At 50.4% G+C, this 71,142-nt stretch overlaps 2 protein-coding genes and 1 long non-coding RNA gene across 11 annotated transcripts; all 3 read left to right on the top strand.

Annotated features, from left to right (window-relative positions):
- Window positions 1-19,428: 19,428 nt before the first annotated feature.
- LOC109733608 (uncharacterized) lies at window positions 19,429-21,932 on the top strand. Of its 2 annotated transcripts, none has more exons than XR_012181713.1 (4): window positions 19,429-20,285; window positions 20,660-20,916; window positions 21,011-21,105; window positions 21,695-21,932. It is a non-coding gene; the product is annotated as an uncharacterized lncRNA (long non-coding RNA). The 2 variants fall into 2 exon arrangements; XR_012181712.1 differs by having other exon boundaries at window positions 21,285-21,932.
- Window positions 21,933-43,185: 21,253 nt separating this feature from the next.
- On the top strand, window positions 43,186-68,516 carry LOC109733606 (uncharacterized). 8 transcript variants are annotated; one of them, XR_012181711.1, is made up of 14 exons: window positions 43,186-43,479; window positions 43,583-43,694; window positions 43,782-43,934; window positions 44,784-44,883; window positions 44,995-45,125; window positions 60,293-60,436; window positions 60,526-60,807; window positions 60,893-60,940; window positions 61,018-61,058; window positions 63,631-63,715; window positions 66,410-66,488; window positions 66,588-66,780; window positions 66,896-67,024; window positions 67,508-68,516. XR_012181711.1 is itself a non-coding variant. In XM_020292829.4 (13 exons), the coding sequence occupies exons 4-13, from the start codon at window positions 44,792-44,794 to the stop codon at window positions 67,971-67,973; spliced, it is 1,605 nt and encodes a 534-aa protein (XP_020148418.3). In that variant the 5' UTR covers window positions 43,186-43,479; window positions 43,583-43,694; window positions 43,782-43,934; window positions 44,784-44,791; the 3' UTR covers window positions 67,974-68,516. The 8 variants fall into 8 exon arrangements, 4 of the variants coding, with proteins under 4 accessions (XP_020148418.3, XP_020148417.3, XP_045083620.2 ...); XR_006662408.2 differs by having other exon boundaries at window positions 66,851-66,915; XR_012181710.1 differs by having other exon boundaries at window positions 61,012-61,058.
- On the top strand, window positions 47,862-50,729 carry LOC109733607 (uncharacterized). The gene is made up of 4 exons (XM_020292831.2): window positions 47,862-49,268; window positions 49,344-50,106; window positions 50,240-50,324; window positions 50,474-50,729. Exons 1-3 carry the CDS (start codon window positions 49,258-49,260, stop codon window positions 50,282-50,284), a joined length of 819 nt encoding a protein of 272 aa, XP_020148420.1. The 5' UTR covers window positions 47,862-49,257; the 3' UTR covers window positions 50,285-50,324; window positions 50,474-50,729.
- Window positions 68,517-71,142: the final 2,626 nt, after the last annotated feature.

Genomic DNA, 71,142 nt, shown 5'->3' with positions numbered 1-71,142 from the left:
CCTGGACCCGTCGAAGTGAATAGTCCAGTATGTGTTATCTGGCCTCTCCTCAGGCATCTGTAGTTCTGTCCAGTCGTTGATGAAGTCTACCAATGCTTGAGATTTGATAGCAGTGAGTGGCACATACTTTAAATCATGAGGCCCAAGTTCAATGGCCCACTTAGCAACTCTTCCAGTGGCTTCTCTGTTTTGGATGATATCTCCTAAAGGAGCAGAACTAACCACAATGATGGGGTGGCCCTGGAAATAATGCTTAAGCTTCCGGCTTGCCATGAACACCCCATAAACAAGCTTCTGCCAATCTGGATACCGTTGCTTGGACTCAATGAGTACTTCGCTGACATAGTAAACCGGCCGCTGAACCGGATGTTCCTTACCCGCCTCCTTGCGCTCCACCACGACGGCCACACTGACGGCTCGTGTGTTAGCGGCTACATACAACAATAAGGGCTCCTTATCGACAGGAGCAGCAAGGACTGGCGGCTCAGCTAACTGTCTTTTCAAATCCTCAAAAGCAGCATTAGCAGCATCACTCCAGACAAAGTCATCTGTTTTCTTCATCATCTGATACAGTGGTATGGCCTTTTCGCTCAACCGGCTTATAAATCGACTCAAAGCAGCGATGCGACCTGCCAGACGCTGGACGTCATTTATGCATGCCGGCTTAGCCAGAGAGGTGGTTGCCTTGATCTTCTCCGGGTTAGCTTCAATGCCTCTGTGAGAAACCAGAAAACCCAAGAGCTTGCCTGCAGGAACACCAAAAACACACCTGGCTGGGTTAAGCATCATCTTGTAGACCCGGAGATTATCAAAGGTCTCTCTCAGATCATCTATCAAGGTCTCCTTCTCTCTGGATTTGACCACAATATCATCCACATAGGCATGAACGTTGCGCCCAATCTGATCATGAAGACAATTCTGCACGCAACGCTGGTAAGTCGCATGTGCACTCTTGAGCCCAAAAGGCATAGACACATAACAGAAAGCTCCAAAGGGAGTAATGAACGCCGTCTTCTCTTGGTCCTTAACAGCCATTTTGATCTGATGGTAACCAGAGTACGCATCCAAAAAACTCAAACGCTCACAACCCGCCGTAGCATCAATAATTTGATCAATACGAGGGAGAGCAAAACACTACTAGAAAAAGGGCTATAGATGGGATTGACACTAATGGCGCACCAGACAAGCGGTGCGCCATTAGTATATACTAATGGCGCACCACCTTCTGATACGCCATTAGAGTTGAAACTACTAATGGCGCACCTGGCGCAGGGTGCGCCATTAGTATCAAAAAAAAATTTAACTAGTGCACCTGTCCAAACATACTAATGGCGCATCCAGACACAGTGCGCCATTACTAGTTGTAACTAGTAATGGCGCACCTGGCCCAGGGTGCGCCATTAGTATCAAAAAAAAATTAACTAGTGCGCCTGTCCAAACATACTAATGGCGCATCCAGACACAGTGCGCCATTACTAGTTGTAACTAGTAATGGCGCACCTGCCGGAAAGTGCGCCACTAATGTTGTTTTTTCTATTATATTTTTTATTCCCTTTTTTGCAAAACTACTAATGGCGCACTTTTCCACTGTGTGCCATTACTAGTTTAAACTAGTAATGGCGCACTGTGGAACAGTGCGCCATTAGTATGTTTTTTTTTGCAAAACTACTAATGGCGCACCACCAGAAGGTGCGCCATTAGTAACCTGGATTACTAATGGCGCATTTAGAGTTGGTGCGCCATTAGTAAGTGGGCAGCAACAAGATATTTTGGACAGCCTCTCCTACCCACACTCACTTTCTCCCCACTTCATTCTCTCCACCTCCTCCTTGTCTCGGGTGCCTCCTCTTTTTCACCTCATTTCCACCATAGATTCATTCAATTTAAGTGGTTAAATTACCTTGTTTTGATAGGTAAGTAAGGGGAAGCTATATTTATGTTGTTCTCCCTACAACAATGTGCACATGCACTTTTTATGGCCTAGCTAGATCTATGTATGTTCGTGGTGTTGCATATGTGTTTGTGTTTGGAGGTGTACCGGTATTTGAAATGCGATAGTTGCCAATATTTTGCCGGAATGTTGATTCATTTCTGTTTCGGCGAGAATTTTGGCATTAAGCATTCTTTTTTGTCCTATTTTTAGGGAAAGTCATGCCAAATTTTTTCTTGGTTCTAAAATATCGTTTTGCTCTACCCCGCAGGCGACCATGGTCCGCATGATGACCGAAGGAATCGTGAATAGGTTTTTGATGTCCGCGAAGGCCGAGATGCTTCAAAAGAACGAGACGGAGATAAGATGTCCGTGTCGAAGATGCAAGCTGAAGAGCCTTATTGCGGACCCGGAATCCGGGCAGGTGCGGGACCACCTGCTCTTGCGTGGTTTCATGGATGGCTATCGGTGGCAAGGTGATGAAGATGACTACGAAGTCGTCCATGGGGGCCGGGCAAGAAATGAGGAAGGGCAGCAAGACAACCACCACGGCTCGGGCGGGCGAGAAGACGAAGAATCCCCAGGAGATGATCACGACGGTGATGATGTACACAGTCATCATGTAGAAGATGCAGGACATGATGATGAGGAAGATGTCGGAGCAGACGACGGGCATGATCATGAAGATGATGATGCCGGCGGAGCAGACGACGCTGGACCATCGATGGGCTGGGTGCAGGACCCTCATATTCAAGAGCTGCTTCTCAAGCAGACGGATAACGCAAGAGCTGCCGCCCGAGAGAAAGCCAAGATGGATCAACTTGAGTTAGACGCGGTTACTCCATTGTATGAAGGATGCAGGCCCGAGGATACCCGCCTGAAAGTAACGCTCATGGCTCTGGAGATGAAGGTAAAACACAAAATGACCGACGCATGCTTCGACGAGAACATGTCATTCTGGCACGAACGTCTTCCCAAGGGGAACAAGTGCCCGACCAGTTTGGAGGAGGCGAAGAAAATCGTGTGTCCTCTGGATTTACCGCACGTGAAATACCATGTGTGCATGAACAATTGCATCATTTATCAGGACGAGCACGCGGAGTCTACCATATGTCCGGTGTGCGGCGTCACTCGATACAAGAAGAGGAAGAAAGCTCCTCGAAAAGTGGTGTGGTACTTTCCGATCACTCCTCGTCTGCAGCGGTATTTCGCGGACCCTAAGGTAGCAAAGCTCCTGCGTTGGCACACGGATAGGGAGGAGAAGAAGCGAGAAGATGACGCAAATGATCCGGAGATAGATAAAAAAGACAAGATGCTGAGTCACCCTAAGGATGCGAGCCAGTGGCAAGCGTTGAACTTCGAAGACCTAGAATTTGGGAACGATCCAAGGAACATCGTGCTGGGCGCGAGCACCGATGGAGTCAATCCGTTTGGCAGCCAGAGAAGCACACATAGCACCTGGCCTGTGTTTGTGTGGATGTACAACCTTCCCCCCTGGTTGTGCATGAAGAGGAAGTACATTCACATGAGTATGCTAATTGAAGGACCGAAACAACCAGGGAACGACATCAATCTGTATCTGGGGCTGCTGAAAGAGGAGCTTGACATGCTGTGGAAAACGCCAGCCAATACGTGGGACGCCGCAGAGAAAGAATATTTCCCTATGAGAGCCGCGCTGCTCACGACGGTGCACGACTATCTCGGTTACGGATATGTCGCGGGGCAGGTGGTCCACGGATTTTCTGGATGCGTCAGGTGCATGGATGACACAACGTATCGCCAGCTAGATAGAGATCCCGGGTCTTCGAAAACCGTGTTCATGGGACATCGAAGGTGGCTTCGCGATGATGACCCGTGGAGAAAACGCAAGGATCTATTCGATGGTGAAACCGAACCCCGAGGACGCCCGCGTACGAGGAGCGGCCAGGAAATAGACGAGCTGTTGAAAAATTGGAAAGACTGCCCACTGCGGGGAAAGAAGCAAAAGGCGCCAGAGCCGGGAAAGAAGCGAAAGGCACCAGAGCCGCTGCTGAAGGTATGGAAAACGAGGTCTGTTGTCTGGGACTTGCCGTACTGGAAGATCCACCGTGTGCCTCACAGCCTTGATGTCATGCATATCACGAAGAACGTGTGCGAGAGTCTGCTTGGTACCCTGCTCAACATGCCAGAGAGGACCAAAGATGGGCCGAAAGCAAGGGCAGACTTGAAATCAATGGGCATCAGGCAGGAGCTTCACGCTATATATGATGATGATGATGATGATGATGATGAGGCGAAGCAGGACACGGAAAGTCGTCGCAAAGGCAAAAAGGCCAAGAAGACCGGAAATGACTACCCTCCCGCGTGCTTCACTCTAAGTCAGGAGGAGATCGAGCAGCTTTTCACCTGCCTCGTAGGAGTAAAACTTCCTTACGGTTACGCGGGGAAGATAAGCAGATACCTAGACCTAGCGAAGCTGAAGTTCAGCGGGATGAAGTCTCACGACTGTCACGTGCTGATGACGCAGATACTTCCAGTTGCAATCCGTGGGATCATGGACGCGCATGTCCGTGAAACGCTATTTGGCCTATGCAACTTTTTCGACGTCATCTCTCGGAAGTCTGTTGGCGTGAGGCAACTCAGAAGGCTACAGGAAGAGATCGTGGTGATACTATGCGAGCTTGAGATGTACTTCCCGCCCGCATTCTTTGACGTTATGGTGCATCTGCTGGTCCATATCGTGGACGATATCATCCAACTCGGGCCGACGTTCCTGCACAGCATGATGCCGTTCGAAAGGATGAATGGTGTCATCAAAGGATACGTTCGCAACATGTCACGTCCAGAGGGAAGCATAGCCAGGGGCTTTCTGACCGAAGAGTGCATCTCCTACTGCACGAATTATCTAGGCATCGAGAACCCCGTTGGTCTGCCCGTCAACAGGCACCTCGCCAGGCTCGCTGGATGGGGTCACCGTGAGGGTCGCCGCGAAATGCATGTCGACTTCGAGGGTCGACTCGCCGACTTTGAAAGAGCAAACCTAGTCGCGCTACAACACATAGACGTGGTCGATCCTTGGGTGGTAGAGCACAAAACCTTTATTAAGAAGACGTACAATGACCGAGGCCAACAGAGGACGGACGGAGATATACTCAAAGAGCACAACTCATGTTTCACGCGTTGGTTCAAGCAGAAGCTTCTGTCGTACCCTTTACATGAGGATTCTTCCGCGGAAGAACAACTCATATTCGCCTTGTCACAGGGCGCCGAGCACAACCTGATGACCTATGAGGCGTACGATATCAACGGCTACACATTCTACACCGAGGCCAAGGACATGAAGAGCGATGGTTATCAGAACTCCGGGGTAACGATGGAATCCTACACCGGTAACGACAAGGACAGATACTACGGAAGGATCGAGGAGATCTAGGAGCTGAGCTACGCTGGAGAGAAGGTCCCGATGTTCCGTGTCAGATGGGCCAAGAGCGTCCTAAAAGAAGACCGGTATTTCACCACCATGGTTATACCTGAAGCCAAATCCAAGACCGCAGGCGCAAACGTCACCGCGAAAAATGAGCCATGGGTACTGGCTTCCCAAGTGGACCAATGCTTCTTCATTACCGACCCGTCAAAGCCCAGTCGTGTTGTCGTGAGGAGAGGCAAAAGGAAGATCATCGGAATGGATGGAGTAGCCAATGAGCAAGACTTCGACAAGTACGGCGACCCGAGAATCGAACATGACGACGATGATGAAGTAGCAGCATACACCACAAGAAGAAGCAGGACCACCCTACCTAAAGGACGTCCGTTCCACAGAAGAACTCCATTTGCGAAAAAGAAGGGCAAGAAGATTGTGAACAGATAGCTAGCTAAGATCTATTGTATTTAAATCGTAGCCTTCATTTCTCGATTGTATTTCATGGGCACTTTTTGAACTATCATGAATATTTTTAAATTTCATGGACACTCGATCTCGATCCCCCTCCATCTCGATCGCTATCCCACCTCGCCAGATCCGGTCCCCCTCGCCGCCGAGCACCCCCCGGTACACCGGCCCCCCGCACCCCGCGCACCCTCCCCCGCTCCACCGGCATTACTGTTTGATGATATTTTTTAAAAAAATATTACTGTCTTATAAAAATATATTACTGTTATGATTTAAACAAGTTTGAACATATTTAAACACAAATAAATATCAAACAGCATTTTAAATGCATAAAAAAATTGTGGAGCCTGGGAATCGAACCCAGGACCTCCTGGTGTGAGAACTGGCTGCTGACCAGTCGAGCTAGTAGAGGGAACTTGGTGTGGATCAGGTCAGGTGGAAGATAACCTGTTGGCTCGAGCAGAAATCAAAAAAAATACTAATGGCGCACCAGGGTGAGGTGCGCCATTAGTATGGATGTACTTATGGCGCACCAGGGTGAGGTGCGCCATTAGTATGGATGTACCTGTTGGAAGATAACCTATCCCCTCTCTCTCCCTCGCCCTCGATCCCCTTCCCCTCTCCTCTCCCGACGCCGCTGCCCCGCCGCCTCGACGCCGCCCCGTCGTCCTCGTCTCCGCCCCGACGCCGCTGCCCCTTCCCCTCTCCTCTCCCGACGCCGCTGCCCCGACCTCCTCCTCGCCCCTCGACGTCGCCCTCGATCCCCTTCCCCTCTCCTCTCCCGACGCCGCCGCCCCGTCGTCCTCGTCCTCGCCCTCCTCCTCGTCCACGCCACCGCCGCGCCGCTCCGACCTCCTCCTTGTCCCCTCCGGCCTCCTCCGCCTCCTCAGGTACTGCCCCCACCTCTCCCTCCCCCTCCGGCCTCCTCCTTCCCCTTTGTAAATTTTAGGGTGTAGGGTTTGCAAATTTTAGGGTTAGGGCAGTAAATTTTAGGGCAAATCTAGCACAGTTGGCAAAGTTAGAAATCTTTTAGGAAATTAGGGTAGTAGCAAAAACAGTAGCAATTTAAAAAAACAGTACCAAAAAAATTAGGTATAAAAACAGTAGCAAATAAAAAATATTAGCAAATATAGCTAGGGTAATTTTTTTTAGGTATAAAAAACAGTAGCAATTTTAAAAGAATAGTAGCAATTTTAAAAACAGTAGCAAAAAAATTAGGTATAAAAAGAGTAGCAAATAAAAAAAGAGTAGCAAATATAGCTAGGGAAATTTTGTTTAGGTATAAAAACAGTAGCAAATTAAAAAAAGCAGTAGCAAATTAAAAAAACAGTAGCAAAAAATTAGGTATAAAAACAGTAGCAAATATAGCTAGGGCAATTTTGTTTAGGTATAAAAAACAGTAGCTACAATTTGTAAAAAGCATGAGCAACTGAAAAATCATCCTGAAATATAGCTAGGACAAACTTCAGTCTTTTTTTTGTTTGTAACAGAAACTACAGTAGTAAATATTTCCTGAAGTAAATATTTTCAGTCATTACAAATATGATGATGCACCCTCAGGTTTGTCAGGTTCAGCTAAGAAAAACAAACACATGTAAAAGCGACAAGGATGGCTCTCAGCCAAACCAAAGCAAGCTATCCATGTAAGAGATCAGCTCACTCCAACAACTTTACTTAGTCTATTACAAAAACCAAACAATCTCTTTCTGAAAGCGACTATCGTTTAAAAGAAGCTCATCACACAATCAACTTCCAGCGTAGCTTGAAACTTTTTCAATCTTCAATTCTTTGCATACATTGGCACACACCCGACGTTCGTGAAACATCTCGGATGCCACCAGCAGTAACCTGCGCGTCCCTGCTACTGCTACCTGCAGATTGCACAAGTCAATTCTCTGTTTTATTTGCTTTAACATAACGGAATAACTAATGGTGGCTGCCTAATGATGACAGACTAAGTTTCTGATTTATTTTGTTATAGAAGTGTAGATTCATTGGTAGCAATTGTTTTCAGTGTCTCATGTTGCTTGTAGTGTTTTGTCCAAAATGTTGAATGATACTGCTTGGAGATGCATATATTGTTTCACCTCTTCACATGCCAATGTATTTTCCATGTTGTGATGGAGGCCTTTTTTGCCTTGTCCACCCGAGAGGCCCTTGAGTTTGCCGGAATGTCGATTAACTTCCGTTCCGGCAAATTCGGGTACTCCATATGTCCTATTTTCAGCAAAGGTCATGCTGAAATTTTCCGTGAATTTTAGCATGACTTTGCTAAAAATAGGACATATGGGGTACTTGTGACTAATGCATGGGCCGGGGTATCTTAGTAGTTAATTAAGTAGGATCAAGTGCCCCGGCGTACTTGTGACTAATGCATGGCTTTTAGGGTGCCTCGGCGTCGAAAAACCCTCAATGATAAAAGCTTAGCTTTTAGGATGCCTCGGTGTCGACAAACCCTAAATGATGAGACCATGATCTTGTTCCTTGACAATAACCAACTTTTTGACCAAACTTTGTTCCTATTTAGAGAGAAACATGGCCAACAACGATGAGGCCGGGGGTTCGGGCGTCAAGCCATTCTGGAAGCTGTCCCAGGAGATGGAGGAACAACCTCACTTGTATGAGGACGCCGCCTTCCCCACCGATCCTGAGACCACTGATGGTACCGCCGAGGATGACCCCACTGATGCCACCACTGATGGTGCCGCCGAGGATGCCACCACTGATGATGGCGGCGCACGCACAGATGGCAGCCAACCGAAGAGGCAACGGAAGGACCGGCGCCCGACCGTGCTCCACACCCTCAAGGAGGAAGTTACTGAAGTGGACTCCGACGGGAATCCAACGGCGCCCGAACGAATAGTCAAGGGGTACTCGCTTCAGCTCGGGTGCATTCTCCGGAGCACCGTCTCGATCAACACCGAGAACCTGAGGCATCCTGACCGAGGGAATTTGCGCAACCTCCTCTTCACGAAGCTGCACGAACGATACAAGTTCCCCGCTGAATTTGAAAACACAAGCCTCAAAGGGAATAAAGTGAACAATGCTGCCCTCACGAAGATGAGCAAGGCCCTGTCTACTTGGAAAAGCAATGTGAAGAGAATGATCGAGAAAGGTGAGAGTTATGAGAAGATCAAGGAGAAAAATCCTTCGATCACCGAAGATGACTACAACGACTTCAAGATCAATTGCTCGAGCACCGCAAACTCCGAATCAAGTAAGTGGGGGAAAGAAATGCGGGAGCTGAACTTAGGGGAACACACACTCGGTCCCGGCGGTTACAGAGTGGCGGAGCCTATATGGGACAAGGAGGAGGCGGACCGTGCCGAGCAAGGCCTACCGCCCCTCTTCGATAAATACGGTGACAAGCAGACCAGGAACTTTGTCAGGGCCCGGTACAAGAAGGACCCGAAAACAAAGGAGCTTACCACGGATCCGAAGACCAGGGCGCTTGAGCTTGTTCTGGTAAGGAATACACCCCCGCGTAATTAGCTCCATATGGTTGCATTCTAATTAATGAAGCCAAATTTCTAAATGGTTCACATTCCTTCCGCAGGCGGCTGAAAGCAGTAGCGCGGGGTCGACTAAGAGCAACCCTTGGGACACCACTATAAATAGGGCGTTGAATGTAATGAAGAACAAGGATAGGCTCAGTAAGCCGACGTCAGCTGGTCGTGTGGCCGGCAAAGGCTTGTCGACAAAATGGTCGTCATACTATAACACTGGTGGGCGAAAGGAGAAAAAGACTAGCTCGGAAAGCCAGGCGCGCGAGGTTCAAGAACTCAGGGCACAGGTGGCGCGGATTCCGGAGATTGTCCAAGAGCAAGTGCAACAACAACTCGGAGCGACGATCACCGCCATTGTGCCTACCTTGATCCAGGGGATTAGTGCGTGGATTGCGGGTGGCCAACAGGGGCCGCCCCCGATTCCTAGCTTCACGGCCAGCAACTCGCAGAACGCGATGGCGGGGCCATTGGTGTCTCCGGCGGAGGCGGCATTGGTGTCTCCGACGCCGGCACGGGAGCTTAATGCACCCGGGTGTACGCCGGCCGGCACCTCTGCAGCAAGCGGCCCCTCCGTCAACTGCACGCCCGCCGTTGGTGGTGCCTCGACATTAGCCGAGCTCGACGCCATCATCACGGTAACTAATTAAGCCTCTCTCGGCCGAGGACTTCATCTCCTTGCCTTTGACTGGGCATCCCTAACGCCCTACATGTTTTCGCAGGGCGCCGCCGACGTTCTGTGCACTCTCCTGCACTTCGTGAACAACGAGTTGGTCGATGTCGCCAAGGGCAAAATCGTTCAACCGGGCAACCCCTTGTTCCACGGTACCCAGATGCCACCCAACTTGTTTAGGGTTCAACTGGTTCGGGTGCTGCCAGGCTGCGACGAGTTGTTACCTCCGATTCGACCCATCGGGGCCGACGATGATGACGTGATGACCCTCAGCGCCTGCCTGAGCTGGCCCCTGCTTTGGCCGAAGAGCCAGATTCGTTTGGGGGCGGGGGACACCACCCCAAAGACAACACCGCCAGTCGTGCCGGCGCCAAGTCGGCCCCATGGCAAGACCGCCGCAACGGTGCCGGACATCCCTATGCCACTGGATCCAAACATGCATATGGCACATGATCAGAACGACGACGACGACGATACATTTGCCAACGTCGATCAGTACTTTGCCGATCATGGGGACGGTGGCGACTTCATGGGGCCTCCTTCTCAAGAACCCAACCCAACAAAAGACGTGTGCGATCTAGCTGGTACCGCGGAGAAGCCAAGTTGCAACAGGCGTCGTCTGCAGTTCAGCTCTCAGGAGACGCCTCCAGCTGCCGACTTCACCGAGCCTCAGATAGGCGAGGTGCGAAATATGATCAGCCCCAACACACTCAAGAAGGCGGTCTGTGAGCAGAACTCGGTCCCATTACAGGAGAAGAAGAAGGCACGCAAAAGAAAGACTAACAAGGGTGCGGGCCAGCCGGCACCGAGTACGATCCGTGCTCAGGACGGGCCACCTTCAACTGCGGATATCTCGAGGAGGGTGCATGTGGCGGGTAGGCCGATGCTACCGAGAAATATGCTCGATGCTGCAACTGGTGCTATGCGGAGTCTGCATGACAGTGTTCTTTCTTTGGAGAAGCGGCGTCTCGGAGAGAAGGATGTGGCATACCCGGTTTTCGCGGCCAAGGTGCCAGAGGGCAAGGGCTTTGCGGATAACTCCATCGGGGGTACGATCGTCCTGCGGTTTGATGACATCCACGCTATGTTGAACCTTCATCCGCTGCACTACACCTTCGTTCGGCTATTTTCGCTGAGTATGGAGATGCGGATCATTAGCGACAAGACCCCGGACATCGTGATAGTCGACCCCTTCTACATGCGTGCCAAGATCTTGGGCAGCGCTGGGGACCGGCAAGTCGCGAGTTCTTACCTCGAAGGCGTCATTCTGGCAAACCAAGATAAGGATAACTTCCTCGTGCCTTACTTTCCCGAGTAAGTCCTCCCCTCAACCGCCCCGTAACATATGAATTCTTAGATTTCGATCGTTTTTCTTTTAACATTCCGTGTTTTCTGCAGTGACACACATTGCACGCTCATCCTCCTAAGCCCCAAATATTCCATGGCCACGTATTTCGACCCGGACCGTCAGTCGAACGTAGACTACACAAATGTCAAGAAGGTTCTTGATGATGTTCTCCCCGGCTACGTCAAATCTGGAGGCACCTTCACCAGGCCTATTCGTAAGTACGGCAAGCACGTGTTCTCCCACAATACGACGTTCTGCTGCGTCAAGCAGCCGCCTGGCGGTCAGAAGGGTGCCTACTACGCCATCCATCACATGCGGGCGATCGTACGGGACCATCATCAACTTCTGCTACCGAGTAGACTCAAAGATTGGGCCGCGAGCGTGTCGGCAATCCAGGACGCGGACATCAGACAAGAATTCTTTCGCATCCAGTCGGAGTTTGCGGAAATCATCCATCAAGATGTCCTTCGTACCTCGGGGCAGTTCTACCTCAGAAATCAACCGTCCAACAGTGACATCGACACAATCCTACAAATGCAGGCTGACAACGCCCGTTGTTTCATGACTCCCACGATAGACGGCGGCTTCATCCACGCTCCGGTCCCTTGAGTCGAGTCGAAAGCAGTGATGCTGTGTCTAGTTCTGAAACATCGATTGGCTCATGTTGTAATTAAACTTTAATGAACTTGTAGTATGTCTCTTTGGTTTCGAGAGTCCTTCAACTTAGATGTAATCGATGCTATTAATGTCTTGCTTTTCTCTTTCGATCGTTCTGTTGCATACTTATATATTGCTTATGTATTGTCTGTGAATTGGTACTAACGTTTCGTTTGGCTACTGCATAGCGATGTCGTGGTATGTCGTGTACAAGGGTAAGGTTCCCGGAGTCTACGACGACTGGGAGGAGTGTCAGAGACAGGTTCACCGATTCAGCGGTAACAGTTACAAAGGGTACGCCACTAGGGCCGAGGCCGAATCTAGATACGCCCGCTATCTAGCGGGAGAGGGGAGGGAGCGTTGGAGGAACTGGATGAAGACGAGTTTCATCATGATGATGCTCATCGTGATGACCGCAGCTCTCTTCTATGTGATGGTAGTTTAGATGATCGATATCGACTTGTAATGTGAAGACAAACTCGCGGTCTCGAGACTTGTAATATAATGTTCTATCTTTGTTCGGTCTTTTCAATTCGGAGACTAATATGATGAATTGTATTCGGAGACTAAAATGATGAATTGTATTCAGAGACTAATCTTTTATTGTATTCGATGAATCTGTTGTTGATGTGTGCTGTCTATATTTTGTCCAATTATACATTTTGTAACCTGTGCAAAAAACAGAAAATAAAAAAACAAAAAAAACTAATATTCATACTAATGGCGCATCACATCATAGTGCGCCATTAGTATGCCAAAGGATACTAATGGCGCATCACTAAACAGTGCGCCATTAGTATGCCGAAGTTACTAATGGCGCATCCTGTTGTTGTGCGCCATTAGTATGCCAAAGCACCTGGGTATACATGGCCCCCTGGGAGGCATACTAATGGCGCACTGTTGTATATACTAATGGCGCATCTGGGGTGCGCCATTAGTATACCAGATACTAATGGCGCACCAGTGGTGCGCCATTAGTAAAATATACTAATGGCGTGCTACTAATGGCGCACCACTAATGCGCCATTAATGGCCAAATTAGGTGCGCCATTAGTAGGCCTTTTCCTAGTAGTGAAAGGATCAGCCGGACAAGCCTTGTTTAAATCCGTATAATCCACACACATATACCAGGTGCCGTTCTTTTTGAGTACGAGCACTAGGTTAGCTAACCATTCTGGATGAAAGACTTCCACAATGAACCCAGCCGCCAAGAGCCGAGCTACTTCCTCACCAACGGCCTTCCGCCTGTCCTCATTAAACCGACGGAGGAATTGCCTGACTGGCTTAAATTTTGGATCAATATTAAGAGTGTGCTCAGCGAGCTCTCTCGGTACACCCGGCATGTCAGAAGGTTTCCATGCAAAGATGTCCCGGTTCTCACGGATGAACTGGATGAGCGCGCCTTCCTATTTAGGATCCAGATTGGCGCTGATGTTGAACTGCTTAGATGAGTCACCTGGAACAAAGTCAACAAGCTTAGTCTCATCGGCCGACTTAAATTTCATTACCGGCTCATGCTCCGTGTTTGGCTTTTTCAGAGACGTCATATCTGCTGGGTCAACATTATCCTTATAAAACTTCAACTCCTCTGTCGCACAAACAGATTCAGCGTAAGCAGTGTCACCTTCCTCGCACTCCAAAGCTACTTTTCGGCTGCCATGAACCGTAATGGTCCCATTGTAACCCGGCATCTTGAGCTGCAAATATACATAACACGGCCGTGCCATGAACTTGGCGTAAGCCGGCCGCCCAAATAGAGCATGGTACGGGCTTCTGATCTTGACCACCTCAAAAGTCAGTTTTTCCGCCCTGGAGTTGTACTCATCTCCAAAGGCTACTTCCAGCTCGATCTTACCAACTGGATACGCCGACTTACCAGGCACCACGCCGTGGAAAACAGTATTGGACTGGCTGAGGTTTTTATCGGTTAATCCCATACGACGGAAGGTCTCATAATAGAGGATGTTGATGCTGCTGCCCCCGTCCATGAGCACCTTAGTGAATTTATACCCACCAACCTGAGGAGCCACCACCAAAGCCAGGTGACCCGGATTATCAACCCGGGGAGGGTGATCCTCCCTACTCCATACAATAGGTTGCTCAGACCATCGCAAGTAACGTGGAACCGCCGGCTCAACAGCGTTCACAGCCCTTTTATGAAGCTTCTGGTCTCGCTTGCACAAACTGGTAGTAAACACATGATATTGTCCACTGTTGAGCTGCTTTGGATTAGTCTGATATCCCCCTGCTGCTGCTGCTGATTACCCTGGCCAGATTGCTGGTTGAACCCCCCTTGATTACTTTCTGAAAATTGGAATTTGAACCGCCGCCCGGGCCATGAAAGCCGCCGCCGCCTGAGCTGCCGCCCTGCCCATTGTTGCCATTGAAAGTGTTGGAATTTTTGAAAGCTTTCATGGTTGCACAGTCTTTCCATAGATGAGTGGCTGGCTTCTCCCTAGAACCATGCCTTGGACAGGGCTCATTCAACAATTGCTCAAGCGTCGGGCCTGATCCGGCAGATCGGGGAGGTGGTCTCCCCTTACGTCGGTGGTTGTTACCTTGCGCATTGGTGTTGGCCACAAATTCCATACTGCCATCAGCCTTACGTTTATTACTTCCCTGGTTCGCCGGGTTATGCTAAGGGCCCTTGACGTTGCCATTCTTCTTTCCCTTCCCTGTCTTTTCCTCATCAGACGCGGGATCCTTGGTACTATCAGAGTCGGCATACTTGACCAGAGCCACCATCAGCATACCCATATCGTTGCAATCGCGCTTGAGCCGCCCAAGCTTCATCTTCAGAGGCGCGAAACGACAATTTTGCTCCAACATCAAAACCGCAGAGCCGGCATCCATCTTATCAGACGAATGTATTATCTCTTTGACCCGGCGTACCCAATGGGTTGTAGACTCGCCTTCTTGCTGTTTGCAGTTAGTCAAATCCACAATCGACATTGATTGCCTACATGTATCTTTGAAGTTTTGGATGAACCGGGCTTTTAGCTCTGCCCATGACCCGATGGAATTGGGCGGCAGTCCCTTCAACCAAGTGCGGGCAGTCCCATCCAACATCATGGTGAAGTATTTGGCCATTGCCGCTTTGCTGGCCTCCAGCAACTCCATAGCCATCTCGTAGCTCTCAATCCATGCTCCGGCCTGTAAATTAGCCGTGTAATTACGTACCTTCCTAGGTCCTTTGAAATCTTTGGGCAGACGTTCGTTACGAAGAGCCGGCACCAGGCAAGGGACACCTCCGGCTCTTGTAGCCATGCCCGCCTCAATAGAAGCCGTCGGGTAAACCGGAAAAGGCTGGTAAGCCGTCATCTGAGCCGCCTGCTCAGCTTCCTGACGCGCTCTGTCTTGATCTACCGCATTAAAGGCTCCATTATGCGCCGGGCCAGGCCCCCTAGGAAAGTCATGGCGTGGGACATTGCTTGAGCCGGTCGCCGACGCCATGTGTCTGCTATAACTCGGACTCCAGTTTTGACGAATTGCCTGTCGAGGGGTCGAATGAATCATGTCCCGGCTATATGAATATGCTTCCTGCTGCGCCAAAGCCGTCTGAAGAAGTTCTCTGACCCTGCGGGTTTCGACCGCCGTTGGGGAGTCACCCTCAACCGGAAGAGCCGCCAGTCGCGCTGCTGCAGCGATCATGTTTTCCAACGGGTTAGAATAATGACCCGGTGGTGTTGGCACATATGGAGGCGGTGCAGTATTCACACGGGGAGGCCCCATCACTGGTGGCTCCAGCGTTCCCACCCCGGGTGCCGTGATCTGATTTATCTCTGGCGGGTTGCTAGGCCCTGCACCGGGTGTGTTGAAGAGGTTGCGAGGATCATAAACCGGAGGGAACCGAGATTGAGCCTTCTGATACCTCCTTCTCATGACCTCATTGGATGCGTTTTGATCCATCGTGAGCCGGAAAGACTGCGCCTGAATAAACTGAGCCTGGGCATCCAGAGCCGCCCGCTCTGCAGCCATCCTAACTCCTTCCGCTGCCAGGTCTTCCTTGGCCTGTGCTATGTCCAATTTTCGTTGTGCCACTTCTGCATCATGTTGAGCTTGATCCGCCGGGACGACCGTGGCAGTTAACAGGGCCGTCATCTTATCTGTGAGATCCATTAGCACCTGAGCCGGTGAGTGCACAGGGCCTCCTGCCCCAGCAGCGGGGTTTTGAACAGGTTGTGTGCCGGCCATGAAGATTCCAACCCGGCTTGGCGGCTCAAAGGGGTCCGGAATACTGTCGCCATCGGAACAACCCCTGAGCCTGCCATCTTGAAGTTGATATAACGAGTTGGTCTCATCTGTGGATGACTCGCCGTCAGAGCGGGCGGCCGTCTCATCGCCAGATCCAGATCCTTCAGAGAGTCCTCCATGGACGCATACCATGAAAGCACGCTTCAAGGCAGGCAGTGTCCGGGCGGGTCTCGCACGCTGAGCCGTCTCGACGAGGTCGGTGCAGAGGTCCGGCTCAGGGCCCGGCTCGCCAATCTTGCCAATGAAAACGTGGATTCCGCCGAAGGGGACCCGGTACCCGTACTCGATTGAGCCGGCGTCGGGGCCCCAGCCTGCGTCGTCGATGTAGAGCTTGCCGCGACGACTCTTGGTCATCCGGCCCACAGCGTATCCCTTGAGCCCTTCGAAGCTGCCCTTCAAGAACTCAAATCCACCGTGCGCTGGCCCCACGGTGGGCGCCAACTGTCGTGGAATTGTCACGGCAGATGTCCTCGTGCAAGGACTTGGTCGTGGAGCCATCGCCACTAGGAAGCTTAAAGGGGTTAAACGGGACAAAGGACACGAGGATTATACTGGTTCGGCCCCTTACGATGAAGGTAAAAAGCCTACTCCAGTTGAGGTGGAATTACTTAGGGTTTCGATGACCAGGGAGCTAAACCGCTATGCTTGGCTATCGATCTGATCTTACTTGTCCTGAACCGCCGCTGGGTCTTCCCTTTATATAGAGAGGTTAACGCCCAGCGGCTCTCAGAGTCTCGGCCGGCTTATAACAGTGTCCGGCTCGGACTCTTAACTATTCCTGCCTTACACTACAAGTCATGCCTTAACGGCGGTTTATCACTATGGGCCTTAAGCCGCCTCCAGGCCTTAAGCCCATTACTGATCCGCCGTCCTCAAGCTTGATATTGGGCTTCATGGGATGATCGTCATGACATAACCCGGCCCCTCCTGGGCGGGTGACTCCAGTAGTTATATCCCCAACAGAAGGGTTTGGAGAAGGCAAACACAATGGAGACACGGAGATTTTTGGCGTGGTTCCGATAGGTGGTGCTATCGTACGTCCACGTTGATGGAGACTTCAACCCACGAAGGGTAATGGCTGCGTGAGTCCACGTAGGCTCCACCAGCGAAGGGTCCACGAAGAAGCAACCTTGTCTATCCCACCATGGCCATCACCCACGAAGGACTTGCCTCACTCGGGTAGATCTTCATGAAGTAGGCGATCTCCTTGCCCTTACAAAATTCTTGGTTCAACTCCACATCTTGACGGAGGCTCCCAAGCGACACCTAACCAATCTAGGCGACACCACTCTCCAAAAGGTAATAAGATGGTGTGTTGATAATGAACTCCTTGCTCTTGTGCTTCAAATGATAGTCTCCCCAGCACTCAACTCTCTTTCTCTCTCTCTCTCTCTCTCTTAGTTTTGGCTATGGTGGAAAGATTGATTTGAGTGGAAAGCAACTTGAGGAAGGCTAGAGATCAAGGTTCAAATGATAGGAATGGATTCTCTTGATCTCAACACATGAGTAGGTGGTTCTCTCTCAGAAAATGTATGGTGGAAGTGTAGGCACGTTCTAATGGCTCTCTCGCAAATGGAGAAGGGGGTGGAGGGGTATATATAGCCTCCACACAAAATCCAACCATTACACACATTTGACTCATCTTGGTGGGACTGAATGGTTTAACTCGGTGGCACCGATTAGTTCAAAAATGTGAACGTTAGGAATCTCGGTGGGACCGACTGGAACAACTCGGTGGGACCGATGTGCTAGGGCTTAGGGCAAACCGCATCTCGGTGGCACCGATTGCATCAACTCGGTGAGACCGAAGTGAAGCAATAAGGCAATAGAGAGTTGGTCAAGCCATCTCGGTGAGACTGATTGCTATTTCAGTGAGACCGAAATAATTGCAATAGGCAATAGAGAGTTGGCAAGGCCATCTCGGTGAGATCAAGATCCATATTGGTGTGACCGAACTGTTAGGGTTTCTAGCAGTGGCTATGTCATATGAACTCGGTGGCTCCGGGTAGAAAGAATCGGTGGGACCGAGTTGGAGTTTAGGGTTTGGACATATTCGGATGGAGAAAGTGGCTGGGGTTTTTTGGAGCAGTATCACTAAGCATTTGAGCAAGCAAGCCATTAAGCAACACCTTATCCCCTTTTAATAGTATTGGCTTTCCTATGGACTCAATGTGATCTTGGATCACTAAAATAAAGATGAAGAGTCTTGAGCCTTTGCCAATATTTGTCCTTAGCATTTTGAGGGGTCCACATCTCTAGTCCATGCCATGCCATACATTGAACTTCCTGAAATATTTATCTTGAATGGATATTAGTTCAATGAGCTATATGTTTTTATGAATTGCCAAAACCACCCGGGGATTAGTTGCACTTTCAAAAGCATTCAGAAAAATATAGAACTCTTTTGTTTTGCTACATAATTGAAGGGTATGGATCCATAATGAAAAGTCAACAATTAACCTAAAAAACTATACATAACTATTTTATTTTCACATATTGTCAATTGATTTTCTACTTACGTGTATTAGATAAATTGATACACCTCATGTCAGATACATAGTTTAAGTTGAAAAAATGATTGCTAAATAGTAAATACGATGGCATGGATGAACTGACTATGGTGAAAGGCGTTGAAGTGGTTGCATGGGAGCTCGCAAAACGTACCCGCCAATTCTTTAAGAAAGGAACATTAACCTGGAGAAGTAACAAAGGCATATCTATAATCATGTTTCTGCCATGGATTGCCAAATAATTCTAAAGTTCTGTCCCTTCGTAGTTTCCACCATATATTTGATTTGCTCCGTGTGCTCTATAGATCATCTCTAATGTTTCTTTGTAATGCTTATACATGTCTCTTCTGATTTGGATTGTCAAGTTTAGTTCATTGAACTGAAAAAGTTTGGGCAATCCTATTTTTTCTACACCATTCTAATTTTTTCCTAATGAACTGACATCCAGACACATCTTCAGACTGTGGATTTGAAAATATATGCTTATGTTGTGCTCGAACAGGTATATAAATTGGCTGATGGAGGATAGGTAGAGGTTCATGCCCATGTTGCAATATGTGATGGGCTGATACTGTGAGCCGAAAACCTGGAAGGTGACTCCAAACTAACAACAGGATGTCAATGCTATGGTATAACAGTTGTCCATTAAGACACGTGGCATTTGTGATTATTTGATAAAATGTAGTTCTTGATTGTAAACAAAATGCCGGCGACGATGCCGCCCCGCTACCCCACCTTACCCTCCTCCACACCCATCCCATCGTTGCTGCCCAAACCAGAGGCACCTAGGATCAGAGCTCCCGAGCAGCGCCGAGTCCGGCGATGGCCATCGGTTCAGTGCAGCTCGGAGGTGTGATTTGGTTCAGTCTCCACTGCGCCTGTCGTCTCCGGTGTGGACTGCTGCAACAATGCCTCATGGTGCTTCGTGGCGCTTGCAGTTCTTGACCGTGAGCGCCACCGGCCGTCCCCCACAGAGATCCGGCCGGCACGAGCCCCGGACGCGGCCATCACCACCAGATCCGGCGGCCACGGGCCCGGGCACGCCCATTAGCACTGGATCCGGCGCCGCCACTGAAGCCACGCCGGCCATCTACGCGCGAGCAACTCCGGCGTTGGGGCGCGCCGGGAACCGCCACGCCTTGCTCCTCTAGCACGCTGGAGACGTGAAGGGGAGGATCCCCTAACTCCCCTGCCAACCGTCACGGCATGCGACCTCCTCTCCCTTCGAGCTTGCCGGCCCCTCGTCTCCTACAGCCGTGCAGTCCGGCGACCACAGCCGTGCAGTCCGCGCCCGTGGCCGTGCAGCTCGGACAAGTGCGCAAACGCATTGAAGTTCCTTGCTCATGTGCGTGCTGCTCGATGAACACAACTGCACTGCAGCTCCTGGATGGTGGACTGCGGAAGGTGCGGGGCTCCTCCGACGTGCTTCGGTGGCCAAGTCCTTCCCTCTGTGTTGCTCGTTGCCTGATTCCCGACACCGGCGGGGCCAAAAGAGGAGGAGAGGGCGGCAACCTACCTCTACGTCTATGCCTTAGCTCACGGGTGTGCCTCAAGTTTACTGTAAGCTGTTAATTTCTACGTGTGTGACCATCTCTCCACATAGCTTCGTGGAGAATCAATGGCGTTATGCGCATGCAGTAGGATTTTTTAACTCTTGTTTCTTGAAATATAAGTAGGCTACTTCAATTTTGCTGGATATAGTCACCCTGTTGGATTCAATGAACCCCCACGTTGGAGTAGTTTGCTAGCAGTAAAGTTAAACTGAGGAGTGGAAGCCTAGACTTTGGAAAGATCTTCTTTGGATAGGACCAGTTCCCCTGTGAAAATTTCCCTATGTTCGTCTGATATTTCTCATAAGCAAGATTGCACTATTTTACAATTTAATTCGACAATTGTTTGCCACATTCCCGATTCAGATAGATTCTCTGGAGGGAATACAACGGGAATGTCCCGATTCATATAACTCCAAAGAAAGGATTGGTGATTGCAGAGTTGCGCTCGGCTCCAGCGACATTCAGGACGGCCTTGTCAACCTTGTCCCTTGCCAGAAACAAGATCTCGTCGCCTTCCGGTTTATCAAACCCGCACAGCTCGAGAAAATATATGCCCCCGAGACACCCAACTCTCTCCTGCAAGGCACAGAAAAGATCATCAATGTCGGATTGTGCAGCAGGTTAACACATCATTCTTTACCGGTCATGGGAATAGGGAATTCGCCTGAAATGTAGCATTCGTAAGTCTGATCTTTCTGAATTTCTCCTCTTCAGGATTCTTAAACACGTTTCCGATGTAGGTGAGGAGTGTATGAAAAGCCCTCTTTACTTCAGCGTCCTCCTCTTGTCACAACATTAGCCTCATGTAGGTAAGTATAATCAAATGATTATAATGTCCTGATTTATTTTATATGTAAGTTAAGCAAAATCAGCATCATATAACTAGTACAGTTTATATTAAGGTTTGTGAATACTGGAGTAGCATACAGTACACCAACATCACTGATTGAGCTGTTAACTAATGATACCAAGGTTCAAAACAAAACAGGAAACCGAACCTGGCAAGTCATTCACGATAAGACAGTGAATCCATGCCCTTCCTCCTCTCCTCCACAACGGGACAACAACCGGATGATGTCGTGCAGTTCCTTAGCTCCTGGCCTGCGGTTCAGGAAGCTTCGGTGTTCAGTCTGATTTTTTTTGGCGCGTGGTTCAGGCGACCTAGGTGTTCAGTCAGACTGCAGTTCGCCGGCGAGATCCTAGCCGCCATGCAGTAGGGCCAGCGAGACCCACCCTATATATAGATGATTCAGAACAGTTTCTTCCCACATTTTTCTGGATTTTGCATGTGCGGTTCAGTGAGATCCCAGCAAATATTCTGTGTGTATTTTTCAGATTATGGCTGTTGATTTGGGTGAATTCAGTTTCCAATGAAGTTTGTTAAATCTCTCTGTGTAGTTGCGGCTGGCATCGGCATGAGGTTCACTTCGCCATGGTAGCTTGGATGCCTCGGCGTTGCACGTTTTCATTTGTTGTGGTGCCATGTGGTGTGTGGGGCGTGCAGCTCAAGCAAGCGGGCATGCAGTTTAGTCCGCTGGGATATGATGTATTGTGTGTAAAAAATATTTGTTGAGAAGTTCATTTCAACAAGCATTAATGGTTAATTTTCAAGGGAAAAATGTGTTGATGCAGCCCACTTCGAGGCGTCTTGTGATTCACCTCATTCAATGAGGAGTCTTGTTGTCTCATGCAGTTTGCTATAAAAAGAGATAGATGTGGCTTTGAAGCTCACTTTGTTCTCTCATCCAGTTTGCTATAAAACTCCTATGTGGTTCACTTGTAAACATGAAAAAAATAACTCAATGAAGCTCGCTTCTCATTACACGTAGTTCACTCACTCAGTCCCTCTGGTCCACTCGCCCGGCCTACGCATGTAAAAAATAAATAAGTATAAAAAGGACAACGAAAACACATGGGGTTCACTTCCTGTAGTGCCATGGTTCACTTACTTCGCAATGTGAAGTACAGAAAAATATTACGAAGACGACAAAAAAAAGTAATGTGGTTCACTTTTTGATCATGTTGGGGTTCACTTGCCCTTGTCTCTGCGGTTCACTCTTGTCCACAAAAAAAATGCTACAAAAGACAAAAAAATCATAAAAGTAGTTATAAAAAGACAAAAGAAATCATGATGTTCACTTGCCCGTCTGATGCAGTGCGGTTTTTAGTCTGGTGCAGTGCGTTTTTCTGTCTGATGCAGTTCCCTCGTCGATTTTGGCGTCGCAAAAAATAGTGTCTGCATTTCGGTAAAATCAAAACTTCTCTTAACCCATAAGGAATTATAGAGAGTGCTCTACATGAAAAAGTTGCGCCTCGACGATATCTTTCGCCCAAAACTGGCTGCTGCCACTTGACGTCCGTAGAACGGTTTTCAAAACTAACTTAAAACCGTAAGGAATCTCGGAAAAAATATACATATGAAAGTTGCGCCTCGTCCATAGCTATCCAACGGCGTATCACATGCCTCGTTTCGACAAACAGTTAAAAAACTGGAGCGAAAACAGTACCGAAAAACTCAAAAAAATTTGAAAAACACAATTTCATGATTTAGTAAAGTTGAAACTGCTCTTAAACCGTAACGAATTAGAGAAAATAATATATATGAAAAAGATGCGCCTCGACGATATCTTTCCAACGGTGTATCATTTGCTTCACTCCGATGAGCGGTTTAGAAAAAAAATGGAAAAAACACTCGCTGCAACTCGTCATGTGCCGCGCCGTTTTCAAACAATGACGTGCACTTGCGTTGAGCGTGCAGTTCGGAAGTGTTAGCCGAATAACTATTCTGCTAATATTAGCAGAATAGACTGGCTATATATATCCGCATTATAAGCAAAAAATAATAATCCCCTCCTAAGTCAAATTAACCTCTCTTGTTGTGAGGCAAAAAGTAGTGATGGACCAAGCGGGCCCACAGATGGAAAGCATCGATATCGCTGATAACCGCTTAAGTGGGTGCGAGAGGACAACCACCATGGCTTTGCATGTGGGCCAAACATATATATGTTGAATACCCAAAATGCACAACTTTGATGTCCCACATGCCTCAAAAATGGTAAACCATGCACCCACACAGAGCGAGGTTCATGAAGCGTACTACATATGATGGTCCCCTTCCCCCCTCTTTAGCGCATACTATATGCTCCTGCCGTAATATGTACAACCTAAAAGAATCCTCATCGATGGTGAAATTAATTAACCTCTCCCGATGTAGGTCAAAGTGACGCATGCATGCATCGACGATGGCCTCGTGGGCCCACAGATGGAAGCATCACACGTGAGTGTCCTAGCTAGGATAACCACCCCGTGCATGCATGTGGCCCAAATAGGTGTTGTGTGATGTTTGAATAGCCAATTTCACAATTTTGATGTGGCACGTGCCTCGGAAACCGAAAAGTCCCGACACTAAGTGAGGTGTACTTGTTCACGGACGCGTACGTATAGTATATATGCTAGTCCCCTCCCACCTCTTCGACGCGTACTATATACCACCATAACACAAACAAAAAAGATTCTACCTTGCTGGTCAAATTAACCTCACTGCCGGCTGTTCGTCAAAGTGATGGACGACGACCTCGCGGGCCCACAGAAAGCGTCACACGCGAGTATCGAGTGTCGTGTAGGACAATCATCGACTGCATGTGGCCAAAACATGTATGTATGAAAGGGCCAACCCACACGGTGGCTCACAACTCGTAGTGTACTGTGAGCCACCCGCCACCCCTAGACGCACACACCCACACACACCGTGAATCCACCGCAACTACGATGCATGTTAAATTAATTATCCAGCGGTGAACATATGTTACCAAAGGAGGGACGTTTTAATTTCGAAAAAATCACAGAGATCATTAAGACGTTTTAGTACATTAATTGATTGATTTTCTATGGGTATAATGTGCAAAAATCAAATTTGAGCTACATGCACACGTGACAGTGCACCTAAATGGATTGCAAAAACACATGTGTCTCACTGGGTGCATGTTTACTACCCGTGCAACAAATTTCAAACATTGAGAATCTTGAGTTTTAAATTCTAGTACATCCAAAACTTATTTGAAGTTCATGAAACTTATCGTGTTGTCATATGGACACCAATACAAAGTGGCATTGTATTTTTTGTCAAATTTGAGACCAGTTTTGATGTAATCTTTATCTAATTACAAACGGGAGATTATTAATAATTGGGAACCAATATCCCAAACGGATTATTTATTCGAACCGTGAACGTTAGACCAACAAAGGATACGTGCCATGCTTCGGTTAAGCAATAAAGCGGCAACATTAATCATCCAAATAGAAAAACAATATACGTGCCGCCTCGCGACCCGTGTGCCGTGCGAGCAGGCGTGAGTTGACGGGACGCATGCAAGCAGTCCGCCGCGTAGGCAGACTGGGAGGCGTGCGTGCAGGTGTGTGAATTGACGGAGGCGTGCTCGCTGCACAGTGTCATCGGGAGGCGTGCGAGTAGCTGTGTGAAACTTTGGTAGGCATGCCAGCAGTCCGGTGCGCAGGCTCACCGGGAGACAAACCATCGGTTTGACCGCCGCCCGCGTCTCTCGCACAACTCCCACTACTCCATATTAATGGGGCGCCCGAGCGGCCGCACCCCCCATCCTCGCCACACACACAATCCTCTCTCTCCGCTTGCATCCTCGACGCCGCTCTCAGTCCTCAAAGCCGTCAGTGTATGAGGACGCCGCCGAAGCGCCCCATCGGAGGGAGTGGCGACGCCGGGGCTGCTAAAGCACCGGAGCACGGCGTGGAGATGGAGACAGAGGTTGCCGTCACTGCCGGTGAGTTATCGCTGCACCCTGACATCGTCGACGGCGTCGAGCTTCCACTGCCGGAGGTGGAGTTCCACACCGACTCTGGTGACGACCCCGGCGACGACTCCGACGACCACTCCGGCGACGACTCCGACGACGACGGACAGCCGGTTAGTCATCTATACCCATTTATGTGTCAAATAGATCATAGGATTTCTCTGGTTACTCCTGCCTTACCCTTTTTGGAATAGAAATCCTATGGTTATGTTCTCCCAATTCATGAAATCTGAGTAAGTTTCGTTAGATCCGTGCAGTGTATTGATTGTTTGAATGGTACAAGTGATAAGTGATTAGTTGTTTCATCTATGCAAATGATTTCTGCTAGTAATCCGACTAGGGTTAGTGTTCGTGCTAATAATTCCTAGCCAGGACTTGACAATTGATTTTGAATGACCTACATATGTCTGTGCCATTATTTTCTTCAAGATTGGTCTATACATAGACAACTATGCTTAAAATCGAACCATAATCTCTGGATATGTATAAATAAATAGCCATAAATTCCTAATCTCACTTCATGGCATGTAATCATTGATTTGATGCCAAATTTGTTTTACTATTTGTATAGATGATGTCTGACGACGTGGACAGCGAGGATGAAGATGGCCAGAGGAGGTACAAGAGGCAAATCCTGGGGGAGCTTTATGTGGGAAAGCATAACAGGCTTATTAGGACCTGGAACGGCGGCTATCGATGCCCATTTTGCAACCACAAGCTTCATGACGTGTATCTAAGTGTTCTGGCGCATGCAAGAGGACGGGCCGTTGGCTCCTTCAAGCAGAAGTATTCTCGCAGGATGGCGCACGGTGCGTACGCCTAGTACCTGGAGAAGCTTCAGGATCGTGCCGACATGTGAGACGAGATGTGGGATCGAACTATGTACGCTTGAGTATGCTTAATGACGGTTGAACTATGTACTTATGGTTGAACTATGCCTGTGTACGTGTACGCTTATTATCTATGTCTGAGTATATTTAATCTATGTTTACTTATGTCTAACTGTGGGATATGGATGCAGTCAGTTCGGTTGATGGAATCTACCTCCGTCTTGGTTTATTGGTCCCCTTTGTAATTTGTGTTAAATTTTGACCAAAGGTTTAACTGACAAAATATTAGTGCAGGTAAGCAAAAATTATATCGTTGGATGGGTATTTGAGCATAGTGTTCAATGATATAATTTTTGGTGACATGCATAAACATTTCTTAGTTAAATATTTGGTCAAAATTTGGTAATTATTACAAAGGGGACCAATAAACCAGGACGGGGGCAGTACGTCAATCACACACGGTTCCCAAAATTGGAACTGTGTGCAATGACTTTCATTTTGCCTGTTGCGTCAATCACACACGGTTGGCTCTAGCAAACCGTCGCCTCCAAAAAAATTTTTCAGACAGAAAACCCTCACCATCAATTCAAAAAAGAAAAAATAAAACCCTCACCATTACCATGTCACAAAAAACCTCACCCCGCCCGCCACCCCCTCCGGTCCCCATTCACACCTGCACAAGCTCCTCCGCGTCTATGCATGGCACCGCCTATCGCGCGGTAAACACTTAGCTCGACGCTTGCCGCCGCCGCCAGGCTGCCGGCAAAGCCCACTGCATTTTGCCACTTCCGCTTGCCGCCGCCTATCGCCATCGACTTTGTCGACGCTGCTCGCGGTCGACCCAACTCCGCTCGGTTGGGGAATATGCCGTACTGAGGGTTCTTTCTCATGGACAACAAGGTAACTAATTTAATGAGATATTATCTTATCTCTTATCCCGGTTCATCTGCCTCCTTTAATCACCCGGCCGAAATCGCCGTGAATTCATTTTTATTTGAGCTGATTTGAGGGTTTTCTTCCGTCAATAGAGTGTACAGTGCACGGACACATCAGGACCTTGCGGCCTCTGCCAGACATTCCATCTCACTGTACCAGATGACTTGAGGATGCACGCGGTATGTTCAATCTCACCCTAAATCGGCTGGCATGGCCTACTTTCCTGAACATATTCTAAATATTACTACATTTGGATAAAAGGTGCCACATGCACCATATACGTCAAAGGGGATTTTCCCCTCTTCTTTCTATATTAGGAAAATTAATGATGTATTGTTCTTTCGATTACTCTAATATTTCCATGACATCATGTTTACCCTATTTGTTTAATTATAATTTTCTGTCCTCGATTTCGACTGTTGTACAGTTCTTTCAATTGGCCCATATTTGCATGTTACCATATTTTCTTTAACAACCCTACCATTTTCTGCAGCGCGTCCCTTGCTATGCAACAGAATCTGTAGTGCCTTTACATAAATCAAGACTGCAGGGATGTCATACTGCACACAAACCATGGATTTGCAATCGTTGCTACTGTAAGACTTGATGAACATGGTGACTCCTATTTTGGCACTTGCTTTTGGAAAGAAATTTCAAAGTTTTATGAACTGAAAGCTGGCACTATAATTGCACTGCACATAAAAGGGCCTGGTCATGAGATATATGGTAACTTCCCCGACGATATCATCCGTCCAGACTTTGTTCGAAGTAAGTTTTCTTTTCAACTATCTACATGTTGACTTACCCAGCAATATCAAATGAATCGTGTAGTATTTAAGCAACCAACTGTTATTCCCTTTTCTTACTATATTCCTACCTAATAACTTCTAGTTACCAATACACTTTTCTATTGCCCTGTTTTAACTAAATATTCTCTGTACTCCCATTTCTATCAGAAAGCGCCGCTGACAAGGAGACTCCGGAGGTGGAGAACGGGGCTGCCAACAAGCGGAGGCGGGGTGAGCTAGAACCGCAAGAGACTCCAGCAGGCCTAGACTTCATCAGCAGCCTCCCCGATGATATGTTGACAGTCATCATCTCCCTCCTCCCAATCAAATATGGGGCACGGACAACCGTCCTTTCCCGGCGGTGGCGCCCCTTATGGAACTCCAGCCCTCTCGACCTCATTGACACCCACGAGCTCTGCCATGGCTATCGCAAAAGCTTGGATGAGTTCTCCAAGATCCTCGGCAGTCACCTTGGCCCAACCAGAGGCCTTAGAATGGGCAAGTTCCGTTCCAACGGCAAGGACTGAGCCAAGCTTGACGACTGGTTCCGATCCCCCGCCCTAGATCAGCTCGAGGAACTCACTTTTGATGATGGGCATATGCGGTCGCTGCCAACGTCCGCACTCCGCCTCGCGCCCACGTTGCACGTCGCCAAGTTCAGGAACTGCCAACCCCCCCCCCCTTAATGATGCGCCCGCTCTTATTCTATCATGACTGAAGCACCTCGAGCTCGTAGCCGTCTGCCTCTCAAATGGTGACATGGAGCGCCTGCTCCGTGGTTGTACTGCACTCGAGTACCTTCGTCTTCAGGAAATCAATGGGTTGAGTACCTTCCACATCACCTCCATGACTCTCCGGACTATTTATGTGTGTTGCTGGTGCGGCAGGAAGACATCACACCACGGTATGGTCATTGAGGACACACCTACACTTGAGAGATTACTTGTAGTTGATCAAGAAGGTCCAACAAGAATCAATGTCATTTCTGCGCCGAAATTGACAGTGGTGGGCTACTCGTCTGACAAATACTCTTGTTATTGGATCCACACCCGTTCAGGTACAACAGCCGCCTTCTACCTCTCCTTCTACAAATTAATATTATTTCTAATTTTGAAGATGTTTGTTCGTCTGTCATTCAGAAAATGATTCCGACAAGCTTGACCCCGAAACTGCGCATAGTGAAGGTCTTGGCACTAGAATCTATCGGCCCCAACCTGGAGCAAGTTGTCAGTTTCCTGAGATGCTTTCCGTGCCTGGAGAAGCTATATATCGAGGTAATGTTCGTTTCCTGTTATATGTTAACCATAAGGGAGTTCAATTTGTGACACCTTTTTCCAAGTTTACAATGACAATGTACTACGATTTCTGAAGGATTCTTTTGGAGGATTTCAGTACATACATGTCCCCCCATATTGGTTGCTTGATCCGTATGGTTACAATAAATAAGCATTTCTCCTTTGGATTCATCTGTACTAGTTTTCTTAGGGAACTTTTCATCCACTCCAACCTCTTGTGAGGAAGGCTACATTGTTCTAGAATGTAATCAAATGCCCATGTTAATCATGTCAGATCGAAGATGGCATGTTAGTGCATTTTACAAATCCTGCAAACCAAATAGGCATGTAGTAATGTTCAAAACTGCATGTAGGCACTAACACGTTTTCTTCTTTTGCAGATAAGATTAGGCCCAGTGGTGGATAATGTGATACAATATAACAATCATGTCGAATGCCCAGATCTGCATCTCTCAGAAATTACTTTGAACTCCTACCAAGGGACCTTACCGGAGGTTATATTCGCCAGGTTATTTGTTCTCACAGCAAGGGTGCTAAAGGAAATGAGGTTTGCCCTACATTTATTTCACAAAAATGAATGGTTTGTTGATCAGCGCCGGCGCCTGTGGTAGAATGGAATAGGCTCCAAAAATGCTGAATTTCATTTTGGAACTTCAGATGACATAGTAATCGGAAGTCATCGTGTCAACCCCATACATGACTTCTCAGTGGCTGGCCCCTTTGCAAAAATTGTGAGGTTTCGAAACCAGACTTAGAAGTGGTAATATTAGTTTGAACCTCTTTGATATCCATGTTCAGCGGATCAGCGCGAGCGTTCGCAGCTGATGAGCTGAATTTCATTTCCAATATCAGTTTGAACCTTGTAATCTTCGAATTTGAGCCATATAACTCTGGAATTTGAACCTTGTAATATTTCGAGCTTTCGTGGTACAATCTTTGAAATGGCATCGTATGAGACTTGTATATTGGTAGCACTATTTTCACCTTAATATGCAATGGTCTTAGATTTTATTAACCATTCTCGAATCTGTTTACCTTGTCAATCTCACAGCACACAATCTATATAGCTAAATCGACTGCGATCTTCGACATTATTGGACACAGTTGGTTTCTTCCACTGTGTGCCCTGTAGAGCGCAGAATTAATTATCGCACTCGAGTAACCGTCATCACCCTTCTGTGTAACTTTCACCTCATCACCCACGGGTAAACTTATGACCGAAGTCATTCCACACACTTCGTTTTTACAAAGCTTTTTGCCAATAAACGCCCACGATTTGTCCCTCTTCTAGCCGTACGTGGACAAACTAGCCGGGCGGAAAGCTTGCGCGGTAAACAGCGCGGTAGCACGGGAACAGGCTCACCGATGATACATTTGGCGCCTCTTCGAGCCCACGCGTGCGGTGCGGTGTTGTCAAGCGTGCACTGGAATCCTCCGCTATGAACGCCGTGATAGGGCGTGATGATTACAGGCCAGCCGACCCCCATTTATTACAGCGGCCATTTAACCTTGTGTCTCTTCAACCTTTCGATCGCGCCCCACCATTGCAAGAAGCACACCCACCACGAGAAATTCTTAGAGGGTATCCTGCGCGGCTCCAATGGCGCTCCGAGCAGCTACCGACGACGAGCAGCAGTTCACCATGCGTGCCGTGGTGGACACCCACAAAAGGTTCATGGACCTCTCGGTGGTGTACACCAACGACCCGGTCTGGGTGGAGCACTCCATCCACATCATGGAGCTATTGCTTGCCAAGGAGAAGTACAAGGTGGTAGGGTTCGACCTCGAGTACACCCGCGCTCGTGCCTGGTCTCATCCCAAGGTCGTCGTCGCCCAGATGTGCGTGTGCCGCCACGTCCTCGTCTACCACTACTGCCTGGCCACAAGGCCTTGCGAGCGTTTCGCCAGGTTTGTCAACAGCCCCCACTACATGTTCTCTATGGTGGACATGACCAACGATGTAAAGGCGCTCGAGAATTCGGGCATCGCTAGCAAGAATCTTGTTGACATCCAGGTCCAATACAAGATCTGGGGCAGCAAGGAGCATGAGAAGGACTCACTGGTTCATCTCGCCGAGGCCATCATCGACCCCTACTACAGAGACATGAAGGATTCGTGCAACAAGGACAAGCGTGCCTGGCACTCGCCTGGATGGAGAAACTCGACAAAGCTCACGTCGTGTAGGTGGCCAAGGAGGCGTACACGAGCTACGACATGTACAGGCGGATCGTTGACATGAGGAAGTGCCTTCTTCCCCAAAACGGCCAGGGATCCAGCCGGAAGCAGAGCAATGGCAAGCGTCGTCGCAACAATAAGTAGATGATTAGATCCTAGTTTCTCCTACTTTAGTTTGCATGTAATTGCTTACTTTGGTGTGTGGAAATGTTATGTGTGTAGTCACTTGTGTAATTGTATGCTTAATTTGGTTATGCATTGCTGTCTTTTTAAGTATATATGTTGATGCTCTGTAGACAGAGCATAGATGTTGTGCGGACAAAGAAAATCACATCGCAGACGGACTAAACAATGTAACCCGTCAGTGATGTTTTCATCACTCACTCACAATTGTATACTAGCAATCGTTTGCTCACAACACAAACGGCTTGTTAGCAGTAATCGTCTGTGTTGTTATCGGTCTTCGCACACGTTTCCGATTACAGACCTGTTTCCCGCGTATCACACACATCTTGTTAAGTTGAACCGTTTCTGTTCTCTTGTCTCAACCGCAAACAGTTCATCCGAGTGAACCGCATGCCGTATATCGCACACACCTTGATCTGGCTGACCGTTTCTTTTGTATTGCCTAATCACAAACAGTTCATCCGAGTGAACCATATGTTGTACATCGCACACACCTTCATCTGGCTGCCTGTTTCTTTTGTTCCTCCTCATCGCAAACAGTTAATTGAACTGATCCGTATGCCCTCCATCGCACACGCAACTAAAATCTGAACCGTGTTTGATGCATCCTCCATCGCAAATGTTTTGCACCTTTTTTGATGGTTTTTTACACCACCGTTTGTGATTATTGCATCGCACACAGTTTCGTCGAAGGGTCTCTAATCGTAGTGTTGCGTTAGCAACATCCTGTAGTAGTGAATTACGATCACGACTAGAAGATCTTTTTTCATTGTAGGACCTTGACTTGGAGCATCTCTCTTTGCTTCCATTCTTGTAGAACTTGTTGAAGTTCTTCACCATTAAGCTCAATTCTTCATTAGAGACTTGCTTCTCACTTGATGTTGTAGGAGCATCACTTGAAGCTTTGTAACTACCTTATCCTTGAGTGACATCTCATGAGCAACAATTCTGCCAATGACTTCCATGGGCTTGAGATCTTTGTAATTGGACATCATTTGGATCAAAGTGCACACGATATCGTATTTTCCATTCAAGGCTCATAGGATCTTCTTTATGATGAATTTGTCGGTCATCTTTTCACTTCCTAAGCCGGCAATCTCATTTGTGATGAGAGCAATCCTAGATTACATTTCGGCGACTCCTTCACCATCCTTCATCTTGAACTTGTCAAGTTTATTTTGAAGCACATCCAACTTGGATTCCTTGACGGACTCGGTACCTTCATGCATATCAACCAAAGTATCCCAAATTTCTTTTGCATTCTCAAGGCGGCTGATTTTGTTGAATTCTTCGAGGCACAATCCATTGAAGAGAATATCGCAAGCTTGTGCATTGTATTGCGACATCTTCATTTCATCCGTTGTTGCTTCACGATCCAGTTCTTTTCCATCCTCTAAGAAATCACCTTGCAAGCCAATATGCACAACAACCCAAATGGTGGGGTTATGACCAAGAATATGCATTTTCATCTTATGCTTCCAACTAGCAAAATTTGTACCATCAAAGTAAGGACCTCTACAGTGATAATTTCCCTTGCTAGACGCCATACTCTCCTAGGTTGTGAAACCAAGGCTATGATCACCAAAGCTATGGAAATCAAGGCAAATGGAGCCAAAGCTCTGATACCACTTGTAGGATCGAAAGTATGTCTAGGGGGTGATTAGACTACTTGACCAAATAAAAATCTTTCCTCCTAATTTTAGTTGTGGGCAGATTTTAGCAATTAGCACAAGTCAAGCAATCAACCTACACATGCAATTCTAAGTGTACAATAGCGGAAAGTAATACATTGCATATGAAGGTAAAGAGAAGGGTTTGGAGAAGGAAAACACAATGGAGACACGGAGATTTTTGGCGTGGTTCCGATAGGTGGTGCTATCGTACGTCCACGTTGATGGAGACTTCAACCCACGAAGGGTAATGGCTGCGCGAGTCCACGTAGGCTCCACCAGCGAAGGGTCCACGAAGAAGCAACCTTGTCTATCCCACCATGGCCATCACCCATGAAGGACTTGCCTCACTCGGGTAGATCTTCATGAAGTAGGCGATCTCCTTGCCCTTACAAACTTCTTGGTTCAACTCCACATCTTGACGGAGGCTCCCAAGCGACACCTAACCAATCTAGGCGACACCACTCTCCAAAAGGTAATAAGATGATGTGTTGATAATGAACTCCTTGCTCTTGTGCTTCAAATGATAGTCTCCCCAGCACTCAACTCTCTCTCTCTCTCTCTTAGTTTTGGCTATGGTGGAAAGATTGATTTGAGTGGAAAGCAACTTGAGGAAGGCTAGAGATCAAGGTTCAAATGATAGGAATGGATTCTCTTGATCTCAACACATGAGTAGGTGGTTCTCTCTCAGAAAATGTATGGTGGAAGTGTAGGCACGTTCTGATGGCTCTCTCGCAAATGGAGAAGGGGGTGGAGGGGTATATATAGCCTCCACACAAAATCCAACCATTACACACATTTGACTCATCTTGGTGGGACTTAATGGTTTAACTCGGTGGCACCGATTAGTTCAAAAATGTGAACGTTAGGAATCTCGGTGGGACCGACTGGAACAACTCGGTGGGACCGATGTGCTAGGGCTTAGGGCAAACCGCATCTCGGTGGCACCGATTGCATCAACTCGGTGAGACCGAAGTGAAGCAATAAGGCAATAGAGACTTGGTCAAGCCATCTCGGTGAGACTGATTGCTATTTCGGTGAGACCGAAATAATTGCAATAGGCAATAGAGAGTTGGCAAGGCCATCTCGGTGAGATCGAGATCCATATTGGTGTGACCGAACTGTTAGGGTTTCTAGCAGTGGCTATGTCATATGAACTCGGTGGCTCCGGGTAGAAAGAATCGGTGGGACCGAGTTGGAGTTTAGGGTTTGGACATATTTGGATGGAGAAAGTGGCTGGGGTTTTTTGGAGCAGTATCACTAAGCATCTGAGCAAGCAAGCCATTAAGCAATACCTCATCCCCTTTTAATAGTATTGGCTTTCCACTCAATGTGATCTTGGATCACCAAAATAAAGATGAAGAGTCTTGAGCCTTTGCCAATATTTGTCCTTAGCATTTTGAGGGGTCCACATCTCTAGTCCATGCCATGCCATACATTGAACTTCCTGAAATATTTATCTTGAATGGATATTAGTTCAATGAGCTATATGTTTTTATGAATTGCCAAAACCACCCGGGGATTAGTTGCACTTTCAAAAGCATTCAGAAAAATATAGAACTCTTTTGTTTTGCTACATAATTGAAGGGTATGGATCCATAATGAAAAGTCAACAATTAACCTAAAAAACTATACATAACTATTTTATTTTCACATATTGTCAATTGATTTTCTACTTACGTGTATTAGATAAATTGATACACCTCATGTCAGATACATAGTTTAAGTTGAAAAAATGATTGCTAAATAGTAAATACGATGGCATGGATGAACTGACTATGGTGAAAGGCGTTGAAGTGGTTGCATGGGAGCTCGCAAAACGTACCCGCCAATTCTTTAAGAAAGGAACATTAACCTGGAGAAGTAACAAAGGCATATCTATAATCATGTTTCTGCCATGGATTGCCAAATAATTCTAAAGTTCTGTCCCTTCGTAGTTTCCACCATATATTTGATTTGCTCCGTGTGCTCTATAGATCATCTCTAATGTTTCTTTGTAATGCTTATACATGTCTCTTCTGATTTGGATTGTCAAGTTTAGTTCATTGAACTGAAAAAGTTTGGGCAATCCTATTTTTTCTACACCATTCTAATTTTTTCCTAATGAACTGACATCCAGACACATCTTCAGACTGTGGATTTGAAAATATATGCTTATGTTGTGCTCGAACAGGTATATAAATTGGATGATGGAGGAGAGGTAGAGGTTCATGCCCATGTTGCAATATGTGATGGGCTGATACTGTGAGCCGAAAACCTGGAAGGTGACTCCAAACTAACAACAGGATGTCAATCCTATGGTATAAGATTCATCATGCATTATAAGAGTTGTCCATTAAGACACGTGGCATTTGTGATTATTTGATAAAATGTAGTTCTTCATTGTCAACAAAAAAGTCAAAACTGTGAAAAGAGCAATGTGACTACAGAGTACAGAAATATGAAAAACCAAATTATAGTAATAAGTAACACCATGCACAATTACATATTCGAGAACATATTATAGAAATTGAACATGTACCTTCAACGGAGGCACATCCACACATGATAGCTATCTACTCCCTCTGTTTCTAAATATAAGCCTTTTTTAGAAATTTCAATATGGACTACATACAGATGTATATAGACATATTTTAGAGTGTAGATTCACACACTTTGCTCCGTATGTAGTCCGTATTAGAATCTCTAAAAGGGCTTATATTTAGGAATGGAGGGAGTACATTATTGGCATTATTTACCAACTACAATCATTCAGATATCTAAAATTGCCTCAAACCATGTATAACGATATTAGTTATTTATGCGCATCAAGCAATATAACACTCCGCACATGATAGCTATCTACTCCCTCTGTTTCTAAATATAAGCCTTTTTTAGAAATTTCAATATGGACTATATACAGATGTATATAGACATATTTTAGAGTGTAGATTCACGCACTTTGCTCCGTATGTAGTTCGTATTGAAATCTTTAAAAGGGCTTATATTTAGGAATGGAGGGAGTACATTATTGGCATTATTTACCAACTACAGCCACTCAGATATCTAAAATTGCCTCCAACCATGCATATGGATATTAGTTATTTATGCGCATCAAGCAATATAACACTCTCATTTCCAGGTAAGCAGTTTATGTGAATAGCATATCCTAGATGCAATGCGGATGTTTCAGGAAAATAGTTTATTGGCCCATAAGAGGAAAACACATATTTTGAATTTCTTATTGTAACATCAACACAAATTTATGTGGATCTTCTTTCCATCACTCTTACAACTTGAAAAATACTAATTGACATTGATGAAATCCTATTAGCAACAAAATTTTGCATCATGAGCCATGGAGCTTGGAATGAGCCTAGACTTGTCAATTATATGTACACATTTGCATATACCTGTAAACCATAGTGTTTAATTCCTCAATACAAGGAATAAGACCATAAAACCACATCATGATGCAACACATTATGTAGTGCAGCTCCTAATCAGCAACCGCCGTAGTTGGTACCGGATTTGCTGGAGGGTCTCATCAATAACACCATGACTATCTCCTGGGATGTACATCACACAAGAGAATAGAGGCGAGATGTACATGTAACTCTGCAAGCGGGTGCACGCTGGCATCAATGAAAATTCAAGGCTGCCAGATTGAGAATGGCACGGGGGGCTCTTGGGTAAGGATTTACTATGTTGATGTGGGATGCCACTTTTAAATCATATAGATCTTCCCTCCCATCCTCTCTCCTAGAGCTGCACCTTGAGGGGAAAAGACAGGAGACGGAAGTAGGCGGCGACTGGGCGAAGACGAAGGAGTCCTTCCACCACGAAGCATAGGGATGATAGAGAACTGCTACATGAAGGGCTGTGAGCCAAAAGAGAACGACAGAGATGACCAAGAGGAGGCGGCGGCTGTACCTACAGGAACGGGGGTGAGGAGGAGTGTAAGGGCATATTTCTCCCTAAGTAGTTTTGGTGATTGATGACAATGCATTTGCGGACTAATCGTGTGCATTGAGCATTTCAGATATCTCATGTCTAGGCACAGGACGATTCGGTGACCCTCGGAGCCTATCGAAGATGGCTGTTCTCTATGTTTCTTTTCGGTGGATTTGAGTCGTAGGAAAGCCATACTATTAAGAGGGGGTCCGCTTCGGAAAGGTTAGGGTGGAATCAACACGTACACATCTGTTCCTTTGCACCACCTTTCCTTCGCTTCGATGGAGCACCGTCCATTTATCCTTGTCTCTGCGATATGAAGGCTGCCAAATGCTAAAGCCTATGTGGCGTGCGGTAGTACTGCTCAAGGGAGCGGTAGTACCGCTCCTGGTGAGCGGTAGTACCACTGCCTCCAACCCTGACGTTGACGCATGCAGAAGTAGGCGCGGATGTAATTTTTTTACTTCCGCCCCTACGCGGTAGTACCGCTCCCTGTGAGCGGTAGTACCGTGTCGGACTTTTGCACTGACCAACCTCAGCGGAAGTTGTTACGCAAGTAATTTATTACGTATGTGCGTTTTCAGTGCCAGTTGATGCCTGCCTTACGGTTGTACCGTAGGGGCGCACGGTAGCACCGCTCCGGCGGTTCTACCGCTCGTTGCCCTGTGCAACAGGCCCTCATCTGGTCACTACCGCGCAAGTGGTAGTACCGCACCATGCAGCGGTAGTACTGCAACCCTTTTGCGGTAGTACCGCGGCTGTGTGCGGTAGTACCGTGCCGCGTGGGCTGAGAGAGGGGATAACAGTTGGATCTTTTCCCCCACTATATAAAGGGGGTCTTCTTTCCCAAGAAGACTACCTCTCCCCTCCCCAAGCTCCATTGTTTCTCAAACCTCCATTTTCGCCCGATCTCTCTCCCTAGCCAATCAAACTTGTTGATTTTCTAGGGACTGGTTGAGAAGGCCCCGATCTACACTTCCACCAAGAGAAATTTGATTCTCCCCACTAATCCCTTGCGGATCTTGTCACTCTTGGGTGTTTGACCACCCTAGACGGTTGAGGTCACCGCGGAGCCATATTCCATTATGGTGAAGCTTCGTGCTGTCGTTGGGAGCCTCCAATTAAGTTGTGGAGATAGCCCCAACCTTGTTTGTAAAGGTTTGGTCGCCGCCTTCAAGGGCACCAATAGTGGAATCACGACATCTCGCATTGCGTGAGGGCGTGAGGAGAATACAGTGGCCCTAGTGGCTTCTTGGGGAGCATTGTGCCTCCACACCACTCCAACGGAGACGTACTTCCTCTCAAACGGAAGGAACTTCGGTAACACATCCTCGTCTCCACCGGCTCCACTCTTGGTTATCTCTTACCTTTACTTGTGCAAGCTTATATTATGTTGTATCCCTTGCTTCTTGTGTGCTTGTTGTTGTTGCATCATATAGGTTGCTCACCTAGTTGCACATCTAGACAACCTACTTTGATGCTAAGTTTAATTTGGTCAAGAAAAGCTAAAAATTGTTAGTTGCCTATTCACCCCCCCCCTCTAGTCAACCATATCGATCCTTTCAAGGAGGATGACATTGTCTCCCGGACCAAGAGGGGATCGTGGGGTGCGGCCGTGATCCGATTAGGCGGTCGACGACGCCGGAAGAGGCAAGAGTGTTGGTGGCGGCAGACACAACCCTAATCACGAGATGTGACGCCCGGATAGTTAAGCTACAGTGAACCTCTGCTAATGATGCCACGTCACTTCGATTACTGTTGCTAATCTCACGTTAGTTCGAAACCGATTTAAATTCAAAGTCAAAATCAAGCAAACAATTAAAGGTTTTCAAATATTAAAACTAAAATGTTCGGTTGGTGCCAAATAATGCATAGGTAATTATTGTCGAGAAACCACACTTTTATAAAATGTTTAAGTAAACTTAAATGAATAAAACAGTAGCTAAACCAATTAAATAAATGCCTTTTGAATTTTATAAAATATTAAACTATTTTGTTCAGGGGTAAAACTTTTTAAGACAGTAGTTGGAATTGTAACTCCATTTTAGGTGTGGGTTTTATTTTTGTAAAACTATAAAGTATTAAAGAAATAAAAGCAAACAGAAAAGACAAAAGGGGAAATAAAACAAAAATAAAAAGAAAAGCCCCCAGGCTAGTTGGGCCCCGGCCCAGCCAGTGGCCTGCCAGGCCGGCCCACTCCCTACCCTGGCCTATAACCCCCTGGGGGCACCGAACCCTAGCCCGATCCCCATTCCCCCCTCGCACTCCTCTCTCTCCCTCCTCTGCCCGATCTGGATCGGGGCAAACCCCGATCCCATCGGCCCGACGCCGCTGTCGATCCCCGCGGCCACTACGCCGGGGCCCACTCGCCGGGACGCCCTCCCGCCTCTGCGCGAATGCCCCCGACGCCCTGCGCCCGCCCGTCGCCGTCCACCGCCGCCTGGAGCTCCGCGAGCCCCACCGGAGCCACCCCGTCGCCCCCTTGCCGTCACCATCGCCTGGAGGACCACCTCGCCGGCCTGCTTCCTCCTCCCCGCCGGCCTGCCTCCACTCCATCCGCGTCGTCCCCGACGACCTCCTCGCCCCCCCCGCTGCCCCGTACCCCTACAACTCCCCCCGTGAGCTCCCCCCTCTCCTCCTCCGCTCTCTCTCTCGCACCCGCCCGTGCGACGACGTCGCCACGCCCCTGCTCCTGGCCGTGCCGAAGCGCGTGCGCGAACCGCGCCCGTGGCGACCCCCATCGCGCCCTTGGGGCGCGCTGATGTCGCCTCCCCACTCCATCGCTGCGGCCATCCTCGCCTTCTCGCACCACCACCGCGGCCATCTACGCGCGTGCGCGTCCGGCGCCCGCACTCACGGCGCCCCGCCCGCGCGGCCTTGCGCCTTGCTGCCGCTTGTGCGGTGGCCGCCGGCGCCTACCGCGCTCCCCCGCACCTGCCGAAGGCCGCCACTGCTTGTCTCGCCGACATGTGTGCCCCGCAGCTCCCCGCACCCGGTGCTGCTCCTGACGTCGCCGGCCACTGAGGCCCCCAGGCGCGCTCGCCCTCGCCTCTCCTGGCGTCGGGTGCGAGCACCCGCACCAGTTTGCCCGTCGCCCGCTTTCCCCTCGCCCGTTCGGGCGGCGCCCGTTGGCCGACCCGCTATGGCCCCTAGGGCCAATGACAGATGGGCCCCACGCCCAGAACGTTTTTATATAAAATAATAATTAAAAAATTAAAAATAATAATAAATAAATAAATAATAAAGATAATTAATTAACTTAATTAATCCTGTTAATATTAACTAATTAAGATTAATTAACCTAATAACTAATTGACCTAATTAACTACTGTTAATTAGCTAACAGCCCCTGACAGGTGGGACCCACCTGTCAGGTTGACCAGGTCAACGGTCAACGTTGACTGCTGACATCATGCTGATGCATTAATTAAATTTCGAATTAAATTAATTTATTAAATTATAAAAATGATTTAAATCTTTAAAATTTAATATAAAATAAACCGTAGCTCGGATGGAAAAACTTTGTACATGAAAGTTGCTCAGAACGACGAGACGAATCCGGATACGCCGCCCGTTCGTCCGCCACACATCCCTAACGTATCAAACTCGCAACTTTCCCCCTCCGTTTCATCTGTCCGAAAATGCGAAACATCGGGAATACTTTCCCGGATGTTCCCCCCCTTCGCCGGTATCACCTACTACCGCGTTTTGGGCACACCTAGCATCACGCTTTGTCTTGTCATGCACCTTCATGCTTATGTTTGCATTATATTTACTGTTTCTTCCCCCTCTTCTCTCGTTAGACACCGAGACCGACGCCGCTACTACCCAGTACGACTACGGTGTTGACAACCCCTCCTTCTCGGCTGAGCTTCCAGGCAAGCCCCCCCCTTGATCACCAGATATCGCCTATTCTTCTCTATACTGCTTGCATTAGAGTAGTGTAGCATGTTACTGTTTTCCGTTAATCCTATCCTGATGCATAGCCTGTCCTTACTACTACTGTTGATACCTTTACCTGCAATCCTACATGCTTAGTATAGGATGCTAGTTTTCCATCAGTGGCCCTACATTCTTGTCCGTCTGCTGTGCTATACTATCGGGCCGTGATCACTTCGGCGGTGATCACGGGTATATACTTATATACTCTATACATGACACCTGTGGTGACTAAAGTCGGGTCGGCTCGTAGGAGTACCCGCAAGTGGATCTTTGTGGCGGAGCGATAGGGCAGGTTGAGACCGCCTAGGTGAGAGGTGGGCCTGGCCCTGGACGGCGTCCGCGGTTACTTGGACATAACACGCTTAATGAGTTCTTGGTATTTGATCTGAATCTGGCCATTTGGTCTATACGCACTAACCAGCTACGCGGGAACAGTTATGGGCACTCGACGTCGTGGTATCAGCCGAAGCCTTCGTGACGTCAGCGACCGCGCGGCGCGCGCCGGATTGGACTGGAACGCCACTAGGCTAGGTCTGCTTCCGGCCGTGTTCGCAACGTGCAGGTGTGCAATGGGCGATGGGCCCAGACCCCTGCGCCATAGGATTTAGACCGGCATGCTGACCTCTCTGTTGTGCCTAGGTGGGGCTACGACGTGTTGATCTTACGAGGCCGGGCATGACCCAGAAAAGTGTGTCCGGCCAAATGGGATCGAGCGTGTTGGGTTATGTGGTGCACCCCTGCAGGGAAGTTTATCTATTCGAATAGTCGTGTCCCTCGGTAAAAGGACGACCCGGAATTGTACCTTGACCTTATGACAACTAGAACCGGATACTTAATAAAACACACTCTTCCAAGTGCCAGATACAACCCGGTGATCGCTCTCTAACAGGGCGACGAGGAGGGGATCGCCGGGTAGGATTATGCTATGCGATGCTACTTGGAGGACTTCAATCTACTCTCTCCTACATGCTGCAAGATGGAGATGGCCAGAAGCATAGTCTTCGACAGGATTAGCTATCCCCCTCTTATTCTGGCATTCTGCAGTTCAGTCCACTGATATGGCCCTTTACACATATACCCATGCATATGTAGTGTAGCTCCTTGCTTGCGAGTACTTTGGATGAGTACTCACGGTTGCTTTTCTCCCTCTTTTCCCCTTTCTATACCGGATTGCCGCAACCAGATGCTGGAGTCCAGGAGCTAGAGATCCCGAGGATGATTCTACGTGGAGTTCGGCTTCGAGGAGTAGTTAGGAGGTCCCAGGCAGGAGGCCTTGCCTTTTCGATCGTTGCTACTTTTGTGCTAGCCTTCTTAAGGCAAACTTGTTTAACTTATGTCTGTACTCAGATATTGTTGCTTCTGCTGACTCGTCTATGATCGAGCACTTGTATTCGAGCCCTCGAGGCCCCTGGCTTGTATTATGATGCTTGTATGACTTATTTATGTTTTAAAGTTGTGTTGTGATATCTTCCCGTGAGTCCCTGATCTTGATCGTACACATTTGCGTGCATGATTAGTGTACAGTCAAATCGGGGGCGTCACACGAGATCACGAGCGACTGGGCGTGCCAAGAATGAAGAAACGGAAGGGCGAATGAGGTTGTCCGTTGTCGTGCTTGCTGTACTTTTTCCGGCTAGGTAGACGTCCAGGCCCAATTTCACTAGGCTTCCAAAATTGTCATCGGAGGATTCTGCTCGGGATAGCTAACAAAGTAACATAACACGAGATTAAGAGGAAATCTGACAGTCAAAGTCATTCCAAACTGATGATCCAAAGGCTGAAAATGCTAATAGCTCGAGATGGGACGAAGTGACGTGCCAAAGGATTAAGAGGAAATCTAACGGCCAAAGTCATCCCAAACTGATGATTCAAAGGCTGAAAATGCTAAGGGCATGTACAACGGAGGCAACAGTAAGGTGCTGCCCCAACAGCTACACATAGATATATGACAGTGAAACTACCGTCTCAATCATCAGTACCCAACGCATAATAGCCTCAGCGGACCCACCTTCTCCCTCTTTTTGTACTTCTCTCTCTTGCTTTACTGAACCACAACCAATCCAACGAGTTGTGTCAGGGAGGAGACAGTCTCCTCTGCAAGCACCCGCTTTCCTCTACATGCAGCATATTAAGCTGTTTCTGGACCACCCGAACCTACATGGAGGCTGGGGCATCGGTCCAGCTTGTAGCGTTGGCCATGCCATAATAGCCTGAGAGGGCTGGAAAGGCGCTTAGTTATAATGTATCTAATTTAAATAATTAATATGAAACTGAGCGAGTATTAATGGTCAAAAAGATCGTGGTAAGAGGGGGAGTAACGAGAATATAGAGATTTTTATTAGACTTCTCTACTCCGATCCTTTCTATCTTTCTATCTCCCACCTCGACGGCGTCGAGCAGGACGACGGAGTCGCCCACCCACCTCGATCGGCGTCCGTGGCCATGGCTGTACGCTTTCGCTACCGGAGCTCCCCCCACTTCGAGACCATCGACCTCGCTGGTGCCGGCTCCGTCTCCGTCCGCGACCTTCGCGCCCGTATCCTCGGCCCCGCGCTCCGCCGCCACTTCGACCTCCTCATCTCCGACGCGGCCTCTAACCACAGTACGCCCTTCCCCCATCATCCCCTGCGGGCTCTATTCCTTTGCCAGGCTGCCCAGCCCTTTCGATTTGACCCATTTTCTGCCCCCCCCCCCCCCCCCCCCAGTTGTCGACGAGGACGCGCTGCTCATCCCCGCCGGCTCCGATCTCGTTATCAAGCGCGTGCCCATCGAGTTCGTGGACGGCCGCGGGGACTCATCCGCTCCTCCTCAGGACAAGTGGGTAGCTAGAAACAGCTGTTGTTTGTGTTCTAATTGGGTGGGCTTCAGCGTTTAATAGTAGTACCGTGTTTCTTTATGTGGCAGAGCTGAGGAGCAGCATGGCTGTGGGCGCAGTGATCTATGCGATGGCATTGCGTCATTTTCGCCTCCATTTCACAATTTTGATGATCCAGATAAGGCTCTATGTCCTGGTTTGGAGGCTGATGGTGCCAAGGTAGCACAAAGTTCCGAGAAAAGGTAAAATTCGGACCTGTTTTGTCACCGGTAAACTTTTGTGATCTTCTCTATCTATTTATTTAGGATTCAATTAACAGAGGTTCACATGAACAAAGATGTGATGCATGTTCTTGCTTTTGAACATGTAACTCTCTACAAAATAGCACAGATTGGCTTGGGCTATTCTACAAATGTAGCGAACTGCAATAGGAGAACAGTGGGCCTGCATCTGCATGGTCGTTGTTTGTTGAAGCGCATATTGAGATCGAGATTTGACTGGCTCTGTTTATTTTTACCCATAATAAACAACTTCTAAGGATAGTTTAAGTAGTTTATGATGTGGCACCCATCCATGTATATATACGTAGTTGCGAAACGCTCAGACAATGTTGTACCACAGTAGTATTAAGTTATGGTATGATGCTCATATTCCTTATTTGACTTTTAGTATGATACTAACACCTCAGATTTGTGATTGCTTATCTTTTTTTTTTGTTCCAGCACAGTTGGACAAATCCTGCAAATTTTGAATAGGAAGCATGTTTCTTGCGTAATTTTTTCTCGAGACACAAAGAGGTGTCACTATACGAAAAATGTTGTAACCATCATTCTCCTCCAGTCATGGTTCGGGAAAAAAAATCTTATGTAGTGAATGCTATATGCCATGACAGATGCATTCCTTCGTGTGAGATTTTTCTTCATGTGTTTAGTTATTTGCTGATTTACATTCTCTGATATGTCTTGCCGAAGATATCTGAACATTGAAGGAAGTGGACTTAGTGAGGCCATGCCTGAAGAATAAGCATTGTCATTTTGTTAGAACTTCCTACACCATTATTGAAAACATTTTGTCCACTTTATGGGTGACAGAAATTGTCATGGATAACTCTTCTGAAGAACTTGGTTTGGAAGAAGGAAAAAGGGAAACTAAAACAAGTTTCAAGGCTATGGAACCTATAAAGATGGAACAGTAAGCTTACTTCCTTTCTCTACAAACATTCCATTTTTTTCACATCAGATTTGCAACCTATGTACTTTACGATGCGAACTTTATATGAGCTTGCTTGCTTGTTTGTTTTAGGAGTGTTGCTAAATCCTCTCAAGTTGTAACCAACATAGATTTGCCAGCAGAATTGAGATGCTTCCTCTGTAAAAGTATATTTGAGCACGCTGTAATGATACCGTGTTGCCAGCATAGTTTCTGCAATAAATGTAAGTCATTTAGGCAACTATACAATCTTGTACTGTTGTTATGGACCATCTTTTTCTCACTCCTCTTGCATATAATGATGTACTATATTTAAGCACCATGTTCATCATTGTCATAAATGCACCTTCCAAAGTTTATGTTATTAGCTTTTGTACAGCCCCCTCAGCCCCCAACTCCTGATCTTAACTCGGTCCTTATTGTTAGGACTTATGTATTTTCAGATTAGGTGTTCCCATGTGGATTAAACAACAACAAATCCTTTAGTCCCAAACAAGTTGGGGCAGGCTAGAGCTGAAACCCATAATATCTCGAAACCAACTCATGGTTCTGGCACGTGGATAGCTAACTTCCACGAACCCCTGTCCATGGCTAGTTCTTTGGTGATATTCCAGTCCTTCAGATCTCTTTTTACGGACTCCTCCCATGTCAAGTTCGGTCTAACCCTACCTCTCTTGACATTATCAGCACACTTTAACCGCCCGCTATGCACTGGAACTTCTTGAGGCCAGCTCCGCCATTGGATGAGGGTAATGTACTTTGTTGGGACTTCGTGTTTCTCCAAGGCTCACTAGATGACATTCCGCGCTATCTTATCGTAGTCCTCCAAGTCAATGAACACCATATGCAAATTATTTTTCTCGCTGCATCTCTCCAGAAGTTGTCGTACCAAGAAAATGGCTTCCATAGTCGACCTCCCAGGCAGGAAACCAAACTGACTTTTGGTCAAACTTGTCGGTGCTCAATGACTCTCTCCCATAGCTTCATTGTACGTCTCATTAAGATCGGTACTAATATACTCTGTCTTTGTTCTTCTGGCATCTTGTTTGCCCGAAAAATGAGGTTGAAAAGCATAGTTAGCCTACTATCGCTATGTCTCTGAGGCCTCTCCACACCTCAATGGGGATACAAGGGCACATCACCTTGCTCCTTCCATCCTTTTTAAAGCCTCCCTGATCTGCTCCATCCTTGATGCATTGACTTGGTTGGCATCCCTTGTCTTCCTCTTCGGATCTTGGCCATCTTATAGATGTTCCTTCCGCTCCCTTCGTGTCTAAGCGCTGGTAGAGGTCCTCATACGCCAAATCCCTTGCTTCACTCACAGCTCGCTTTGCAGCCTTCTCCACCTTGTACTCTCTATGTTGCCCGCACTCCTATCCAGGTGTAGGCATCAGAAACAGTCTTTCTTCTCCTTAATAGCCTTCTAGACATCATCGTTCCACCATTAGTGTCGTGGTATTCTCACGTCAGATGTCAAGGGGGTGGCTTATCGTGGGTGGAGCCATGATGACGTCGTTCGGTTCCGGAAGCGAGAGTGAGCACGAGCTGGGTAGCACACGAGACGTACCCAGGTTCGGGGCTCTCCGGAGAGATAACACCCCTACTCCTGCTATGATGACTATGATTGAATGTATACAAGGTTGCTCCTTGAGCTGTGTTGCTAGAGGAGGAAGAAGGGTAGAGCTACCTCTCTTCTCCTAGCTATGATGGTGTGTGGGAATGAAGGCTGAACCCTTTGCATGGGTGAGCCCTGGGGGGTTTTATAAGCCAACCCCCCAGGGGTACAATGGTAATACGGCTGGGTGTAGGACCCGGATGTTAGTGTCTAAGGTCGCCGGGTTCTCCGCCGGCCGCTGAGGCCCGCCGCTGGAGGGCCCCGCTGACTGCCGAGAATCCGACCGACAGGTAGGGCCCGTTGCCTGCGGACCATGCTGATTGCCTTCCGCTGTAGCGCCGTCCTTGCTGACGAGGGCCGCGTCATGGACCGTGTGGCTACAGTCCCGCGCTGTGCGGGTAGGTGACCGCCTGGTCAGCGAACACTGTAGCCACGCTCTTCTGGGATTCGGGGGTAGCAGGCGGCACTGTAGCTACGCCCCGTCTTGTCGTAGTGGGTGAGTGCAGACTTCGAGGGGAAGGACGGGCCGGCCGCTTGAAGCCGGCTCGCTCCCCGATCCCTCTTCTGGGGCGCGCCGTCTTCTGGCAGCTAGCCCCGGGGCCTAGGCCGCCTTCTAAGGGCACGCCGTCTTCTGGAAGCCGGTCGCGTGGTCAGTTGGCTTGAGGGGCTGGGCCAGCCCCGATGTCTTGAAATGTTAAGGGGTGCGGATGAGGCTACCCGGGGTCTATCCCCCCGACAGTAGTCCCCGAAGCTGGTGAGGCGCCACGGCTCGACGCCGGAGTGCCTCAGCAGTTTCCTCCTCCGAGAGATCCTGTGTCTTTGCTTCGTCCGGCTTGAAGAAGCCGCCTGCCAGGAGCAGGCCGAGGCAAAGCTGTCCGCCTGGTGGATTTGAATCGCCGTGGCGGGCGCCGGGTGGTGCGCCTTCGGGTGACGCGCTTGCCGCCCGTTGCACGCTCGCCACGCGTTGCCAGTAGGCCAAGCCAGCCCGCCAGCCCACGCGCGCGACGGGACACCGCCGCAGGCCCGGGCCCACCACTACATGGCCACGGCGCGCGTGTGGATCCGCTGCGGCCGAGGTGGACGGTTGCCCTTCTGGGGCAAATTGAATACGCGCCATAATGGCGCGGGATTGGTGGGGGCGTGTGGGACGTGGGCGCAGTTAATCCCACGCCCCCACGAAGCGTCGCCTCGGCCTTGCCGTTTCGGCCGCATAAATAGGGGAGGAGGGGGGCGGCAAACGCACGCGCGCCCCCTCCCTTCTCTTCTTCTTCCTCGCTTTCTTCTTTGCTTCCTCGCCGCAGTTGCGCCACCGTGCTGCCGCATCGCACGTTGCCGAAGCGCTGCCGCAGTCCTATCGCCGTCCAGCCTCGCCGCGCTGCCGGCAGGCCACCGCAAGCCATGACGCGCGGCGATTGGAACGGCTCCAATGTCCACGACGGCCACCTCGACTTCCTCCGCGTGATGCGGAGGCTTCCCATTGCGACGATGGTGGGGACGCACCTTCCCGACGCGAGGGAGATCTCGCCGACACCGAGGGCTGGCGAGTTCGTCGTCTTCCGGAGCAATTTCCTTAGCGGATTTGGCTTGCCTGCAATCGGCTTCCTCCGCTCTTTTCTTGATTTCTACCATCTTCAACCTCACCACCTTACTCCAAACACGGTGGTGCTCCTCTCCGCCTTCGTGACCCTCTGCGAGGGCTACCTCGGCGTCCTGCCCACCATCGAGCTGTGGGGCAAGTTTTTTTATCTGAAGCTGGGGACCCAGGCCAAGGGCGAGCCGGCCCAGTGCGGCGCACGGGCTCCGGGACCCGCTTTCCTCCTATCGCCCTGTTGGAGTCGGCGAAGTTGTGGAAGAAGTCCTACTATGTCCGCAACCTCCACCCGACGCGCGACTACATCAACCTGCTGGCTTACGTAGCCGCCCCCCCGCCCCCCGCCTGAGCCTCGCGACAACTGGGGGCAGCAACCGAGGCCGGTGCCGGCTGCCATCACCAACGCCCTCATCCGGCTTCAAGAGATGACGGACTTGGAGGGCCTCAAGCCGTCGGACTTGCTGGCCGCCTTCGTCCAGCGCCGGGTTTCGCCCCTCCAAGCCCGGCCACACCTGATCTGCGACATGAGCGGCCGCCGGGACCCGTGCCGGATGTCGACCAAGGAACTGCCGACTGTAGAGGTGGTCCGCCATGTCAAATACTTCTCCGGGAGCCAGCTCAGCGAGACCGACTGGAGCTTCGGCAAGCGGCCGTACAGCCGCGCCAATCCGCCGCCACCGGTTAGTATCTGGTCCCCATTCTTTGCTCACGCATTGCTCCTCATCCAACCTGACCACCCGGACGCGGGGCAGCGCTTCCCTGGTCAGGTAGTAGCCGGCGCGCCGGCTCCGGGCCACCAATGGATGGCGGACCGCGAAGAGAGCGACGTGGGCGACCTCGAGCTGGGAGCGGCCGCGTTGGAGGACGGAGGCGAGGATGACTCCACTGGGGGAGGCGGCAACGGAGGAGGCGGCGATGTCCGGGATTGGCCGGATGATGATGAAGACGGCGACGGACAACGCCGCCCCGAAGGCGCCGAAAGGGCAGGCGTCGGCTCTTCGACGGCTCGACCGTAAGGCGGAGTGCCGACCGGCGCACCAGGCGGCCCAAACGCCGCGCCGAGCGGCCGTTCGGCAACAAGCCGCCCAAGAAGGCCAAGTCGACGGCCGCGAAGGCGGCCGCCACCCGGAGGACCCCAAAGGAGCGCCCAATGGTGTCCGGGTAAGTGCGTTGATTGTTCTGTCTTGGTTGTTACTTTCTTATAAGCTTCTTATCTTTGCTTGCTTTGCCGCGCAGGGCTCCCCTTTCCATATCGCGGGCTTTGTCCGCCTCGCTGTTCGGACTAGCAGGCGGCTCTGAGGAGGCCCGGCATGTGGACCCGGCCGCCGCCCTTCGGGAGGCGACAGAGAGGAACGCGCGGGAGGAGCGGGAGGCTGCAGCGCGAGCGGAGGCCGACGCCCAGGCCGCCGCGTCAGTGCAGACGGAGGCACAAGCCGCGGCGGCGGCGCAGGCGAAGGCAGCGACTAAGGCGCAAGCGGAGGCCGACGCCAAGGCCACGGTGAACCCGGCCGGCAGCGGGATTCCGGAGGCCGCCAACTTGGAGCTGCCGGAGCCGCCGGTTGTGGAGGATCGGGCGCCGACTGGAGCAGCCGGAGCTGACCAGACGGCCCTGGAGCGGGAGGTGACCGACCCCGTCGTCCCGGAGGCGGAGGTGGCTCAGCGCGCGCCGGGTGCTGGCGAGCGAGGTGGCGACCATCCCGAAGGGCCGGAGGTGCCGCCAGCCAACACCGGGCTGGTGACGAGCCAGGCCATGACGCGCGCTCGCCCTTGCGCCCGCGCCAGACGCGAGCGGCCTCAGAGGCTGGTGGAGACCGGGCCCGCGAGCTTGCAGGGGGCTGACATCGAAGCCACGAGCTCTGCCCCACCAGGCTGGGCGTCAGGAGCCGGCATTGCCGTCCTGAACCTCGCGGTGCAGGACGTCCTGGACAAGTTTGCCACCCACAGCGCCACCCTCCTGAAGGCGAGGAGCGAGATGGTGGCGATGCAGACGTCTGTCCGGGTACGTTCTTGATTTTGCTTTTTTATCTTTGCAATCTTCAGGGTGTAGCCCCGAGTTCCAAGCCCGCTGCTGAGTAGGCGAGTTGGAACTTAAAGGCGTGTTTCTGATTGTTAGGATGTCATTCTTGCTGCAGGACTACCACAACCTGCGTGCGTCCGCCTTCAACTCCCAGAACTAGGCGCTTGCCACCCGGACCGGCGAGCTGCGGAAGAGCCGAGGTACGTAGGCCGGCTATCAGTGGGGGCGCGCAAGCGCACCCATTGGGTGTAGCCCCCGAGATTCGGGCTGACTGCTGAGCAGTCGGGCCGGATCTTCCCGGTGACTTCTTGTCTTTGTTGATTTTGATGATTCTTCTTTGTCTTTGCAGAGGCTGCTGCCCATCTGCGGAGTCGCGTGAATGAGCTCGAGGGCCAGCTTCAAGCCAAAGAGCTGGAGCGTAGCCAGGCGGCTGCGGAGCGCAACCGGCTCGAGAAGGAGCTGACTGACCAGGCGACCCGGCATACCGAGCAGGTCCGTCTGCTGAAGGCCGAGGAGGAGCGCCTCCAGGCCGAGTTCGAGACCTAGCGCTCGAGCCGAGCCGAGAAGGAGAAGTACTTGTTGGAGGGCTACTCGGTGATCGAGGATATGCTCGAAGGTAAATCTTTTCTCTTCCTTGGCTGGTCAGTTGCCGGCTACCGCGAGCTGGCTTCTAATTCCTTTGTCTTCTTTTAAACAAAGTACTTCCCATATCACTCCGGTGCCATCAGCCAGGCGATTGAGACGCGACGCGAGCAACGGAGGAGCGTGGGCGTGGATATTGTACCGGACCGGGCCCGAAACTTGGGCGAACAATTCCTGTCCGTCCGGATGCGTCTTGAGCCGGCGCGCCGCCTGCTCCGCCGGTTTCAGCGCGCCGGGTCGCAGGTCTTGGAAGGGCTCTGGCCGGGTGCGCAGGTCCCCCGGACTCCCAGCCGAACCGCCGACTGGTTGGAGGTGGCGGGGGAGCGGCTCAACGCCTGGAAAGGCGCCGCGACACGAGCGGGTGCCAAGGCGGCGTTGGAGTTCGTGAAGGCGTGGTACCCGGGCGTGAGCATGGCTCAGCTGGCCACCTTTTGCCTGGAGGCGGCGCCGGAGTTGGAGGCAGAGCGCGAAGCGATCGCCATTCGCGTGGCAGCCCTCGCTGACTACGCCGACGTCGGCGTCTTCGTCCCGGAGCGGGCGGAAAACGGCACTGAGGTGTAACCGTCCTGGTTCGGGCTGAACCCGGACGAAGTGGAGAACTCGGCAGAGGAGATTGCTTCCAGCGACGAAACCACGGAGGAGGACGAGGACGAGGAAGGCGATGGCGTCGCACAGGATGACGGAGCGACCAGCCGGAACCGACCCGATCCGGCTTGATCTTCTTGTTGTGATAGCGGCGCAGGCTCTGCTGATAGATGGCGGACCGGCTGAGTGCTAGCAGCCAGGCCTCTCCGAGCAAGTCGACGTCGTCTTCTTGTGCCTCCTTGGCTTCCGCCTCTGTGTACATGGTGACGCGAGGCGAGTCGAACTCGATGTCTGTTGGGATGATAGCCTCGGCCTCGTACACGAGGAAGAAGGGCGTGAAGCCGGTTGATCGATTCGGCGTGGTCCGGAGACTCCAAAGGATGGCCGACAGCTCCTCGATCCAGCAGCCGGCCGAGCGCTCTAGTGGCTCGACCAGCCGAGGTTTGATGCCGGACAGGAAGAGGCCATTTGCTCGTTCCACCTGGCCGTCTAACTACGGATGAGCAACCGACGCAAGGTCCAGTCGGATGCCCTACGTCGCACAGAAACGGGCCAAGGCGCCTTTGGCGAAGTTCGTGTCGTTGTTGGTGATGATGTTGTGCGGGATGCCGTATCGAACGGTGATGTCCGCGATGAATGTGACGGCCGTGGGGCCGTTCAACTTCTTGATTGGCCTTGCTTCAATCCACTTCGTGAACTTATCCACGGCAACCAGCAGATGGGTCATGCCGCCGCGTGCTGTCTTGAATGGGCCCACCATATCCAACCCCCATACGGCAAACGGACAAGTGATGGGAATGGTCTTGAGTGCTGAGGCCGGCAGGTGCTGCTTGGTGCTGAAGCGCTGGCACCCTTTGCACTTTCGGACCAACTCCTTGGCGTCGTCCAGAGCAGTCGGCTAGAAGAAACCGTGGCGGAAGGCTTTAGCGACGAGGGCTTTGGAGGCGGTATGGTGGCCACATTCGCCTTGATGAATGTCTCTGAGGATACCAATGCCCTTCTCCGGCTCGACGCAGCGCTGGAAGACACCAGTCGCGCTGCGCCTGATGAGCTCTCTGTTGATAATCGTGTATGCGGCTGCCCGACGTTGCACCTGCCGGGCCAAGACTTCGTCGGCTGGTAGCTCGCGGCTCACCAAAAAGTTGAGGATGGGCTACGCCCAAGACGGAGCTTCCACCACCGTCATGACAACAACCGGCGTTAGGGTGGCCGGGTTGGGAGGCGGCGGGTCGGAGCCGGCCGCTGCTTGCTGCGTCGTTGAAGTCCCCGGGCCGACTACAGCAGTCCCCGGGCCGGGTTTGGGTGCTGCAGCCCCCGGGCCGCTTGCAGAAGTCCCCGGGCCGGCTGCTAAAGTCTCCGAGCCGGATCCGGCCGCTCCAGGGTCAGCCAACACGAAGATGGATTTTGATTCTGGCGAAGGTTTGATAGACGGCTCCGCAAACACTCGAGGGAGACGCCTGCTGGAATGGCCTGCCGGGTAGAGCCAATCCGTGCTAGGGCGTCGGCTGCTTCGTTGTCGGCCCGTGGCACATGGATGAACTCGCACCCATCAAAGTGGCCGCTGATCTGCTGGACGAGGAAGCGGTAGCTGGCCATGTTGGCGTCCTTGGCGTCCCAGTCGCCAGAAGACTGCTGAACCACAAGGTCCGAGTCGCCGTAGCACAAAATGGGGCGGATGCCGATCTCCTTGGCCAGCCGGAGCCTGTGGACGAGTGCCTCGTACTCGGCCACGTTGTTGGAGGCGGCGAAGTGAATCTGCAGCGTGTACTTCAGCTTGTCGCCTTTGGGAGAGGTGAGGACGATGCCGGCTCCCAAACCGGTGCGCATCTTCGAGCCGTCGAAGTGCATCCGCCAATGTGTGGAATCCGGCGCTGGCGGCAGGTACTGGGTCTCGGCCCAGTCGACGAGGAAGTCGACCAGTGCTTGGGACTTGATGGCGGTGCGGGGTTGGTAGAGGATGGTGTGGGGAGCCAGCTCGATGGTCCACTTGGCCACTCGACCTGAGGCGTCTCGGTTGCCCATGATCTCGGCAAGGGGGGCGGTACAGACGACCGTGATGGGCGGTACAGACAGACCGTGATGGTGTGCTCTCGGAAGTACTGCTTCAACTTCTTGGCGGCAAAATACACGCCGTAGCACATCTTCTGGTAGTAGGGGTAGTTCTGCTTGGAGGTGGATAACACCTCGCTCAGGTAATAGACCGGCCTCTGGACCGGCTGAGCTATGCCGGCTTCTGGGCACTCGACAACAATTACCATGCTGACGACCCAGTTGGGAGCGGCGATGTAGAGGAACATGGGCTCCTTAGCAGCCAGAGCGGCCAGAACAGGCGGCGTGGACAGCATCCGCTTGAGCTGGAGGAATGCCTCGTTCGCCTGATCGGTCCACTCGAAGCATGTGGTCTTCTTCATCAGCTGGTACAGTGAGAGGGCCTTCTCGCCCAGCCGGCTGATGAACCGGCTGAGAGAGGCCAGGCACCCGGTGAACTTCTGGATGGTCTTGATCTTCACGGGGTTGCACTCAATCCCACGCTCAGAAACAGGGAAGTCTCCGAAGACACACTTCTCCGGGTTGAGCTTGATCTGAAAGCGGCGCAGGTTGGTGAAGGTCTCCTTGAGATCCTCCAGAAGGTGGCTGCGCTTCTCCGTCTTCACCACTATATCGTCCACATAGACGTGGGCATTTCTGCCGAGTTGCTTCAGGAGGCACTTCTGCATACAGCGCTGAAAGGTGGCGCCGGCGTTTCTCAAGCCGAACGTCATGGTGATGTAGCAGAAGGCGCCGAAAGGGGTGATGAAGGCGGTCTTCAGTTGGTCGGCCGGGTCCAGCTTGATCTGGTGGTAGCCGGAGTAGGCGTCCAAGAAGGACAGCAGCTTGCAGCCGACCGTGGAGTCGATCACCTAATCCATCCGGGGCAAGGCAAGAGGGTCCTTGGGGCAGGCTTTGTTGAGGCTAGTGTAGTCGATACACATGCGCCACTTGTTGTTTTTCTTCAAAACGAGGACTGGATTGGCAAGCCAGTCCGGGTAGAACACTTCCATGAAGCCGGCTGCCAGAAGCCGGGCGATTTCTTCACCAACGCTCGTTCTCTTCTCTTCTGATAGGCAGCGGAGGGGTTGTTTGATCGGCTTAGCATCCGATCGCACATGCAATTTGTGCTCGGCGTACTCCCTCGGAACACCCGGCATGTCCTTGGGGGACCATGCGAAGATGTCCCGATTCTCACGGAGGAAGTCGACGAGCTCGCTTTCCTACTTGCTGTCAAGGTTGGACCCTATGACAACGTACTTCTCCGGATGCGCCGGGTCCAAGATGATCTTCTTGGTTTCCTTGGCCGGCTGGAAGGAGCCCTCAGCCTCCACGTCCTTGGGGTCAGATGGCATGTCCGGCTGCTTGCTGGCCATGGCCACAACCCGGTCAAGGAGGCGCTTCTCTTCGGCGATGACGAGGGACTCGGCCAGCCGGGAGCTAGCAGCGGCGCACGTGAGCGACTTCTGGTAGTCGCCGGCAATGGTGATGATGCCCTTGGGACCCAACATCTTCATCTTCAGGTACGCGTAATGCGGAACCGCCATGAATTTGGCCAAAGCTGGCCGACCCAAGAGCGCGTGGTAGGGGCTGTCCAAGTCAACCACCTCGAACCAGATTGGCTCGCGACGGAAGTGGGTCTTGTCGCCGAACAGGACGTTAATCTTGATCTTGCCGATTGGAGAGCAGGAAAGCCCAGGGACAGTGCCATGGAACACGGTCCGGCTGGGCTGGAGTTGCTTCTCCTTGATGCCCAGCTTTTCCATGGTGTCGCGGTAGAGGATGTTGATGCTGCTACCGCCGTCTATCAGGATCCGGGAGAAGCGGCAAGCCCGCATCTCGGTTGAGAAGGTGGAGTCCAGCACCATGGCATAAGCACCCGGTGAGGGCATCACGGCTCCAGGTGATGGGCCTCTCGGACCAGTGTATAAATTGGGAGACCTCTGAAACAACAGCATTCACCTCGCGGTGCTGCTGACGCTGACTATGCTTGTCGTCGGCTTCACTGGTGAAGACGACGTAGGTGGCGTTCTCGTTGGGGAATTCATCTTGAAGCATGCCGACAGGGCGGGCCGGCTGCAGAGGAGCCGGAACCGCCGGGCCGGCTGGAGGAGCCGGCAAGCCCTCACCCTTAGTGATTCGGGTGAGCCAGCTGCACTGCCGGGTGGTGTGGTTGGATGGCTTCGTGCCGCTGTGGAACTTGCACGGGGCATCGAGGGCCTGCTCGAAGGAGAAGGCAGGCAGCCAGGCACCCTTGCCGCCCCGCTGTCGCTTGAGGCCGGGTTGCCCGGCCGGCTACTGATCCTCGACGGTAGCCACTTGCCGGCTGTTGGAAGCCGGCTGCTGGGCCTTGCGCTTGTTGTCGTTCGGCTGTTGGCGCCGGTTAGAGTCGCCAGCCGGCGCTTGAGAAGCCGGCGGGATCACCTTCCCGGACGCGTCAACCCGGATCTCCGACTTCATGGAGGAGTCGGCCGTGGCGTACTTGTCCGCCACAATCAGGAGCTCGTCCAAGGTAGCCGGCTCGTCGCACAGAAGCTTGTGCTTGAGCAGGGTGTCCTCTCTGCACCTGGCGGTGAAGTACTCGATGGCCTGCACCTCGCGCACCCCTTCGCAGGAGTTGCGCAACTCGGCCCAGCGCGTCAGGTAGTCGCAGGTGGACTCAGTTGGACCTTGAACGCACATGGAGAGCTGGCGAGGCTTGGGGGGCCGCTTGTAGGTGCTGTTGAAGTTGCGGACGAAGACGTCGCTGAAGTCCAACCAGCTGTTGATGCTGTTGGGTTTGAGGCTGTTCAGCCATGTCCGGGCCGTGCCCTGCAACATGAGCGGAACATACTTCACGACAACGCGCTTGTTGCCGTTCGCTATGCCGACTGCTGTGGCATAGTCGGTCAGCCAGTCCTCCAGCTTCACGGCGCCGGTGTACTTGGGAGTATCACGAGGGAGCGAGAACCCTTTGGGGAAGGACTCGTCGCGGATGCGGGGGCTGAAGCAGGCCGGGCCGTTTGTATCCTCCTCTACCGCCAGGGACCGAGCCAGCTGCTCGATCCGGCGACGAGCATTGTTCTCGCCGACAGCTTCACGGGGGCCCAACCGGCCCCCTAGAGTCGGGTGGTCAAGCGGTGCCGGAGAAGCCAGCCTCTCTCTGCGGGGAGGAGGCGGACGTTCGTCCTGCTGGCGCCGGTCTTCCGCTCTCGGAGGGACCTGCCGGCTTCGTGTTTCGCTGGCCGCGGCCGCCACCACTTGGGGACCGGGAGGTCGCTCCATGCTCGAGGTGGGGTGGAGGGTTTCTTTCCGGGAGGTTGGCCTGCCGGCCGGCTCCCATCACGTGGTTGCACGCGTCTTGCTGCGAACAGCTGCGTGTTCGCAGCGTTGAGGAGTTCTTGGAGGCTCTCCATCTGGCTGTGCCGCTCGTCGCCCTCCAGGTTCTCGAGCTCTTCTGCCGCCGCCTGGGCGGCGCGCAGGTTCTGCACTGGGGTGTCGTAGATTGAACGTCCGACTCCCAGCATGCTGGCTATGGCCGCGCCGCGTTGCCGGACGGCGCCGGCTCGGCTGGGCTCACCTGCAGCCGGTGTGCCGCCCGCTATGCGCTTGATCTTGCGCTGGCTGGCCTCAGCGCGACGCTTCATGGCCGCCATCTTGTTGGCGCTGTCGAGGAGCTTGACACGGAATTCTTCTAGCCCCGTCAGGCCGGCGTTGGCACCGACGGGAGTAGCCAGGCCCTGTATTGCTGCTCGCAACGGGTCCTGGGTGGCCTCCCCAGCGTCCTGGCTGCTGCCAGTGACCATCACCTCCATGAAGACGCCGGCGTCGAGCGCGTCGGTAGAGGCATTGCAAGCGACGGGAGGGAGCGGGTCGTCAATGACCACCACGTCGCCAGGAAACCCGTCGGTGGAGGCCGCATCAGAGAGGGTGAGCTTCTCGAAGAGCTCGGTGAGGTGGCTCACGGAGCAGATGGCTCCCGCATCGGAGGCGGGCTCGTTGGAGAGGCTGAGCTTCCCGAAGAGGTCAACAATGCAGCTCGCGGGGCAGACGGCTCCCGCGTCAGGCGATGCGCTGGTGCATGCGCAAACGAACGCATCGGGCTGGCTAATCAGGCCAGACCCGACGCGCTCGCCGGAGGGGAGGATGGTTCCCGTCCGGAACACAACTCCGGCCGACGTCGCGGATGGCCCCACGGTGGGCGCCAACTGTTGTGGTATTCTCACGTCAGATGCCAGGGGTGGCTTATCGTGGGTGGAGCCATGATGACGTCGTCGGGTTCCGAAAGCGAGAGTGAGCACGAGCTCGGTAGCACACGAGACGTACGCAGGTTCGGGCCTCTACGGAGAGATAACACCCCTACTCCTGCTATGATGACTATGATCGAATGTATACAAGGTTGCTCCTTGAGCTGTGTTGCTAGAGGAGGAAGAAGGGTAGAGCTACCTCTTTTCTCCTAGCTATGGTGGTGTGTGGGAATGAAGGCTGAACCCTTTGCATGGGTGAGCCCCGGGGGGTTTTATAGGCCAAACCCCCAGGGGTACAATGGTAATACGGCCGGGTGTAGGACCCGGACGTCAGTGTCTAAGGTCGCCGGGTTCTCCGCCGGCCGCTGGAGGGCCCCGCCGGCTGCCGAGAATCCGGCCGACAGGTAGGGCCCGCCGCCTGCGGGCCATGCTGATTGCCTTTCGCTGTAGCGCCGTCCTTGGTGACGAGGGCCGCGTCATGGACCATGTGGCTACAGTCCTGCGCCATGCGGGTAGGTGACCGCCTGGTCAGCGCACGCTATAGCCACACTCTTCCGGGATTCAGGGGTAGCAGCGGCACTGTAACTATGCCCCGTCTTGTCGTAGTGGGTGAGTGCAGACTCCGAGGGGAAGGACGGGTCGGCCGCTGGAAGCCGGCCCGCTCCCCGATCCGTCTTCTGGGGTGCGCCGTCTTCTGGGAGCCGGCCCCGGGGCCTAGGCCGCCTTCTAAGGGCACACCGTCTTCTAGAAGCCGGCCGCGTGGTCAGTTGGCTTGAGGGGCTGGGCCAGCCCCGATGTCTTGAAATGTTAAGGGGTGCGGATGAGGCTACCAGGGGTCTATCCCCGCGACAACTAGGTATCTTTAGCTTCGCTTCTACTTGCCATGGTCGCTCCAAACTCCTCTGAAGCCACCTTATGAATGCAAGTCAACATCTTCATCCACATATTGTTCACATCACCTCCTTCCTCCCAAGGGCCCTACTTAATGACCCTCTCCTTGAAAGCCTGAGCTACCTCCCCCTTGAGCTTCCATCACTTCGTTTTAGCATCTTTGGCGTGCTTATCCCGCTGGACACGAATCTGAAAGCAGAAGTCAGCCACCACAGGCATATGTTGAGGGACAACACACTCTCGACGCCCGTCTTCTCTTCCTTCTCGAGAGGACGAAATTAATCTGGCTAGAGTGTTGACAACTACTAGAAGTCACTAGATGTGATTCTCTCTTTTTAAAAAGGGTGTTAGCTACGTTCATGTCATATGCTAGAGCGAAGCTTAAGACGTCTTCTCCTTGATTCCTGATGCCATAGCCAAAGCCCTCATGCACTCCTTCAAAATCTGTGTAGATGTACCCACGTGACCATTGAGCTCTCCTCCTATGAAGAGCTTCTCGCCAATGGTTACACTCCTAGCCATGTCCTCCAGGCCTTCCTAGAACTCCCTCTTGGTGCCTACTTGCGAGGCATACATGCTGGTAACATTGAGAACTAAGTCCCCAACTACCAGCTTGACCAGGATAATCCTGTCCTCTTGAGGCTCTTGTTGATCAAGATGCCTACTCCATTTCTGTTTGTAGTTGTCCCTGTGTACAACAGCTTGAAGCCAATATCCTCCACCTCCTTCGCCTTCTATCCCCTCCGTTTGGTTTCTTGGACGCAAAGGATATTAACGCCTCTCCTCACCGCTATATCATCTAGCTCTCGTAACTTACTAGGGATCCTACGTTCCAGCTACCTAAGCGGATCCTATTGGGCTCGGCTAGCTTCCTTACCCTTCGCACTCGTCGAGTCAAATGCGAAGACTCTTGCTCATTTTTCACTACACCCGGGTGTTGATGTAGCGTGCCACTAAGGATGTGACGACCCGATCCTTGCTCACTTATCACTGTATCGGGATCAAGATATGGTGCGCCACCAAGGGGGTGATGGCCCGGCCCTTGCCCATTCGATACCACACCTGGGTTCCGATATGGTGCGTCGCTAAGAGGGTTATGCCCCAACGATGTTCTTCTGGTTTTCATCTTCATAAGAGTGGCTGAGTTTTGACGTTAGCTCGCCAAACCTATCACAGCCCTCCTCATTTACCGGGCTTGGGCCCGGCAATTTTGAGACAACATAGGCGGAGTTCCCATGTGGATTAAAATCTCCAGAAATGTACAATCAAGTGCAGTGCATTTAAACGCTGATTTGAATTACTTTTAGATGTCTGAGCTTCTTCCTATGGTCATCTGCATTGACCCTCAGTAGTATGTTGCACATGCTGGCCACTCCCTAGTATATATGCCAGTTGCAAGGGAATCTGATAATTGGTCTAACATATTATTGCTTAACATTGGTGCATTGTGTAGCTTAGTTTATTCTAATCGATTTTCTTTTGAGCTTTTGTTGATGATGTTGAGCTATTTTATTTAGGAAGGCTGTTGTGTTTTCGTACTGCAGCTTCCTGCAGTATATTTTTTTTTGCAGGGTAGCTTCCTGCAGTATTGTCATAGTGAATTTTGTTTGCCCTGTTACGTAATAGTATATTACTGATCTAGCGTCTGATAAATTTATCATATCCTCATAATAGAGGTCCTAACCTAGCATATTCAGGATATGCATATCATTTTTGCTGACAACAAAGAATATCAACTCTAAATATCTATGTTTCCCTGTTAGATTGAAATATTAAAATCATTTATGGTGCTGCAGGCATAGTTTTTGCTTTGGCTGAGTTAAAAAAATGTCCAAAGTGTTCATCCACGAGGTGCACTACTAATGATCTGTTGCCAAATTTGTCACTTCGTAAGGCCATCAAACATTTTCTTGATGACCCAGGACCTATCTATGCACCTGGTATGTTGAAACTCACTACCTTGTTCAGAAGATTCTCTTACCTTTTGAACTACTGTGGTTGAATAAATATTTCTTGTCTGTAAGCTCAGATGTAGGATCATGTGTAGAAGAAAAGGAGTCATCATGTCCATTGTCGATTCACCAACAAGAACAAAACTTGCTTTGTTCTCCATCTGCCACTGGAAAAGACTTCAATCAGCTCATACCAATTGTAAAGGTGATTGAAAAAAGCTCCAGTATTAAAATCTGTCTAGATGGAAATAAACCAACTGAAACAGCTTCAACACTCCCCCGAGAAGCACCTAGGAATTCTGATTTTCAAGGAAGTGCAAGCTCCTCAAAGGTGTACCAAAATATCGCACAAGATAGTGGTATGTTCTTGGTTTGATACTTCAATTCTTGTTTAATTTCCTTTTAGTAATTGTGGTATTGTTTTCTTCATTTGGCATTTGCCAGGTGACTTGCGTACTGTTGAAGCCAAAGCATTGAGGATAAGTTCTTGGGGTATTTGCGATTTTCATTAGCTTAGTATTTTTCATTCACTTATCCGTAAACCTCCAATTTATGATCTTTAGATGCAGATGGAAGAGGATTTACCACACCAGCGATAAGGGCAAGAAAGGTGCAATATATTTTCTTCCTTACTAGAGTGCATTCCTTTAACACATCAACTTACAGGAGTATTTTGTGAGGAAAATAAAACCATGTACTGATGCTTACCAGTTTGGTCATTGAGGCCATCAGTGTAGCAGTTTCTGAAGTATAGTGTACAATACTGCAATTCCTGAAGAATATTGACCTGATTTAGTAGATTACGAAGAAACCACTGAACTTAGTTGCCCTCTTAATATATAAGATAGTAGTTCCCCAAGGAAATTATTTCTACCCAGAATTCATATTTACACCAATTTTCAGAGTATATACACATTGCATGTAAACAGGCATGCTTTAGATTATTTGATGCGAGTTTTGTTAGTATACAGAGTGTATAAGCGCGTGCATGGTCACCGCGCCTGCTCTCTCCTGTACGTGGCCTAGGTAGTGCGTGAGTGGGCATTGTGTACGTGCAAGTAGTGGCACACGATCTAGCCGCTGTGGCGTCCTATAACTGTATATATACGCCCTCAGATGGCTAATGCAAAGTGTGTTGAATCTCAATCCCTCTTTCATGGTATCAGACGCTGAGGACACCAATCCTTTTGCGCACAACCCCTCTTCCGCTGCCATGGATGAGTTCGGCAACCACTCTCCTCCCCCCTCCAACGACGGCGATCTCCCTGATGATGGCGGCCACCTTGACGCCGCCCCACCACCTCCGGTCGCGGCCCAGGCTGCGCTCCGCCTTGCGCCGGCCGCTCCTGTCGGCGTCGCTCCCCTTCCGGCTGCCTCTATCCTCCCTACCGTGGACATCCGGTGCCATGTTCCGGTCATCCTCGACCTCAACGTCGGCAATCATGCCCAGTGGCGCCGCCACTTCGACGCTGTCCTTGGCATGTTCGGTCTTCGCGACCACGTTTTTGCCACGGCCCTTCCCCGCCCCGACGACTCGGAGTGGCTCATGGCGGATCACGCGGTCGTCGATTGGCTGTACTCCACCATCGCTCCGGAGCTGCTCGATGCGGTGATGCAGCCCGAGGACACCGCCCTCACCGTCTGGACTGCTGTCAGCGAGCTCTTCACCGCCAACCACCTCTCTCGCGCCGTCTATGTCGACGCCGAGTACCACGCCGTCGTCCAGGGCGAGATGTCCATCATGCAGTACTGCACGAAGTTGAAGCTCTACGCGGATCAGCTCCGCAACCCGGGGCAGCCCGTTACCGAGACTCGTCAGGTATTCCATCTCCTGCGTGGTCTTGGTCGTCAGTATCATCATGCCATCCCGCACATCAGCGCCCGCGTTCCGCTCCCCACCTTCCTGGAGACCCGCGCCTTCCTCATGCTCGAGGAGCATCGCGCCGAGCAGTCCACGCGCCTGCAGACGGCGCACGCGCTGGTGGCTGGGCGCAGCACTCCTGCGTCGCCTTCGCCCGCTCCTCCAACTGGTGACTCCTCTGGCGCTGGGCGTGGGCGTGGTCGCGGCAAGAAGCGCGGTCGTGGGAACGGGGTGGCCACCCCCTCTCCGACTCCGTTGCCGCCTCGGGCGTCTGGCTACCCCGCCCCCGCTCCTGGATCCAGCTCCTCGACGGGGCTTGTCCAGGCCTGGCCTGTCGCCTGGCGTGCTCCGGGTGCTGGCGTGCTCGGGCCAAGCCCCGGCACACCTCATCAACAGGCCATGCTGGCAACTGCTCCGCCTGCACCACCACCGCCATACGGCTACGGCGGCTACTACCCCAACTACGCGCCCCCAGGGCCTACTCCTGCTGGTCCTCCTGCACCATCCGGCCCCGTGCCTGCGTGGGACATGACCTCCCTTCATGCCGCGCTCCACAGCGCCACGGCAGGCCCGTCGTCGTCCGGGAGCACGTCTGACTGGTACCTCGACACGGGAGCTACATCGCACATGGCTTCCTCTCCTGTTAACCTTCACAACATCCGTCCCTCTCTTTCTTCCTCCTCCATCATCTTCGGTAACGGTGATCATCTTCCTATTACCCACGTTGCCACCGGCTCCATCATCGCTACTTCTTGTCCGCTAATTCTTCGCAATGTCGTTCTGTCTCCTCTTATTAAGAATCTGCTGTCAGTTCGTCAACTTTGTCGCGATGATCCTGTCAATGTGGAGTTTGATGATTTTGGTTTCTCTGTCAAGGACCGCCGCACCCGGACAGTGATTCTGCGCAGTGACTCGACCGGTGACCTGTACTCTGTTGCCGGTCCCTCTTCGGCTCCACCGCGCTCTGTCTTCGCCGGCGCGGTCACTGTGGACCTTTGGCACCAGCGTCTCGGGCACCCGCACGTCGCCTCGCTTCGCCAGTACCCCTTCAGCTGCAGCAGCTCCACCGCACATACCTATCGGGCATGTCGTTTTGGCAAACACACGCCTTCCCTTTCATGCCTCGGCGTCAAGTAGTTTCTTTCCTTTTCAGTTGTTGCATCTAGATGTCTGGACTTCTCCCGTTGTAAGCATATTAGGCTATGAATTTTACCTTGTGATACTTGATGATTTCACTCATTATGTATGGACTTTCCCACTTCAACGAAAATCTGATGTGCTTGCTGTTCTGCGCTCATTCTTTGCCTATGTCCATACACAGTTTCAGCGCCCCGTCCTTGCGCTTCAGACTGACAACGGACGTGAATTCGACAACGCTGCCGTGCGCTCGCTCCTCGACTCCCACGGTATGTGTTTCGTCTTTCCTGTTCATACACCAGTCAACAAAATGGGAAAGCTGAGCGTTGCCTTCGTACTCTCAATGATGGCGTTCGCTCGCTCCTTTTTCATGCCTCTATGCCCCACGGTTTTGGGCTGAGGTGCTTAGCACATCCACTTACCTCCAGAACCGGCGCCCGTGTCGCTCAAGCTCGCCGGTGACACCACATGAGCTCTTGCTTGGCTCTCCTGACTACTCGCTCTTGCGCGTGTTTGGCTGTCTGTGTTTTCCTAACACTACCTCCACCACTGCCCACAAGCTCACTCCTTGCTCTGTCGCGTGCGTCTTCCTCGGCTATCCTGCCGATCACCGCGGGTACCGCTGTTTTGACCCCGTCACACGGCGTGTACTCACCTCGCGCCATGTTCGGTTTGACGAGCTCAGTTTTCCATTCGATGCTCCCACTCCAGCTCCGGCTTCCACGCCGCCGTCTGTTGTTGCTCGACCGGTTTTGTAGGTGCTCCGTGGTCCTAGCGCAGCTCCGGCTGCTCCCTCCGCGGCGCCCTCTCACCATTCAAGCAGGGCTGCTCGATCGGCATCTGATGGTGCTCATGGGTCTCCGCGTGGCGCGCGTACCCCTAATTCAAGCGGCTCAGTTCGATCTTCATCCAGTGGGAGTGCGGCCTCATCCTCCTCGGCGCTGAGCGTTGGTTCCCGCACCCCCGCTGGATCATCCTCAACTGGCTCCACAAGCTCTGCGGCCCCCGTCGCGCCGGTCTCTGCTGGGCCACTCACCCGTGCCCGCGCTGGTGTCTTCCGACCCAATCAGCAGTACGCCGCTGACTACGTGCTGGTCGCCACTTCCACGACCTCGCCGGACATCTCGCCGCTCCCCAAGTCCGTGCGCTCTGCTCTGCGCGACCCCAACTGGCTCGCCGCCATTCGCGGCGAGTTCGCCGCACTCGTCGGCAACCACACGTGGGAGCTCGTGCCCCGCCCTCCGCGCGCCAACACTATCACCGGCAAATGGGTTTTCCGGCATAAAACTCGCGCCTACGGCACCCTTGAACGGTACAAGGCCCGTTGGGTCGTCCGCGGGTTCCACCAATGCCCTGGCGTCGACTACGGCGAAACTTTCTCCCCCATCGTCAAGCCTGCTACAATTCGGACCGTCCTCACGCTTGCTGCCTCGCGTGGTTGGCCTGTCAATCAACTTGACGTGAAGAACGCCTTCCTCCACGGCGAGCTCGCCGAGGAGGTTTTCTGCCTTCAGCCTGCTGGATTCGTCGATGCAGGCAAGCTGGATCATGTCTGTCGCCTGTCACGATCACTCTACGGACTCAAACAGGCACCGCGCGCTTGGTTCCTGCGCTTCGCCGGCTTCCTCCGCACCATCGGCTTTGCTGCAACTCGCTCCGACACGTCGCTGTTCATCTACCACGGCGCCGGGGGCACTGCCTACTTGCTGCTGTATGTGGACGACATCGTCCTTACTGCCTCGAGCGCGTCACTGCTTCAGCTCGTCGTCGCCAAGCTCACTGCAGAGTTCGCCATGAAGGATCTCGGGGCTCTTCACTTCTTCCTTGGCATCCGCGTCTCGCGGTCATCTACTGGCTTCTTCCTCTCGCAAGAACAGTATGCTGATGACATCCTCGAGCGCGTCGAAATGGACAACTGCAAACCAGCCGTCACACCGGTCGATACCAAGGCCAAGCTCCCCTCTGCCGATGGTCCTCATGTGGCTGATCCCACTTCATACCGCAGCTTGGCGGGTGCTGGGCAGTACCTCACAATCACCAGGCCGGAGCTCGCCTACGCCGTGCAGCAGATTTGCCTTCACATGCATGATCCGCGCGAGTGCCACCGCGCGCTCCTCAAGCACACGCTGCGCTACGTCCGAGGCACCAGCGCGCTCGGCCTCCATCTACACGCCTCCCCGACGCTCGATCTGCGCATCTACACCGATGCCGACTGGGCCGGCTGCCCCGATACGCGGCGCTCTACCTCCGGTTTCTGCGTGTTCCTCGGCGACGCCCTCGTCAGCTGGTCCTCCAAACGCCAGGTCACTGTCTCGCGTTCCTCGGCCGAAACTGAGTACCGTGGTGTGGCAAATGCGGTCGCTGAGTGCGTGTGGCTTCACAACTCCTCGGCGAGCTCCACTGTCCACTGCGCTCCGCCATGCTGGTCTTCTGCGACAATGTATCGGCGGTCTACTTCTCCAGCAACCCTGTCCACCATCGGCGCACCAAGCATATCAAGCTGGACATCCTGTTCGTCCGGGAACGCGTGGCACTCGGCGAGTTTTGCGTTCTTCACATTCCTACGCGCCAGCAGTTCGCCGACGTGATGACGAAAGGATTGCCCGCCGATGTCTTCAGGGAGTTCCGCTCCAGCCTTTGCGTCTCTACAACCGACGTTCAGGCTGCGGGGGGGTGTTAGTATAGAGAGTGTATAAGCGCGTGTGCATGGTCACCGCGCCTGCTCTCTCCTGTACGTGGCCTAGGGCCTAGGTAGTGCGTGAGTGGGCATTGTGTACGTGCAAGTAGTGGCACACGATCTAGCCGCTGTGGTGTCCTGTAACTGTATATATACGCCCTCAGATGGCTAATGCAAAGTGTGTTGAATCTCAATCCCGCTTTCAGCACCTTTCCCTAGTTTGCGTAACAAAACCTCTCTATTTCCTACTATGAACTTACTTTAAGTTCCATCTTTGGATAAACAGGGTGGGCGAACTTGTTACAGGTGCGGGTCTCCAAATCACCTGATCAGATATTGTCCGGTTGCATCAAATGTACAATCAGGTACCTGGTTCAGTTGAGCATATCATGCTTCATGCCTTTAATCTTTCCCTCTTATTTTAATTTCCCCTTTAACATGTTCTTGATGTTCATTACATGCAGAAGATAGTGCACTCCACGGAGATCCATATGGTCGACCTAATTGGCAGGGTTCTATGTTTCACCCTCTTCTGCCATATGGTAATATGCATGGCACACCTGAGATCATTCCATTTGATCCAGGAGTTGTCCCGGTCTCACCTTTTGGAGTTCCTCCATATATGCCATCATTTTATGGAGGCATGCAGAATCCATAGTAAGCAACCTTACCTTTCTACTGTATTTATCTGAGATGCTGCTTCTAAAATGCGATTTACCAATTGTAGGCAGCTCAAACTGTTAATCTTTTGACCCCTAAATGACTCTTTCAGTGCTTTTATGGGAATGAGAGGTATGCCGTCTCCAATGCTACTGGGGGTACAACTACCCTTGTCATATACAGGATTGGGTATTCATGATAATGTTAAGAGTCAGAATGCTCCAAGTGAAAGGGGAGTGAGGTAACAGTGAATTTATTGGTGTTCGCATATAACTTTGAAGTTAATGCAAATTAGGCATGGTTGCTTAGAGCCTCTGTCCATTGCTAAACTCCTAATTGGCAGCATAAATTCAAACCAATTCAACTTGTCTCATCTTTTCTATACTGGGAAATTAACTTTCCTATCACAGGAATTGCTGAACACAGAAATTTGCTCTTCACACTTCGCCCTTTCCCATTTTTGTCCGTCCATTTACTAGATTTTGATAGTAACTGTCATATATCCATGGTTTATTTTAGTCTGAAACATCTTAGCTTTGGGCCTTTTAGTTTTTTTGTGTCCTTGCCCATTTGATATTGGTACCGAACTGTAAATGCTGTGGTTTTATATGGATGTCCACAATGGATGTAGAGCTCAGTGAACTTGCTATAGGATTGTGTTTTGTACCTTTGTTTTTTGGTTCAGCTAAGTTTGGACTGTGTGGATTGATATTTGTTTCTGCAGGGAGAATGACTATGACAGTAATTCAGCGGATTATCATGATGAGGATGGTAGAACATCACAAGAGCAATATCAACCAGAAAAGAGTTATGAAAGGGGTTACCATGAAAGTAACACAACAGTTCAAAAAAGGCACCACAAGGATAAATATTGTAGCCCTACCCATGAGAATCTGTGTTATTCATCAGATGTCGAATTAGTTGATCAGAAACATCGAAAGGAATTGGGCTCATATGGAAGAGAAATGAGGAGCCACTACACCAAGCAATCTACTTCCGAAGTGCATGACATCCCTAACATCTCTATCCACGATACTAGGCAGATGAACAAGCAGCATGATAGAAGTGCTTCAGGAAAAAGAGATGAAATTAGGGCAAAAGGCAAAAGTGAGTACACTGAAAATACTCGTCATCAAAGTCATAAAGAAAATATTCGCGTGGATAGGTCAGATGACAGGGCACAAATCTAGTAAAAACGCATATGGACATAAACATCGGGTCCAGGAAACTGATTACGCGACTGACTACAGACGTGATAGCAAGATAGAAAGATCTAGCCAGAGTTCAAGACATGACAAAACAAAAGTCGGTTCTTCAGTTGGCCACGTAGGAAGGGATAGATGGGCGATGGAAGATGGCCGTCCAGATGATTATGAAAGAAGGGATCACTACCGTCACAAAACAAAGAGAAGGCATTAAAGAATGTACGTGATGGTTTGTCTGTGCTCCATTTGCAGCAAGCAAAAGAAGAAAAAATATCCGTATGAACAAAAACATTTTGCAGTGTCAACTGTGTTGTGTCCAAGAGTTTTGGCTTATCCTGAACTTTTATCGTCTGAAGTCGTGTAAATCCTGTTACATTGTTGTTATTAGCTGTAAATCTTGTTAGGAGTTACTTGAAGGTGTAGTTCAACATATTTTCCCACTTTCTGCCACAAATGTAGGAATGTACGACTCTAACGGTGCTGATGTACAACGCATGAAAATTTCGTAGTCATGTATGGCATTGTTTATTGGGTCTGTCTAGGACATATCTAGATGTGACATAATTATGTCACATCTAAGCTGATGTCCACTCTGTTTGTGGTCTATTTTTTTGTTCTAATCTTTTTTATTTTTTGTTGCTGCATTATATATTTGTGGGAGCTTTAGATGTAACATCCTTAAAAAACATCTAGATGTGAATTAGACAAACCGATGGAATTTATTCATGGGGTCGAGAGACCATTAAATGCAAGATACAGGGACTACCATCATGGGGTCGAGAGACCGTTCGGAATCTCTCCGCCGAGAAGCGGAGCGGCATATAGTATAAATACGGAGAGTGGCAAACAGGGCGCTCCGCTCCCTGATGACGGAGCGGTGGATTGCCGAACACAGCCTAAGACAAGTATTTCACCTATCATAGGTTTTTGTTGGATGGAATTGTACAATGTCTAAAGATAGTAGTATTGTGGTGCCTGTTAGTAAAATCAAATTTTCATGCAGATTAGCTTCCCAAACTCCATGTATTAGAAGTATGATGAGCTGAATCGACCTGCCGAATAATCGTTGTTTTTATGGGTCTCAAAGTGGTCAGGAAATAGCCCAATTCCTTTTGGATCTCAAGGACCGCGCGGAACGTATTTGACGCATTTTGTGTCAAGATGTCGCTGTTTCGCACAGGACATCGAGCGATCGTTCTGATTGGGCCGGCCCGTTTAAGCGTCTCACCGCTCCCGGTTTTGTAAGGTTTCCAGCCGTTTTTTCTGGTTTTCGGAGCTTGTTTTGTTTTCTTTCCCGATTTCCCTGTTTGTTTTTTGGTTTTCCACGGTTTTTCTTTTTTCATTTTTCTGTTTCTTTTTCTTCTTTCATTCTCATTTTTCTGCTTCCTTTTCTCCTTTTTAAATTTATTTTCTATTTCCCAAGTTTTTTAAAATAACCGCATGTTTCAAAAATTGTTTGGAAAATTTTAAAAATGTTCATTCTTTTAAAAAACGTTCGATATTTCAGAAAATAGCACTGTTTTCACAATTATTCATACATTAAAAAATGTTCCTGTTTTCATAAAATTTTCACAAATTTCGATTTTTTTCTTATTTTTCAATTTTTTTTCCCATACTACAAAATTGTTCGTGTTTCCAAATTTGTTTGGGTTTTCATTTTTTTTGAAAATTCAAAATATTCATCATTTCAAAATTGTTCCTACTTTGACATTTTGTGCACAAATTCAAAAAATGTTTGTGCCTCGAAAATTTCTTTGTAAATTCAAAAACAATTTGCATGTTAATTTTTTGTTCACAAATTCAAACTTGTCCATATTTTCATTTTTTTACAAAATCACAAAATGTTTGTGAATTGCAAAAAATGTTCCAGCTTTCCAAATTTGTTCACACATTCGAAATATTTTCATGTTTTTGACAAATTCAATAAATGTTCTGGAATTTTGAAAAATGTACACTTTTTTTTATTTTTGTTCACAAATTAAAAAAATGTTCCTACTTTTCAAAAAAATTCACATCATCAAAATGTTCATGCTTTTCAAAATTTGTTAAAAAATTCAAAAAATGTTCACATTTTAGAGAAAATATTCGTAATTTCGAAAAATTCAGTTGCAAGAGGTCCTCGGTTCAACCCCATACACGGTTGTAGTTTTGGGATTTTTTGCAAATTATTATTAAAGTTTTGTCACTGTCATATGTTTCTTTGACTGTCCCGCCGCACATCTAACATGGGAGGTTCTTTGTCCAAGTGGCTTGCCCGGCGCGCCAATCACTATGAAGTTGTGGGTTCGAGTTTCAGCGCAAGCGTGATCATAATTTTTGCATTTTTTCATCTTGCGAACGTGCCTCCGCGTGCCACTGAAAATGGGCCGGCCACGTTAGGCCCCCCTCTGCGCAACGCCGGCACTTTGCCGCAACGAGCGGCATATAGAAGGTCCCCCATCGTGCAGATTGGCTTGGACCATTTCTTATCATAGGAGACTTCAACATGATCATGTGTGCATTCAATCAATTCCCCATCAGGAATCCTTTCGGAAGCTAGTGTTCTTTGTTCTGAATGTCTTCTAACTCTCCTCCTTGATCTGCTTGCACGGGGGAGAAGTCATTGACCAGACAATGGCGGTGGCACGCGGTACGACCGCTGGTATGGGCGGCTCTGGGGCCTTCTGCGTGAGCTATTTTTTTCTCCCTCTTGTTTCACCTTTTTATGGTAGAGTTTTGTCACATTAATTACCGTGTTTCTTCAACATAAATTGGCCTTCTTTCCTTAAACTTCAAATGATACCCGTCCAGGACATCCCGGTGAAAAAAGGGTGCGTGAACGCAATAAATTCCAAATTATCCTAAACTACGAAATGAAAGGTAAAAGTTGTCACAAAAATTGGACTCATCAAGTGCTGCTCCCACAAGGGAGCGGTACTACCGCCCGTCACAACGGTACTACCGGGTGAGCTTTTTCAACACTTGGTAGAATTTGGTTCTCTCCTCAAAAACATATGGGAAGGTATCGTGGGTGCAGTTTAAATTTTGTGTACATGATTTGATTTCACCCGTACCTTCCAACACGAACCCCCTCTTAATAGTATGGATTTTGTACGACGAAAGAAATAAAAGCGTCAGAAATGTCGCGTTTGAACTTTTCCTTCTAGAGGGGTAC

This window comes from Aegilops tauschii, chromosome 4 (assembly GCF_002575655.3).
Source record: "Aegilops tauschii subsp. strangulata cultivar AL8/78 chromosome 4, Aet v6.0, whole genome shotgun sequence".
NCBI classification, from domain to species: domain Eukaryota; kingdom Viridiplantae; phylum Streptophyta; class Magnoliopsida; order Poales; family Poaceae; genus Aegilops; species Aegilops tauschii.
Note: the sequence above shows the minus strand (reverse complement) of the source record. Positions and strands in the feature narration are given on the sequence as shown.

What these genes read in the sequence shown, in the direction of transcription:
- LOC109733606 (XM_020292828.4), top strand. Translation starts at nt 44,792, where the DNA reads ATGGATAACTCTTCTGAAGAACTTGGTTTGGAAGAAGGAAAAAGGGAA. An exon ending in AGGACCTATCTATGCACCTG is followed by an intron (nt 60,437 to 60,525) that starts GTATGTTGAAAC and finishes CTGTAAGCTCAG; the next exon opens with ATGTAGGATCATGTGTAGAA. An exon ending in ATTGAGGATAAGTTCTTGGG is followed by an intron (nt 60,941 to 61,011) that starts GTATTTGCGATT and finishes TATGATCTTTAG; the next exon opens with ATGCAGATGGAAGAGGATTT.
- LOC109733607 (XM_020292831.2), top strand. An exon ending in CGATGCAGACGTCTGTCCGG is followed by an intron (nt 50,107 to 50,239) that starts GTACGTTCTTGA and finishes TTCTTGCTGCAG; the next exon opens with GACTACCACAACCTGCGTGC.